The following is a 70,064-nucleotide window of genomic DNA, read 5'->3' as shown; positions in this document are numbered from 1 at the left end:
GCCCCCTTCTCAGATGCTGCACAGCTCTGCAGCAGCCAGGGAATGCCTGCCAACTACACCTGCCTTGGCTATTGGGCAGGAGGGACAAGCTCAGCACCTCCTGATTTGGAGGAGCTACTCTGCTGTCTGTTCACAGGCATTCCCTGTAAATACTCCCCCGGAGACTTGTTGGCTTAGAAGGGGAGGCCATACCTGTGATACGCTGTGTGACATCCAGCAGGGCTTGGCCACTCAGTTTGCTCCATTGGTTGCTGAGCTCTTTCATCAGTGACACTTCATCTACAAGTGAAACACACGTTTCTGCTCACTTGTGTGAGGTCATAGCAGAAAGGAGAGTGAGGAGGAGGGAAAGAGCAGGGGCAACCCCATTTTATACAATAAAATCAACTTCTGCTGATTTTTGATTCCTTTTTGTCTTTCCTTCCAGCCAACTTGGCAGAGTTTTAAATTCCAAAAGAAAAGCTCTCCTTTCACATTTGTGAATCCAAAGTTGTCTGCTGTACCAGGAGCTATGTTAAAACATTTCACATCAGGGACCTCAACAGTTCAGTCACATGGAAGCAGTGAAAAAGTTTTGCATCCCAGAGCAAAAGGGAAGAAGCCCATATTGGGACACAGAAAGGCACTGACTCAGGCAGTTTGTGAGTTCACAGAGCAGCTGAAGTGGAGAAAGTGGAAACTCCCCTTGAAGACCTGCCTCTTCAACACTCCATTTTTCAGGCATTTTCAGAGCTGACATAAATCTCTGTGGCAAAGGAATTTACAGCAGCCCTTGCCTAGGCAGGTATATGCTGTTGCCATCTTGCCCCATGCAAAACAACATGTGGAACAAGGCATCGTTGACAGCTGGATTTAGACCTGTTTGTTCTAAAGAAATGAACTTGGTGAATCATCAGTTCCTCTTTGGAAAAAGAAGACAAAGAAGAAAGGTGGGAAATAGGCAGCTAATGCCTCTAATGTAGAGCCTTCCAGGTGGCTGCTCTGCAGAAGCTCTGATGGGCCGGTGTCCCTTCATGCCAGCAGCAAAGCTGGTCATTTGGGAAGTCAGACAGGGCCCAAGCAAACTCCAAATCTCCTTTGCCTCTGAATTGTAGCAAAGCTGGAGTCCAGGACTTGCTCTTCAGACAAGCAGCACAGAGCCAAGGGAGCCTGGGACTGTTGGGAAATGCTGCTGCACATTCCAGCCTGTTGGGGATGGTGCATAAGGACTGCACCTGCACAGCTCCTGGTGGGTGTCAGCTGGAGCGTTCCACAGACAACAACAGCTCCCAAGGCACTCAGCGCTCTCTCGTGTGGGACAGACAGAGACACGGCTGAGGAGAGTCCATGCCAGGGCTCAGCCTTACCTAAATGAGCAACGGATTTGTCCAGTGCCTTCACAGCTGCGGCATGAACCCCAGGATCCTTTGAGTTCAGGTTCTTTGTTATCCCTTCAACCAAAGGGGTCATCACCGGCTTCAGGGCATCTTTCAGGAGTCCAATGATTTCTGCCAGCACGTCCAGCGCCTTTTCCTTCACTCTCTTGTGGGTGTCATTTATTCTCAGGACAAAATAATCAAAAATCTGTGGAGAGAACAAACAACATGAAAGCTGGATTAAAATGACCTTGTTTGAAGAGGGGATGTAGAAATGAGCACTCAGCAATATAAAAGATGAAAGTGGTCCTTTCTGTCAGGTCAGCCCTTGCTTGCACAATTTCACTGTTTTCCTGTGGGCCACTCACTGGAATGGTTGCACAACCTGATGCTGCTGGAGAGATTTTCATCTGTTTTTAAGAGGTTTGGCTGGGGCCAGAAAAGTTCCTATGGTATTTCTCTCCATCTATAAATCATTAAATCAATTCCATTTATTACTGCAAAAGGCTACCTTTGCTTTACAAGTATGGAAGCAGATATTTACCATGCCCATTTTTCTATACAGTTGCCTCAAGTACTGAGGGCAGTTATGATTTTATCAAGACTGTGGCTGGAGGAGATCTAAGTTTTATTTTGTCTGTCTCAGAACCTGTGTCTGGTGAAGTGCAGGACTCGGATCAACTCTTCCAGGATCCAGACCATTTCTCTAACTAACAGGTGGACTTCTGAAATGGAATGTGCTCTACAGCTCTCATTAGAGCAGGTTCAGTCCCTTGACAGCCACATCATCAGGCACCATTTTCTGGAAAAAGGGAAAAAGCAGCTGCTGGGAGGAGAAGGCAGAGATCCCTTCTTAGCTGTTTTCCTCCTTTTCCAAAGAGAAAAAAGGTCCCCCCAAGAAGGGTGAGCACCATCTTTACCAAGAGGAATAGGGATGAGGATGGAAATGAGTAGCCAGAGTTGTGCTTGTGCAAGACAAAATGGAGTTTACGGAAGTATCCTTTTAAAAATAACTGGGTTTAAACCAACCCAGCCTGATACTTCTCTTCCCCAGGAAAACCCATCTTTGGTCTGGAGAATAATTGCCATGCTTTCAAGGGCTGGTTTTCCCTTCACTTCACCCAGCTAGCAGTAGGAGACAGCAGCAGTTACACCAGCAGAAAATTCCGCCATCATCTCTGATGAACAGCAGCAATAGGCACCTGCCAGACCTATACAACTAGACTGAAATAACTTGTCCTGCAGCCTGGACCAGAATTAAATTTGTCTGGGTAAGAGGGAACCAGCCTGTCCCAAACAACCAGGGTGTAGTGCCAAGACACACTGAATTAAGTTTACTTCTCCAGGCTTGGGAAAGGAGCAAAAGGAAAAGAGCAATGAAGATGCCCTACATACTTGGACAATGTTAGTGGAGATGAGCTGGGGGCTGGTTTTGGACAGGTCTAGGAGGAGTGCCACTCCTTCCATCCGTGTCTGAAACCCCTTGGCTTCCAGGAGATGGTAAAGCTTCTGGAGTGACTCCCTTCCTTCCACAGCTGCTGGTAATGTGACCTGGGCTTTTGCATGGTGTAGGAGGTGTCCATCAGAGGTAGATTTCACCCTGGAAAACAAAACCAAATTAGGACCTGTTGCTGATAATACCTTCAGTTAATTGTGAGCCAAACATCCTGACAAGTTTTCCTAACAATGTGATTTCCAGCTAGAAAATCATGAAGCTCTGAAGAACAACGCGGACCTCGTGACAATCATTACGGGAGACAATCTGCAAGTGGCATTCTCATCACTGCTCCCTCAGGAAAACCAAGGATGAGATGCACCTGATCTATCTTCAGATGCCTTCCAAGGCACGCAGGTCACATTGCTTTGTGGGGAAAGGGAGACACTACTTCCAAGTTTAAATGCCTCCTCATATGGCACGTGTGTGTCTTATAGTAAGGAAACTCATCACTCTGGAGAAGTGTCTCTACAACCAGGCATGAGAATCTGGAAAAGTAGCTCAGATGCATCTGAACAGGTGAACAGGGGCATATCTGAAGGATCCAGAAAATCAGTAACAGAGATAGAAACAGAAGCCAGACCTCCAAGAATTACCCTCACACCTAGAGACTAGATGCACAACTTAACAAATTCTCTGGGAATAATCCCCTTGGATCAACCTGTCTCTTCCATGAGCACGGGAAGATGCTAGCCATGCTACTGAGGCATGTGGTCACTTTCCTGCCACCGCTGAGCAGGACAGAGCTCAAGAAATTCCCTCTCTTATCAGAGGAGCAAGTAGCTCTGCCAGTGGCATGAAGAGACAGCAAGGACCAAATTCCTGTCTTCAATGCTGATTGCAGCACAGGGGGAAATAAACCAAACATGCTGTCCATCAAGCAAACGCTATGAAGGAAAGGAATACCAAGACAAAAGTCCACATTGAGACACCTGTTGACCAAAATGGCTCAGGAATTGCCTTGCTCCTTACTACTCAAACTTGGCACTGTTTGAGGGTAAGAAAGCCATGATTCAGCCAGGCCAAACCACATGGATGGGAACTGCTTGTTTGGGGAATGGCATGTTGCTTCTAGACTGGGACTTCTCATTAAAACACCCATCTAAAAAGGGTGTTTTATTTATCATTCCACTTGGATGAAAAAAAAACCTGGTTGAATTTACTTGTCTCAAGGCAGACAGCAGAAACTGCCCTCTCCTAGCCTGCACAGCACTGCCCTTGCCACTGCACTGGATCGGCTGAGCTGCAACCAATGGGTGTCTGTTTGTCACCCAATTTTTGTGGAAAGCCCTCCAGAGAAGTTGTGTTCAACACAATGCAGAAGGAGACGTTTTTTATCCTAGAGCATTTGTAGGAAAAGGAAACAATCTCTTGCACTGGTCATCTCCAGCAGAAAGATTTTTCTGTGGAAGAGGCGTGCAGAGCTTGTCATGTGCTTTGTCACATCTGACAAAAGTGCTCAGTACCGTTTGCTAGAGGGCACTGTGGCCTGGGGCTCCTTCGAGCCATCGTTCCTCTTCTCCACCGGCTCCTTGACAGATGGGCGTTCACCCTTCTGCTTTTCCATCCCCTACAAAGACATAGAGAAACCCTGTGAATCTTCAGAATATAAATAGGAAATTCCCTCTTTAAAACACAAGTTAGAACCTGGATCAATGTAGTACCAAGGCTTAGGGAAACACTTCCTAACTTACAGAAATAAACAGACCAGAGATTCATTGGCACCAACTCTTTGTTTTCAATAGCCCAAGGCAGGTTATGGGCGCTAGCACACCGAGCAGCCGTCTAAATTCCCAAATTCACTAGTCTTGAGCATAAATGGGAGCAATGCAAACTGATAGGCAATGAGTGGTCTTAAAGGAAGCAGCAGAAAAAATGGGACTCTGGGGGTTGGCCCATTGTGTTGGAAGTTGATTTGGTTCAATGCTCACTCTCCCTGCTCCTGCACAAAGGCACACTCCCCAAGCTTCTTCCAGCTCCACAGGGCTTGACAGCAGGGCAATATTCCCAAAAGACAGAGAGAAATTGTAGTAACTAGGACTGACTTGGACATCTTTTGTATATTTGGAAATTTTCTTGGCAGTGTTACTTGCAGTCACTTTTGCAAAGACTCTGTTATCTTCAGACTTTGGTATCTTCTGTTCTCACTTAATTGCTTGACTGGGGGCAGTCAGTAGGGAGAGCGTGGTGGGGGCTTACGCCTAAATGTAAACCCATGTTCTCCTCTTTCCCTTTCCTCTTTGTGACTGATATTCAAAATCTTCAAAACCCCACTTTTCCCCTAATAATAGCAGTTCCTTTGTGGCCTGCAGATGAACAGGCTGAGGATTAACAGCTCATTCCCAGGAGGAAAGTGATTCAGCAGAAGAGGAATGAGATAAAGACAGATTTGGTATGTTTGGTCTCGTATTAGCAGTGGTAATACTTGGACAAAGGAGGCATTTCTTCTGCCAAGCACTTACTTTCTTCTTAATTCTTGTCAGGATATCTTCCAGGTCATGCGTGGAAAGAGATTGTTCCAGGAGCATTTTAAATTTTTGATGACTCAGCAACATCTTCACCATCTCCTGGCCATAATGCCTGAGGAAGGATGGAAGGAAGAATGGCAGAAAGGAAGGGAGGAAGGGAGAGAGGGAGGCAGGAAGGAAACAAAAGAACGGTGAACCAAGGAAGAGTGTTAACAGAAGGGGCTGGTACCTTAAACTCATCAGGTGCAATCCTTGCATGAGAAGGCACAACCTACTCAGCAAAGAGGGAGATTTACCTCCACTTGACACTGCACAGTGTTGTCAGCTGAACACAAGAAGCAAGAGGAGAATGTGGGGCCACAGGAAAACACCATTCACTCTGAAACTGTGGGTGTTCCCAGGGATCAAGCAAAACACATCTGCTTTGTTGACAGAGTCTATTAGCAGTGTCCTGCTGCCACTGCACAATAATTTGCCTTTCTTTAACTGGCAGAGAAGCCAGGACAAAACACCTCCTGCATCCTGTTGATTATTCTATACTATATGTATGCACAGGGTCAGCTAGTTGTTCTGGTGTTCTTGGCAACTATTAATGGGAACTTCATCAAAGTAAGGGGATTTTGGTGGTTTGGGTTGATTTTGTCACTGGGAAACCACAGTTTTCTTCAAGAAGAAATTTGGAGGACAGTGTGCCCCACGTAACAGCATTGTAGAAATCTGCAGAAGGGGTTTAGGAAGAATGAATACATTGGCTAAAAACCCCTGAACTATTTCTAGGAAAGTCTTCATGACTTTCCCAGAAACAGATGTTTGGGATCCTTCAGTGATAAACATTAGCGAACACTTTGGCTTTGTGTTGTATACCTAAGGCCATAATAAACTCTTGTACTGGCTAATGTGAGCTCTTTTGAACTTAGTAAAGAATACTTCAAGTCACAGGAAGTTGGCAATGCTCCTTCTTGCTGGCCAACCTCAGGTTTCACACTACAGTCATTTCCCCAGGCAACCCAGAGCAGCGGTCACAGCACCAAGCCTGACAGCGCTCAAGAAGCGTTTGGACAATGCTCTCAGGCACATGGAGTGACCCTTGGAGTGCCCTGCACATGGCCAGGAGCTGGACTGGATGACCCCGATAAGTCCAATCCAACGCAGCATATTCCACGGTTCTGTGACCCTCATCCACACAGTGAGGTCACGTATTATTTCCTTGAGTTTCCACTCTTTTGTAGTTTTACCTTTAAAGCCAAAGACAAAACAGTTTTCCTGGTTTTGGAGGTGAAAGGAAGATCATTACCTTGTGTCCTTGTGACAGTCCTGAGCCAGTGTCCCTGCCACGTGTGCCAGCCTCTCAGCCCTGGGGGTGCCTGCGAGCTTGGTGACTCCCATTTTCTCCATCAAGGACAGGAGGAGTTCGGCCGCGCACTTCCGCACCTGGACGTAGCGGCTCCTGGGAAGGAGAGAACAAACCCTGGGGCACAGGTACAAGGAGCAGCAGCAGCAGCACAGGCCTTGGCCAGAGCGTGCTCCCTGGCCTTGCTGGGGGAAGGAGCCTGGGCTCTCCCTGCAGCTTCAGGCACCTGCAGAAGGTTCTGTCCTCAGATAAACACAAAGTTAGCATTGTACAGAAGGACTGCCTGCGTGGAAGAGGGAGGAATTCCGTCTCCCTGCACTATCTGATATTCCATTTCTTTCCCAAAATTTACTCAAAGAAAGATTAAAGTAATAGATCGCATATGAATTATTTAGAAATTAAGGAAAATTCATGCAGACCCATCAGAGGGCACCCACTACACAGAGCTGCAGCAGGATGAGGCTCTTTCCACCCATTTCTTCCCACATCTGCAGACCTCTGGGATAAAACAAATGCAGGGAAAACACGCTGCGGGGCGTGAAGTTGCGGAATATCCAGCAATACAGCCTCTTTCTTCTGTGAGGCTTGGCAACAGATACATCTGAGTGCTTTACCCTATTGCAAAGCTAAGGAAAGGGGGGCAGTTCAGTTTAGCCAGGTTGTCCTGATCTAGAGATTGTCTCTTGGGAACTATCAGGCACCAACACTTAGGGCAGCATTTGCTTCAGCTGTCCCATGGCACTCGGCCTGTGAAGGGGCCTGTGAAGTGATTCATCATCTCAAGGCTAACAGGAAACTTCATGTTGAATAGAAAGCAGAGCTCTAAGGCCAGCTCAGTCACACAAGGCTCCTTTTGGCAGGAGCTGCACCTGCTGTGCAGGCTGTGCCACACCCAGCACATTCTCCCCCATGTGCTCCACACCCCAGCAAGGACCCTCCTTATTTCTCAGGTTAATGGCATCATGAGGAAAACGTGGTTTTCCCCAGGGCCTCTGTGGTTAGTGCTGTGAAATATCAAAGAGCGCTCACAGCTGCAATTGCAATTGTCCCTCTTCCCACAAAAGCACAAGGCTCTATCCTTAGCCTTTGCAGGCACTTGCATTTCCCCACTGTTCACCATATCTAGGAAACTCTGACAGACTGGGAGAACTCCAGGAAGCAGCAGGAAACTGACTCAGAGGAGCTTTAGTTTGGCTATCAGGAAAAAGTTTTTCACCCAGAGGGTGCTTGGGCCCTGCAACAGGCTCCCCAGGGCACTGGTCACAGCACCAAGCTGACAGAGTTGAAGAAGCATTTGGACAACAATCTCAGGCACACAGGGTGACCCTTGGGCTGTTCTGTGCAAGGCCAGAAGCTGGAATTGATGATCCTGAAAGGCTGCTTCCAACTCCCCATATTGTATAGTTCTGTGATTCTGTGACCCAATGGGCTGCAGGAGGGCAGAAATAGGTGGCAAGAGGAAAGAAATGAGGTTGATGGGAGAATCGAGTACCTGAGTCCACAGAAGATGCAGGATGCCGGACCCTTCCCTCCCAGCATTCCCATTCTTCCCCTCATCCCTCCCCTCACCCACACACTAGAAGGTGAAGAATAGCACTAAATGAAGAAGAACCTACTTGACTCCCTTGTCCATGAGAGCAGTCATTGCTCGTGCAGGAGTCACGTTCTCCACCATGATCCCCAGGCTCTGAGAGGCTGCCTTCTGAACAAACTCTGGTGAGTTCCAGACCATCTGGAGAAGGACTGGAGCAACCTCATCCACCTGGGAATCCATGTCCTTCTTCAAGATTGCAAAGAGCTCTCCCACTGTGACGATTGCTGAGTAGGACACCTTGGACCGGAGGTTGGTCACCTGGGGAAATCATGAGGGGAAATATAATTATCACCTTGAATAGAAAACCACTTGCCTTCAACACAAGTCCCAGGAAATGACAACACATCCCACTGTGTCCAGAGGATCGTAAAAGTACATTAAGAGCAGGAGAGCACAAGCACCGAAAGGCACTTACTCTGGCACCAATTTCTGACCTCACACCTGCTTACTGCAGGCCTAAAAAAAATTTCACCTAAGTGTGAAATTTAACCATTCTACAATGGGCACTACATTGATTTTAGGCTCTTTCACTAGAAAATTAAAACAAGGGCTGCTTTCAAATCATAAAGGCACAAGTCTAAAAGTGTCAGATGCTCCTGTTCCGGAAAGCAACACCAGCAGTTGAAGCACTCAGACAGGAAACAGAAAACACAGGCTCAGGTCTACAGACTCATTTGCAGTGTTGAATTACAGCTTGGGCAGAGATTAGGATTCTGGCAAATAACATCATTAGTGTCTCAGTTTCTGCATTTGCACATTGCATTCAAATGGCACCTCACTGACAAGTGCCAGATACCCAAGCTGCCAGTAAATACAGCTGCACGTACACACAGATCCTACAGACATTAGAAGTAGAAGGTCTAAAACCAGAAATGAAGGCCGTCCCTGAGCACACATGGAGATGAACAAGCACATATCTACTCTACAAGCCGCGTATGAAGTATGGGGAAGAATTCAGAACAATGTTCTCACCTCGCTGGTAACTGCCAAGCAAATCTCACGAAGTCGACAAAGCAGGACTGCTGCATGGGACTCAGCCAGGCGTGTGATGTTGAAGAGTCCCTTCTTCTTCAGTTCCCTGAAAGGCAAGTAACAAAAAGATTGATATTCCTCTCTACCCAAGAACTAGGCAGCACCCCCTGAAGTGACCAGGCTGGCAGCTCAGTCAAACAATGGGAGGTGCTTTTCAAGGAGCACTTAATGAAATTATGGAACACGCTGCCACTGGATGTTGTGGCTGTCAAAAGCATACACAAATCCAAGAGGCAAAGAGAGGGCTTTCAGAGTCTTCATTTGTGGCCGTTTGAGAAGACAGCCTTTCTGGAAGCTCTGGCATGTGAAGTGCCTCTCTCACTACTTCCTAGAAGCTGTGAGGCTGGGCCATGCTGCTGTTTCTTGTCACCTCCCTGTACCTGTCCCTGAGACACAGTCCCAGCAGGCTGCTACTGGGACATTTTCCTTCTTTGTCAGCCCCAGCAGGCAGTTCAGCACTGAGAGTCAGCACTGCCACTCTGGAGCTGAGTTCCCCCTCCACAATCTAGGCCTGCCTGTCACCCACTCCACTCCACCTCACACATTCCCCAAAAAAGCAGCAGGATGTCCCAGAAGATTAAGATTCCATCCCTGGACAAGAACTGTTGAAACTCTGGCTTTCCCACAACACTCCTACCTAAAACAACCCCCACAACAGCAACATGTTATTTAAAAGGTGCAAACAACTCCATCTCTCAGCACTTGCTTTGTGCAGGCCCTCAGCCACAGGAAGGTATGTGAGGCATCAGGGCTGCAGCACAGGGCTGCTGACCCATCCCATGGGCACCCCTGAGTGTCATCAGGACCCCCCACACCTGCAGAAGCTCTCTGTACCTCACAGGGCACCAAAGAGAAATGGGGAAGAGAAAGCGGAAGAGAAAGGGCAAAGCAAAGGGATCTGCACAACGAGATGCATTGTGGCCAGTTTTTCATGCTTATCCCAGTGTGAATGCAGGCCTAAGCCCTGTGTGAATGAAGCATCCACCAGGGAGTAATCAAAAAGCCATCAAAAAGAAAACCATTATCATCTCATATTTGTAGGGTTATCACCTCTGGGCCACCTTCTGCCTGTGTATAATTTTGGGACACATTGGGAGTATTGACAAAACATCTCAGTATTGACAAAACATATGAAGCAGTGAGAAGGAAATAGTTGACTTCCAAAAGTGCAAGATTCCTAGAGGATTTTATTTCTTTTTCCTTCTCGTCTGCCATGAGCGCTTCACCACTAATGACATGCTGATGGACTTGAAAGCACAACTCAGTCCATTTCTCCGAAAGAGGAACTCCCTGGAGCTGCTTCTGGGACTCACATGCAGGAGTCCCTGCCATTGCTGTCAGCAGTGGGAGCACAGAGGAATCTTACTCAGTCCCACTGGGCCAGTGGCCCAAGGCACCCAAATCTCTACACTCAAAGCTGCTGCCATCCTGCTTCTTGCCTTCAGCCAGCAAATCATCTCATGCCACAGCTCCATGGAGCAGCAGGCAAAGCAAGGAAACAGCACGGGCCTGCTGCAGCTGGAGCACTGCTGCAGAGCAAGGCCAAGAAAAGGCTGCTCTCCAATCTTTATGCTCTCCCTGCTCTGCAGGGGTTTCACCTGTGCCCTTTGGCCCTCGGGGCTCTCGGGGCTCCGAGGCACGAGCAAGACACGCTTCTGACCGACCTTAACGCTCAGAGGGACACAGAGGGAACGGGGCCTTTCTTACCAGTCATCGCTGCCCAGCATGGAGAGTGCCTCCTGCAAGGACTGCTGTGGGTCTGAAGAGGCTCTGTCCTTCTGCCCACGCCCACGGAGTGGCTCCTTTCGGCGCTTGGCACCAGTGGCCGTCTGCGGGGTCACTGTAGGGAGAGGGTCGGCCATGGGCGCTGCAGCCCCGGGCAAGGCACCCGCCATGGCGCGGCCTGCAGCCCCATCTCCCAGCCAGGGCTCTGTGTGACACACACTGCCGCTGGGTCAGAGGCTTCCCTGCTGCCTGGATCCTGGGGCTCCTTGCTTGCTCCCAGCCTCCCCCAGCTGGGCACAGCTCCAGGCTGAACCTGACAATTGCTCCCAAGCGCCAGCTCCCAAGTGCCACAGGTGCCACAGCCAGCGGCAGCTTCCTGAGGCTGCAGGGCTCCCGCTCCCTGTGAGACAGCGCCCACAGCAGCACTGGCCAGCCCAGGAGGGAACCCCTCAGGGGCCTCTCTTTTTTCGGTGTCCTCATTTCCCCCAGCCCTGAGGACAGGGACACTCTGCAACTCCCTGAGGAAAGACCTGCAGCTGCCTTGTGACAGCGCCAAGCCAAGCCTGAACAACCCAGCCCCGCGGGGCCCGGCTCAATGCCCACGGAGCAACGACCAGGAAACAGCCACACCTGACCCTTCACATCTGACCTCTGTTTCCATTGACTTCAAATATTCTAGACAGAGGCAGCTGAGTGCACATACATGTTAGCCAGCTATTGGGAAGGGTAACATGGAATTACCCTTCCCAGTAAAGGGGAGTCTTTCATGCATTTTGTTCTTTCCAAACATCATGAATCTTTCCTCTTTTAGAGGTCCACACTGGCTGTAGTTCAAAGATGCTAAGGTGAAATTGATTTGTCATCTAATGGATGTGTTTGCAAACTCAGCAGTTTCTAAGCTCTCGTGTGGAAAAGGCAATTTCCAGACGGGACAGTTGATAAAAAAAAGCCTTCCAGATGCACTTTGAGGATAAAAATAGGCAAATACAGATGCACATTGTTGCAGACAGACTCTCTTGTTAATCAATTGACCTGGATTTGCCTTAAATGAATTTCTTGGTAAAGAAAAAAAATTTACAAGGCATGAAAAAAATCAGATGATAAATGCATTTCTTATGAAACCCATTTGTCATGAAAAGCACTGTCAATCAAGAATTTCACATCATGTACTCAAAAGCTCATTTTCTAATGTGTAGATGGCAGCATTTGAGCTGTCTAAACTGAGGGAGTATAAATATTGCACAGAACCTAGATGAACTCTTCTAGACTCTGGAGGGTTTTTGTGCTACCTTGCATGCTCTCAGAAAGTATGGAGGAACCATAACATCAAAAATATTCAGACAGGAGCTAATCTGGGTGTCACTGATGTACCCCAGTCACTGACATCAGTGATGGCACTGCAGAAGTATGTAGACACACACATCTAGATTCACTGTGAATGGAGAGCCACGTCAGGCTAGTTCTGGTCAATTCTGAACATGGAAGTAGCATCACTTGGAAAGAGCATTCCAAGTATCATTCCTAGCTCCCTTCCTATAAGCTCACCCTCCTTGGGATCACAGCACAGGCTGTGATCGCTGGCTGTGTAGCCACAAAGGAGAGACAAGAGCCACTAGGGCTATCTGCTGGGTATTTGCTGCAGGCAGCAAACAGCCTGGGAGCAGCAGGCAGCCCCTCCTGGCTGCCATCGGCTGCCCTCCTGCTACACACGGCCTCTGTATTGGGTGGGTGACACAGGAGGCGCTGCTTGTTCCCTCTTGGCATTGCAGGCCGTGGGATGGCGGCAGCGAGGAGCCATCGGGCACTTCTGGGAGCAGAGGCACGGCTGCACCACGCCGCTGACGGCCGTGCAGAGACGGCCCTTGCTGGGATAGCAGAACAGCTGGCTGCAGAGCAGGACAGCAGCACAGGCAGAGGGCCCAGATGGTGAGTGGACAGCTGATGGTGGTGGCACTCGTAGGTGCACAGGGAGCACACCCTGGCAGACTGCCCCGCAGCTCATCCCTGCAGTCACAGCTGCCTCCAGGCACCAGTGCTGTAGTCTGGACTGCCAGGATGGGCAAAAGCCAGAGCTTAGGCCTTTACCATGACTTTATTCAGCTCCACTTTCTGATGGATCTCTGAGAACCAAACCTCTGCTACTACCAAACTGGAGTAACTCAAAAGTAGATTTGCTGTTCATTCCAAGGACAGGCTATGGGCTCAAGCTCCCAGCTGTGATGGCTGAGGCAGGAAGCAGTTTGTGCTCCTTGTGCTCCTTGTACCGGAAAAATCCCGGGTGGGAAAAAGCTGCCACGGAGCAGGCTTACCTGAGGAGCTGCGTGGGAAGCTGCCATCCCCATGGATGACGTGCTTATTGGGCAGTAAGTGCACGTTGTCCTGCTTTCTCAAGACCTTCTTCTTCAAGGCATTACCAGGGTGTTTCATCTGCACACTAGGAGCTGTGCCATTGATAGGTGGTAGGCTAAAGGCTGCAGGGAGCAAAGAGGAGCTTGTAAGTGGAGGCAGCTGGACAGGGTGATGATATAAAGGGCCAGAAAATTTGCTGGAGCTGGGCAACGTCTCTTTGTTATTGCAAGCAACTCCAAGTATAACAATGGTACACCACTTTATACCAAGTATAACGCTAACATGGGACATTGATCACAGAATCACAGAATCCTAGAAGAATTTGGGTTGGAAGGCACCTTTAACCACCATCTAGTCCAACCCCTGTGAGCAGGGACATCTTCATCGAGATCAGGTTCCTCAGAGGCCCATGTAAACTGGCCTTGAACACCTTCAAGGAGGGACCAACAACAGCTTCTCTGGGCAAATCCTGCCAGCTTTTCATCCCCTTCATTATACAAAAAATTCTCCCTAATATCTAATCTAAATCTACCCTCTTCTAGCTTAAAAGCAAACTGTGGTAATTCTTCCCCCAGGAAACCAGGAAAAGCCAGTATTGCTTTGCTTTTGTTCTGTTCCAGAGGCAGGCAGGGGCAGTTCCCACAGAAAGTGCAGATAACCCTGAGTGCTGCCTCCTCAGGGCCCCGCTGCCGCCCTGGGGCAGCGCTCACAGCCCTGCAGGCAGAGCCCCTCAGCCGGGATTCAGTCGGGAGCACTGCTTGCTCCTGGGGCTACAACAGAAGCCCTGGCTGGGGCTTCAGCGCAGCTCTACAGTGCCAGCTCCTCAGCAGGGAGTGGCAGGAGAAGGATCGCTGGTGTTTTCATCAGAAGGAATTGAATTTGTTTCTTTCAAGTTGCAGCCTGGTTGAAAAGCATTCTTTTGGACTCACCTTCCTGGAGGCTGCTCTCCAGGAGAGAGTCTGGAGCCCCAGCGTACTTTGCAAGATAGAGTTTTCTACTCTGAAAGACTTTAGAGGTGAAGGTGGGAAGCTGCAATTCTGTTACTGACTCAGTGAGGCCATGGGCAAGACACTTCATGCCTCTGTATTTTTCTTTGGGAAACAGAATTAAATCCTAATGCAAGCTTCCACTCAGATGCAAGCGGAACAGCCCCCCCCCAGTCGGATTGCAACGCTGTGCAAAGGGCAAGCAAGTGGTCGAAAAGGATCACCACAAGTGTAGCCACCACTTACTTGCTTCAGCTGCATCCCCAGGCTCAACTATCTCTGGAGGAAGCTGCAAGAATCTTTTCTTTTGTCTTCTTTCCTTCATCTCTTCCACAATATGCTCTATGTCCTTTGGCTCTAAGTTCTTTTGAGCCAACTTCCACAATGCAGCACGGATCTAGGTGCAATGGAAATACAGTAGACTGTAAGCAGAGACACACAAACCAGACACAGCATCTCATCAGGAGCACAGAGTGCCATAGGCTTCAATGCAGCTCCATACACATTCCAATAGTTTCAGAGGAATGTCTCCAGTCCTCACCTGGATTACAATTACACACAGTGAGGTGGAACACTGTAGTGCCACAACCTTCCACTGCTGCAACTACAACCTATGTCAGGAAGCCCTGCTTGAAGCATGAAACTCATAGGAGTGCTCCAAGACAGATGAAGAGCTCCCATGACAGTGAGCAGGCAGTTCAGTTCCTACAGGCCGTGGCAGGAGAATGAAAACCATGTGCAATACCCAGCAAGGAGGGCTAATGAGCTGTAGCTTAACACTCATGGCCAGCAATTGCAGCTGTTTCTCACTTCCTGGCTTCTGAAGGACTCAGCTCTCAAGCACTTGGTCTCTGAGACCAGCAGACCAAAAGGAGGACTCCTTTTGGTGAAAACAAGTTGCAGAAACACTGATGTTAATGAGCAGAAAAATTGATAATGAGGGGCCTGTGAGATACAGCCACAAAGGTAACCAGGAAAAATCAAACTCTCCCATTTGATTTTGCAGCCTTGCTTACACTCAACGTTAGAATCTTTGCTTCTCTGCTTCCAAGGAATGCACTTTGCCCACGTTCGCCGATGTGTAGCTTGCTCTGCCATTCTGAACTTCTCTAAAACAGCCTTCGCACCTAAAGAACGCTTCTGGCGTCACCTTAGCACCATCTCCAAACCAGTGACCTTGGCACCACTGGAAATAGCCAAGCAATTGCCCTGTAGCTGTGAAATATATTCCCAAGAGAATCCCCCTCCTTATCCTCCAGGAGGAGAAGATTATGATTTTCAGTGACATTTTGGGCCAAGCACTAAACAGCCACTGGAAAGGAAGTCTGCTCATCCCTGTCCTTATACCTTACCTTTCCAAAGCCGTCCCTCAGCTCTTTGTCCCTCGTAAGACCATCACTGCTGGGGTGATCCGTCTCCTTGGCCTGGCTCAGTGGGATGCCTGGGAAAGGAAGCAAAGGTTCCTGTAAAGCTCTGGCAGACTTCAAGCCCCCAAAAATGCCATGCTGGCCAAAAGGCAAGACATGTTCCAGATTGTAGAGCTCGCCTAAAACACAGAGATTGGGATAGAGAGCAGCAAGGTACAATGCCTAGGCCCTCTCCCAAGGGATGGGCCAGTGGCAGCAGACATGACATTACTCTGTTGGCCACAGCCTGAAACCTGCTGCATGACAAAGGCCTCAGGCCCTGCATGCTGGAGAGCCTCTGTGTCTGATAGAGAAGGGCAGGGATGGAGATTGCTCTTGACAGAGATTCTTATCTGCCCTTATTCATGCTGATTTTAGTAAACATCTTCTTTCTGGTTCTTAAAAGAAGTCCCAGCTTCCAATACCTGTAAGCATTTAGATCAATGTTTTCTTCTCTTTGTTGGAATATTTTAGAGGAAATTCAAAGTAAATCACTGCATTGCTGAAGTGATACCCAAATGTGAACTGTGTTCCTGATACTAGATAATTCATTTTCCCCAAGTATTTTCCTTCTAAACTATGTGAGATTGGGTGGGTTTTGGGCCAGGCCGACTAAAGGCTGGTTTTCTAATTGCAGGTAGAACATTGGGGCTTATTCTGAAATACTCTCCAACAGAGCTCTTAAAATTCTGAGAACTAATCATTCTATACAACAGCTTCAGAGATGATACAATCAAGTAGCAGCGGAGTAGAAAATACCAATGTCTTAAATCAGGACTTTTTTACCTCTGCAGAATGGTCAGCTTAATAATAACAAAAGAGAGTTAGACATGGGCTTTGAGGAAGGAGGGCAATTACAGATGGAAGGCAAGGCCTTGGAAGGTAAAAGCGTTTGGGAAGTTGGCAGGGAAAGCACAGATCCCAGGGTAACCTCCTTGGGACCATGGCAGTCAGTCAGGCCTGCAGAATAGACACACAAAATGTAACAGAGGCCATGACGCAATCTAAAGCATCTGAAGCTCTGTATTGCATGGGACACATTTCCTGTAAGCTTCTAAACAGCTGCACAGGGAAACATGCTCCTGCTGGCAGACACTGGAAGCTGGCCAGGGGAAAACCCTGCCCCACTTCCACAGAGCTACAGCAGGAGCAGCCCGGCCTCTGGGCTGCCCTGTGCTCTCCAGGAAAGGCTCAGCTGCACATTCACCCTCCTGCTTCTCTCCCTGCCCCACAGCTCAGCAGCCCTGCAGCTCCACGGGGCACTGGCAGCAGCACAGCTCCTTGCAGGGGGCACATGCAGGGCACAGCTGTTCCCTGGCAATGTACACAGCCTCTCTGGGCTGCCACAAGACCCTTCCTTCCAGCAGAGAGTGGCCCAGCTCCCACCTTACCTCTTTGTGAGGCTGATTCATGCTCCTGGAGCTCCTGGGCCAAGGCCCCCTGAGCCGGCCGGGAGCCCAGACCTCCATTCTCAAGGCCGGGGTCTGGCACATGAGCCTCCAAGCCAAACAGGTCAGCCAGTTTCCTTGGGAACAGAGGCATCCCAGGTCCTATCTTGCACCAAGTGCTCTTTCCCTTCTTCCTCTGGGTTTTTGTTGTAGATTCAGAAGAAGCTGTCAACCAGGTACAAGAGAAGAAGTGAGTTAATTGAACTCATGCCTTTACCATCAACCCATCTAATGGGTGAGGAATTCAAAGCGTATTTTAGTTACTGAAATGATTGCTTGTTTTTTTATTTTTCATGAAACTAGCGTCAGTTTAATTTCTCTGAACAATATGGAGCTGGCAAGCCAAGAGAGAAGAGCTCTACTACTTCATGTGGTGCCCGTTGCCTCCCCACTACTACAGGATTGCTTTCCTTACAAAGAGTTGGGAATTCACAGTGCTCTCTAGAATCTGACAGTGTCTAGGAAGTAATTGTTTTCAAAAGTGGTTTTCAAGGTCTTTGTTTCTGTAACTCCCACTCAGTTCTGGGTTGGGTTTTGCAGTTTTGGGGATTTTTTATATTACTCTTTACAACAAAGGAAGTTCTGGGACACAAACTATGGCACCATGTGTTTGACACAAAAGCAGCTTTGCTTTCTCTATTAGATGTGCCCAGTATTCTGCGAGCCTGTATTTGTAGGGAACAAAGTGTTCATCCCAAAGTTCCACTTTTGCTCTACTTACTTGTTCCAGGGGTTTATTCTCTGCTTTCTTTTCAGCAGAGACACCCAAACGCAACATAAACACAACCTATCTCAAACCAGTTCTGATCTTGGCTAATAGTGACAATTCAAAATGTCCTTAATGGAAAATAGCTGATGGCCGGTCATTCTCCCCAAGAGAGCTGTTAAACTAGGAGAACTAATTCTTTACGTGGATGCACAGAGAATAAAATCATATGGCAGCCAAGCAGGATGAGTATCTTAAGACTGGATTCTTTCACCATGTAGAATGCTCGGGTCAGTAATAAGAGTGAAACAGGAAAGGTTTAAAGAGATAAGTCATTTCTAGTCCAGAATTAATGCAGAAAAAATATCACCTTATTTACTGAGCAGCACTAGTCCCTAGCTTCATTAAGCATTCAGATGCATATCAGCAATGAAGGAGTCATTCCAAAGGGGCCATACTCAGCATTTGGCAGCAATAACCCTGATCCCTAAAGGGACCAGGAGATCTGATCCCTTTTTCTGCATCAGCAGCATTATTTCTTCAAGTCTCATCTCTCCTATCATTACACACCCAGAGATGCCAAAGGAACAACAACAGTGTCAATGAGGCTTTCAACTTGAAAGCACTGTCCGAGCCAGATGCACCAGACACAGCATTTTGTCTGGCACAATTCCACTTGTCAGGGATCAGGCAAGGCAGGGACAGGGACAAGGCAGAAGGCATCTCCTGCCCCAGCCTCAGCCTGCAACACTGACACAGGCAGAGAGAGCCAGGGAAGAGATTTGTCACTGTGAACCTGCCACAGGTGGCTTTGGGCTTGTGCTGTCACAGGATGACAAACTCACACCCTGCCTAGGCTGCACCATTTGGAAGTGTCCCTCTCCTTCACTGGAAAAAATCAAAAGGACTTTCTATCATAGGAGGTTTTCCTAATTTCTGCCAATGCAAAACCAGGCAATATCCATGAATCTCCATCATATCTCAAAGGGTTCAGCTGAGAAACAGCCCCAGGGAAAGGTTTTCTCCTTCAAAAGCAGGAGGAAGGAGTGGGAACATTTTGCATTTCATGCTAAATGCCTTCTTTTTCCCTACTAATTGTGACACCACAATGATTGCAGGGAGATAAAAGGCATGTGCAGGGTAAAGAGGAAGGTTTCCTTTTCCTCTGCTGCATTTCCAGGGCCCCGAGGCACCACTCCAGCTCTTGCTACTCAACACTTCACACTGGAGGAATTTCACTGCACCACTTCTACTGCTCTCGGAGAGTCCACTGAGCACATCAAGGAATTAAATGAAATTTTTAAAAGAATGGGTTTTAACCAAGCTTTCCAAATGTCATCTCTGAGTCAAGAATACAATATTCATTCCAGGAAAGACATCCCCTCTACCTACCTGCATCTTCAGAATTCTCTTGGCTTCTGCTGCTGGGTCTTGGCCTTGAGAAAATGGAGGACAAAAGGACATATTAGGAGGTAGAAAGAGAAGGGCGGGAATGGCCATACCATGAAAGGAGGCATGACTTTTTAGCATGGTCACTGTGATGGAGGAGGAAATGTAACACATAAACCCAACAAGATAAAAAGCTGAATAATTGTTCCCTAAGCTTTCTGGTGCTGGAGTCACACAGAGCTGGCCAAGCTCTGGCTGAAACACAGCAGTCATTCCTCAACTTGCATCATAACTCCCAATTCTGCTGCCTCTCCTTTTTGGAGCCAAGTGGCTCCTACAGCCTCTCTGGAGCAGCAAGAGCTGCTGAGCTGAGACAGGAGTCTGTAAGGAGGGCAGCCACTTTTGTGCTGCTGCCAAAGCTTGACTTTGCCTGCTCGTGCCTTACCCTGGTGACAGCCTTGTGCTACACGTGGTCAGAGCACTGCTGTCTCCTGAGAACGATATGGCTCTTTCCAGAACAAAACGGCTTTTTCTGACTCAGCTGCCAGGGAAGGATATTCACATGGCACTTTAAAAGCCCTACCAAAAATTTTCAATTGGAGTGATACTTCTGGGACTCCTGCTTTATTATTATCACTTGGATAAGCTTGATAACTACATTTTCTCATGCATCTCCAAGCCAATATCTTTCCTCAGATACAGTCCTAGAACTCTTCTCTAGCACCATGCCCTCCTTGATCTCAAGCCCAGATCAAAATATTAAACATCAATCGGGTTATACATGTATACTCCAAAATTTTTCTGGCATCTCATTTCATCGAGGCTGTGGCACAGTGAAGTTACACCTGCTGATTACAGAAGCAGCTCCTGAACTTGCAGACACTTCTCCTGCAGCCAATATTTGCCCATGCATATTCTCATGGCAGCAGAAGTTGACAGTCAAGGATAACAGCATTCAAAGACCTGCAGGACCCTATCCCATGCAGTACAGCTCCCAAATGACACAACAACAATTACAGAGGGAATCAATAGCCAAGTCCAGCAAGGGACCCATCTTAAAGGTGCTTTGAATCCCTGCCTCCTCTTCCCCACCACCACCTTGGCTCTTGGGTTATATGATGCTGGGTTTGACATTGTGCTGGATCATGATGGATGGGTAAAATGGTGAATACACCCAGGTTTGCCTAAATACAGGGGACAGTTCACTGTGCAAAATAATCACATGAGATGGGAGGAGTGAGGTGAGCAGCACACTGGAGCAGCAGACACTTTGGCTTACCTCATCTCCCGGGACTCCTGGAAATCCAGATGGGGAGAGCTTGGCAGGGACCCTGCAGCACTGCCCCCAGGGGGACTGCCTGCCTTGCGTATTGGGGGGATCAGAGGCAGTCCCAGTGACCTCTTCTTCATTTCCCCACCAGAGGAATACAGCAAGGCAGCCTGGAAAGAGTAGAACACAGTGCTCAGATCAAGCATCCAGCCTTGCCCCCATTCCTGCCTCAAGACATTTAGACATGTGTTTGACTGGAACCTGACAGGAAAAGTCAAACTTACAGAGCAGATTGGCCTAGGACAGGGAAAGTTGACCTAGAAAAGGGAATTAGTGAGGGAGAGACCATGTCACATATTTGACCCTTCTCCCCTCACGCTCACTTCTCTGCAAGTGTGGCTGCATTCCCGGCTGGTATCCACATGTTTGATATCAAGATGTTCTGGGGTGCCACTGCCTCCACTGGCACTTTTGGATGGCTTGGGAGTGGGTTTACATCACTGTTCTCTTGCTCTGCCTTAGGCACCCAACAGCCACTGCTGATCTCCGGCCATGGCCCCACAAAGCCATTCTGACGGATGCCAAAACCTGCTTTTCTCAAGCCCCTCATCTCTTCTGCTGCTGCCCTTCCCTCCTACAGTTCCCCAGCAGCCTTTGAGCCCAGATGCTGCTGAGCTCTTGGCATGCTCGCTGCTCTCCAGCTCCCACACATCCATCATCTCAGGCTCCCTGGCATTTGGGAAGCTCAGCAGAGCTCCCTGCCCTGCTGCTCTCTGCAAGCTCTCTGCCTGCCCAAGTCCCTCCAGGGCCCCCATGCCATGGCCATGAATGGGGCTGGAGGCACTGGGGGTAGATGCACACCCATCCTTAGTATCCCATCATTTCTGGCCCAGCTAAAGAGCCAAATCAGGACCTGTTTCAACTTCACTGTGAAAGGGTCAGTTCCTGTCAGGGTTACATGGGGCCCTTTCTCAGCCAGGCTGAAATCACGTACCCGTGCATTTGATTGGACATTTTGTTTACCAAAGCTATTGTTCATCTACCTCCTCCTGCACCCCATGGCAAACCCAGAACAACTGCAGGTCCTGGCCCTGCTGCAAAGGCAATTGTGTGCCTGGGCTCTGGGCTGCTCTCCCCATGGCCACCTCCCATCCCTTCCCTCTGGACAAAGCCATGCCAGAGCACACAGCTGCCCAGAAGCTGATGGAGTCTACAAATAGCAACAGAGACAACTGTGCAGAGGGTGTGGCTCTCACCAACTCAAAAGCTGAGACCACCTGGAACCGACTTTCCAGGACTGTCTGCTCCAACAAACACCTTTTTGCTTCCAAAGCAGACACAGCTGACATAAAACACCACCAAGACATAGAGATGGCTCACAGATATCTGTAGTTTACTCAATCTAGGATAGCTTCTGCAGCTTGGACAGCTTTAGCTGCTCTGAGTGCTTGTTGGTGTTTTCTCAGCCATAAGACAGAGGAGGAACCACCACAGAGCCCAGAAACCATTCAGAGACCTCTCTTGCTGTTGATCCACGCTGAGGATGTGAACTCTCCACTACACACCCATTGCAATCACAGCCTGAAGTGCAGAGTCCTGCTGAGCTCTTCCTTGACTCAGCTGCTTCCCTGGGCTCACAGCATAGGAAAAGGGCTCACAGCTCTGCCTACAGCAAATAAACTGAGAATCTACTGCACAGGTCTTAGCTTAGTCTCCTTACCTTATAACATTTTCCATCTGAACCCTGCTCCTGGTTTTTTCTACTCTCATCATCATAGCCAGTGCCATTGTTCTCGTTCTCTTTCTCCACGCTGTACATTTCATTGGTGTCAGAGGAAGGAGAGCTCTCCTGGATGGGAGGCAACGGCTTGGAGGGAAGCAAGGAAGAGGGACATGGCCGGAAAGACTTGGAAGAAGTGGACCTATTTTCGCCTGCAAAGTGGAGGAATTCTCACTGCACCACCGAGCACACACTCAGTGATGGGGCTCTGGGAAAGTCCACAGAGCCCATCAAGGAATCAAATTTAAAGAAATTTCAAAACGAATGGGTTTTAACCAAGTTTTCCAAATGTTACACTGGAGGCAAGATTGCAATGGTCATTCTAGGACAGACATGACCTCCACCTACCTGCATCTTCAGAGTTGTTCACTTGGATTCTGCTGGTGGGTCTTGGCCTTGAGAAAATGGAGGACAAAAGAACATGTGAGGAGGTAGAAAGAGAATGGAGGGAGTGGGCGGACCATGAAAGGAGGCAAACCTTCTTAGCATAGTCACTGTGATGAAGGAGGAAATGCAACACATAAACCCAAGAGGATGCAAAGCTGATTCCTTGTCCTTATGCTTTCTGGTGCTGGAGTCACACAGAGCTGGCCAAGCTCTGGCTGAAACACAGCAGTCATTCTTCAACTTGCATCACAACTCCCCAATTCTGCTGCCTCTCCTTTTTGGAGCCAAGTGGCTCCTACAGCCTCTCTGGAGCAGCAAGAGCTGCTGAGCTGAGACAGGAGTCTGTAAGGAGGGCAGCCACTTTTGTGCTGCTGCCAAAGCTTGACTTTGCCTGCTCGTGCCTTACCCTGGTGACAGCCTTGTGCTACACGTGGTCAGAGCACTGCTGTCTCCTGAGAATGATATTACACCTCCTGGCTTTTTTAAGAAGAAGAATCAGATGAAAAGCCCTTGGGAACAACATAGTGCTACATCATTATAGATGGGTAAAATGGTGAATACACCCAGGTTTGCCTAAATACAGGGGACAGTTCACTGTGCAAAATAATCACATGAGATGGGAGGAGTGAGGTGAGCAGCACACTGGAGCAGCAGACACTTTGGCTTACCTCATCTCCCGGGACTCCTGGAAATCCAGATGGGGAGAGCTTGGCAGGGACCCTGCAGCACTGCCCCCAGGGGGACTGCCTGCCTTGCGTATTGGGGGGATCAGAGGCAGTCCCAGTGACCTCTTCTTCATTTCCCCACCAGAGGAATACAGCAAGGCAGCCTGGAAAGAGTAGAACACAGTGCTCAGATCAAGCATCCAGCCTTGCCCCCATTCCTGCCTCAAGACATTTAGATATGCCCTCAACTGGGACCTGGTGGGAAAAGGCAAACTGATGGTGCAGCTTGGCCCAGGATGAGGAATGGAAAGGGGAATTAGTGAGGGAGAGACCATGTCACATATTTGACCCTTCTCCCCTCACGCTCACTTCTCTGCAAGTGTGGCTGCATTCCCGGCTGGTATCCACATGTTTGATATCAAGATGTTCTGGGGTGCCACTGCCTCCACTGGCACTTTTGGATGGCTTGGGAGTGGGTTTACATCACTGTTCTCTTGCTCTGCCTTAGGCACCCAACAGCCACTGCTGATCTCCGGCCATGGCCCCACAAAGCCATTCTGACGGATGCCAAAATCTGCTTTTCCCAAGCCCCTCATCTCTTCTGCTGCTGCCCTTCCCTCCTACAGTTCCCCAGCAGCCTTTGAGCCCAGATGCTGCTGAGCTCTCGGCATGCTCGCTGCTCTCCAGCTCCCACACATCCATCATCTCAAGGCTCCCTGGCATTTGGGAAGCTCAGCAGAGCTCCCTGCCCTGCTGCTCTCTGCAAGCTCTCTGCCTGCCCAAGTCCCTCCAGGGCCCCCATGCCATGGCCATGAATGGGGCTGGAGGCACTGGGGGTAGATGCACACCCATCCTTAGTATCCCATCATTTCTGGCCCAGCTAAAGAGTCAAATCAGGACCTGTTTCAACTTCACTGTGAAAGGGTCAGTTCCTTTCAGGGAAAAGGTCTCCAAGCTCTGCCTAAATCACATAATGTGAAAGTTTGGCACACAGGACTTAGCGTGGTCTCCTTACTTTATGGCCTTCCCCCTCGGAACTCACCTCCTGTATTTTTACCCTGTACTCATCAGAGCTGGTGCCATTTTTCCCAATCTCCTGCTCTCCGCTGCATATCTGACTTGGTGGGGTACAAGGAGAGCTCTTCTGGATGGGAAGCAATGGTTTGGAGGGAAGGAGCATAGAAGGATTTTCCAGGGAAAACCTCTTGGCAAGTGGGTAGGCAGTCAGGCCTGCAAAGTGGAAACACAGAATGTATCACAGCCTGCAATGCAAACCTAAAGCATCTGAAGTTCCGTATTTCATGGGACAGATTTCCTGGAAACTTCTAAACAGCTGCACATGGAAACATGCTCCTGCTGGCACGAACTTGAGGCAAGCCAGGCAAAAACCCTGACCCATTTCCCACGACCTACCGCAAGAACAGCCCGGCCTCTGGGCTGCCCTGGGACAGCAGAGAGCCCAGAGCCCTGTGCTCTCCAGGAAAGGCTCAGCTGCACATGCAGCCTCCTGCTCCTCTCCCTGCCCCACAGCTCAGCAGCCCTGCAGCTCCACGGGGCACTGGCAGCAGCACAGCTCCTTGCAGGGGGCACATGCAGGGCACAGCTGTTCCCTGGCAATGCGCACAGCCTCTCTGGGCTGCCACAAGACCCTTCCTCCCACCAGAGAGCGGCCCAGCTCCCACCTCACCTCTGTGGGAGGCTGAGCCATGCTCACAAGGGAAGAATTGAGTTAGTGAACTCCCACATTTATCATCAACACCTCTAATAAGTGTGTCAGTCAAGGGAAGCAATTTTTATTTATTGGGAAAATTTCTCTGGTTTTATTTTTCATGGAAGTAGCATGCTTTTAGTTCCTCTCAACAATATTGAGTTAGCATGTCTGAAGGGAAAGGTGGAAGTCTCCATTGGTAAGAGGGGAAAAAAATATTCCTTCTTGAAACTGGCCTACTGGGAATCCCCAGGAAAGACCCACACAGCTGTGACTGCTAGTTCTGCAAACCACAAAGGCCTCTCAGAGAGCAGGCAGGCCTTTCTGGGGTTTCTATAGCACCATAACACCATCTTCAGGGTTGGACCCTATCAGCAAGCAGAGGAGGAAGGGGAAATTTATCTGTAGTGAAACCCAACATTAATGGCAGAGAAAGCAACAGGATTTGCATCTCATGACCATGTCCGACTTGGGGTTAGCTGTGGCCACAGTCCCTGTCCTGGTTGACAGTATGAGTGATTTGGCTACTGTCAAAAAGGAGAAAGCAGCGTAAATAACTGAGACAATGTTGTGATGCTGTGGGTGTCCTTGCATGATCATCTGTAGCTGCCAGCCACCTACTCTGACACAGAGCCAGCACTGACCACCATGGACCAGTTTTCCCTGAAATCTGGGGGGATTGTTTTTCCATTCAGCTTCAGCCTTTCAGCTCCTTTTTATCCTCACCTTTTCCTTCCTGGGTCTTTCCTTTTCTAGTAAAATCCATCTTCAAAGCCGTGCTTCTGCCTGGCAGAAGTATCAGGGTTTGAATCTGGGAACCCGCTCAGTGTAGACAGCGACGGGAGCTTGGTCCCAGCCTTAGAACAAGGCCTAAGGGCGACTCCAAGCGCCAGCGCTCGGCACAGAGAGGCAGAGCCAGATGCGTCTGCTGCCGCTGGGGCCGTGTCAAGCACAACCTGCACCAGCCCAGCCTGGGGCTGCCCCTTTGTGACACGCTCCCCATGGTTCTCTCGTTTCCATGGCTGCAAAACCCCACCCCAACTCCATCCCCTTCCAATCCCTTCCCAAGGGCAGCCAACCCTAAGCTCAGCCAGGCCGGGCCTGAGGGTTTTACACTCTCTGAGAAGTAGACCATCTCTAAGGCTGCTTTTCAAGGCCTTTATTTCTGTAATTCCCACTCAGTTCTGTGGTGCAACTTGTTGATGTGGGATTTGCTTTCTTTCTCTTCCCATCAAAGAAAGTGCTTGAACACAAACAATGGCACCAGGCAGTAAAAGAAAAAGCAACTTTGCACTCTCTAGTAGATGACTCCTAAATTCAGCTGGCTGAGAGCTGTAGGGAACAAATTCAACGTCCAAACATTCAACGTCTCCAGGCTGCTACAGCCCTTCACCAGTGCTGGAATCTGCCCTTGCTGCCATGGGGGGAGCAATAGGGGTGACGGGCTCTTTGCATTTGAGGGTGTTCTCCATGTGCTGCTGCTCGCTGGGCTGATACAGCTGTTGGTGCCTTCCCCCACAGCTGGATCAGGAGCCTGCCTGGGAAAATAGCACTGCCAGTGCCAGTGCCAGCCGCCCATCCCTGCCATGGCCCTGCCCATAGGGTGTCCTGCCCACCAAACTGCTCCAGTTAGGTGATGTGAAACAACATCAAAATACATTCAAACGATGTGTTGTCCACATTCTGGCAGAATCGTGGCCATGCAGTCCACATGTTGGAGGCAGACTGCTGTTGGTAGAATGGGGGAAGCCCCAGCAGCTGCTCTCCTGATGGCTGGATGGCCATGACAGCAGAGGCAAGTCTCCCACCGTGCCACTGCTGTGGGACCCAGTGCTTTGGGCTTGTTCCCACTGAACCCAGCCTGCTGCTACAGCAGCCATAGCACTTCACACATTTGATAACAAAGAGTTGGAATGGCACACAGCTCTTGACCCAAGAGCTACAAAATAAAGAAAAAAAGGTGGAGGGTAGGGGGCAGGGGAGTTAGAATAGTTAGTTCCTTTTTAATACAAGCGTATCTGGATTTAAGCAGGGACACTGGGCTAATCATACTGGGGACTGGTTTGTAAGCCTTGTCTCTAGCAATTCCCACCAGTCTGCAAGCATTTTTCACTAGAAAGATTTTCAGCAGATAAGATTTTATGACACATTCATAAGCAAGTCTGAGCCAGAAGTCAAAGCACAAGACAAATACTCCCAAAGCACAGGACAAATACTCCCAAATCTGCCACTATTGGGGAAAGGAACCAGAAAAGCAGATGAAACAAGTGCCCTTGCAGCTAAATTGACTGCATTTAGCCCATGGTCCAACCTTCCTGCACAAAACCACCTCAATTCTATCACACAGCTGAAGATCAAGGAATGAATGTGTTTTGAGAACATTTAAAGCCTGATTCCTATTACTTTCAAGGAGAGGTCAATGCTAAATTCCTTAAACCGCAAATGTAGATCTATTTGAAATTGCATCCTTCAAAACAGGAATGGAAGTTTAAAATTGCAGAATTGTTTCCATTGAAAAAGACCTTTCTAGAGACCCCCCAATAACCTGAGACCCCTGACACTGCCAAGGCCACCACTAAAGCATATCCCAGGACAGGATGCTATTGGCCTTCTTGGCCACCTGGGCACACCTGGCTCATGTTCAGCCATTGCCAACCTAGGTCCTCTTCTGCTGGGTGGCTTTCCACCCACTCTGCCCCCAGCCTGTAGCCTTGCATGGGGTGGCTGTGGCCCAAGGGCAGGACGGGGCACTTCACCTTGTTGAACCTCATGCAAGTGGCCTCAGCCCATGATCCAGCCTGTCCAGATCTCTCTGCAGAGACTTCGTACTAGAGGAAGGAGAGAAGGGGCGGAAAGGGACAGAAAAGACGTGAATCAAAAGGAATGCCACCTAAAAGCTTAACAGCACTCAAGCTTAACAGTGGTTAAACTGGAATCTCCAGGAGTGGGGCTATTGGCCCAGGATCCATTGTTGATCAGTCATCCCACTAGTGCAGCAAATTTGAGAGCTCACTGCCTCAGAGAGGCCCCACTCAGAGGGAGGTTGCTGCTGGCAGCCACTGTGGTCCAGGAGAGCTTCAAGGGCCTCCTTTTGGAGCGCTCTTTATGGGTCACAAGAGAGTGGGCCTCAGCCATAAAATGCTTCATCATGGCTGGACTGTGGGTCAGCAGCCTGTCTTTGAAAGTGGGAGAGGAAGGATGCCATGCCATTCAGGCAACAAAAGTGGTTTCCAAGGCTGTTCACAGGACACCCCAGGAGCTCCTTAGACAGGACAAGTTCCTGGGAGCACTCTGTGTCTCTGATAAGCTCAGCAGGAGCTGAGCCCAGGGACTGTTCAGCAAGGCCAAGGCCTGACAAGCATTTCCCAGATCACCGTGTGGCCGGACAAGGCCGGGGGCATTCACCACCACAATCTGAAGAACAATGTTTTGATGTAGGGTAAAAAGCCATGGCCCAGTGGAAGTGGGCCATGTCCTCAGGGAGAATCACAATGCAGATCCTTGTGCTACTGATTCCATCTCTCCTCTCTTTTCTAAGTTCTTGGTGGCAAGGTCACTTAGGTTAGACACAGAGCTCACAAGCAGTGCTCCTGTAGCTTTCTGCCCAATGGATTAAAGTGAGATTACACATCCCAAATTGTGTTCTGTTACAGTTTAATGGACTGATTTGAGGAATTTCTGGAGCAGCAAACTTGTTTCCTCAAAGATTTAATGTGTGTGGCACAGAGCACAGAGGAAAGATTTAATGTTAAAAGCATTGCCCATGCAATGCTCTTTTGACAAGTTCTGCCCTGAGCTTTCCTTAGGAAGATCTGAAAGGTTCAATGGCACTAGCACAAGCTCCTGCAATGGCTGCTGGCCAGTAGAGTGGGGCTGTCAGCTGTGAAACAAGTGTTGCCACAAGCAGCAGCTTACCCAGGGCAGCAAATCAAGAGCTGGGAAGGAGCTGATCTGAAGGCCAAAGCTCCTTAGCTCCTTCCAAGAGGGCTGGAACAGTTCCTCATTCCAGTGAGGTGCAGTGCTGGACACCACAGCTCTGTGTGAGCACAGGACACAAGTTGCTCCCACTGAGTGCTGTGATGGTTTCTGCAGGAGCTATGGGCTCCTGTGCATGCCGGACACAATGAGGAGAGAAGGAGCCAAGTGCACTGACACACATTTGCCTTGAGCATAGTCCAGCCTGGACCAAACACACTGAAAGGTTTCCCCTTTGGCTCATGTCTCGAAACGTCAGGTCAACTGTTTGATGACTCAGGTTGGTTTGGTGCCAAGGAATTTCCCTCAGAAATACTGGATTTGTCTCCCTCTGTGCCTTCCCCTCAGCAGCCTTGGGGATGCTCCTGTGTGAAGCCATCGGTCCCACACAGTTTGAGACAACTTAAAACAGGACACTCTGCAATAAGTTGTCTCCTTTAATGTGTACCAACAATCCATTTCCCACAATAGGAAAGGAATACTAATAGATGACAATGGAAAAAACCCAACAGTTTATTAACAAGCAGAATGCCTGAAAAGGAAGAAAAAAGGCCAGTGACTTCTAGATACCAAACTGTCAGACCTCACCATTCCCCCACTGGAACAAAGACCCAAAATGCCAGAGGAAAATCCCCCCAGGACACGCATTCCAAGATGGCGCTGGGTTCTCCCTCAGGAAGAACAGGAGCTATCATGGAGTAGTTCCAGCAGAAGGTGAAAGTTCCATGGCTCATCTGGCGTCGACTCCCCCCAGGACAGCGCAAGATGATTCCACCACTGGTGAAGGGCTGCAGCAGCCTGGAGACGCCTTTGGCCACGACGCGTTGCAGTCTCCTTCCTGCAGCTGTGCCTGGAGCACGTTGGCCTGCAGCAGCGGTGCCGATGCCCAGGAATGCTGCTGGGCTCAGGGGGCAGAGTGTGTACAAAAGCTGCATTCAAAGCCCTGATTGCGAGACCCCGGAGCCGCTGGCAGGTGCAGCAGCTCTTCTTCATTCTGTGCAGGTGAGAGTCCAGCCTTGGAGCCTGTCCCTGGGCACAGGGAAATGCTCTGAGTATAGATTTGAATTCTCAGGGACAGTCAAAATGAGAATTGTTTTGAGGCAGGTACTGTAATGTTGGTTTGGGTGTGTCTGCAGGAAAGAAAGCAGGAACAAACCCCTGCCACAAGGAAGGAGAACTTTGCATGGCCAGTTTGCACCCTACAGATACACTGATTATGTTGGCCCACTGAACACTGGGAGCATCTGATGCAGAGTGCAAAGGTTCTTTGAATAGATAGGAGAGCTCCAACTAGAAGAAATAATTTTGCAGATGCAGAAAAAGGGATCAGACCCACGTATCCCGTGGCTCAGGCTTAGTTCTGCCAAATCAAGCAGGATTAGTTTTATCTCCTCTGTTGGGGGGTATTTTAGAATGACCTGCCCTGTGCTATTTCCATTTAGAAAATTTGAAATTGTCAGGAACTGCCAGGATCAGAAATGTTTTGAGGCAGATCATGTTTATGTTGGGTTTGGCTGTCTCTGCAATAAAGAAAGCAGGAAACAAACCCCTGGAACAATGAAGCAGAGCAAAAGTAGAATGTTTGGACGTTGAATTTGTTCCCTACAGCTCTCAGCCAGCTGAATTTAGGAGTCATCTACTAGAGAGTGCAAAGTTGCTTTTTCTTTTACTGCCTGGTGCCATTGTTTGTGTTCAAGCACTTTCTTTGATGGGAAGAGAAAGAAAGCAAATCCCACATCAACAAGTTGCACCACAGAACTGAGTGGGAATTAAACAGAAATAAAGGCCTTGAAAAGCAGCCTTAGAGATGGTCTACTTCTCAGAGAGTGTAAAACCCTCAGGCCCGGCCTGGCTGAGCTTAGGGTTGGCTGCCCTTGGGAAGGGATTGGAAGGGGATGGAGTTGGGGTGGGGTTTTGCAGCCATGGAAACGAGAGAACCATGGGGAGCGTGTCACAAAGGGGCAGCCCCAGGCTGGGCTGGTGCAGGTTGTGCTTGACACGGCCCCAGCGGCAGCAGACGCATCTGGCTCTGCCTCTCTGTGCCGAGCGCTGGCGCTTGGAGTCGCCCTTAGGCCTTGTTCTAAGGCTGGGACCAAGCTCCCGTCGCTGTCTACACTGAGCGGGTTCCCAGATTCAAACCCTGATACTTCTGCCAGGCAGAAGCACGGCTTTGAAGATGGATTTTACTAGAAAAGGAAAGACCCAGGAAGGAAAAGGTGAGGATAAAAAGGAGCTGAAAGGCTGAAGCTGAATGGAAAAACAATCCCCCCAGATTTCAGGGAAAACTGGTCCATGGTGGTCAGTGCTGGCTCTGTGTCAGAGTAGGTGGCTGGCAGCTACAGATGATCATGCAAGGACACCCACAGCATCACAACATTGTCTCAGTTATTTACGCTGCTTTCTCCTTTTTGACAGTAGCCAAATCACTCATACTGTCAACCAGGACAGGGACTGTGGCCACAGCTAACCCCAAGTCGGACATGGTCATGAGATGCAAATCCTGTTGCTTTCTCTGCCATTAATGTTGGGTTTCACTACAGATAAATTTCCCCTTCCTCCTCTGCTTGCTGATAGGGTCCAACCCTGAAGATGGTGTTATGGTGCTATAGAAACCCCAGAAAGGCCTGCCTGCTCTCTGAGAGGCCTTTGTGGTTTGCAGAACTAGCAGTCACAGCTGTGTGGGTCTTTCCTGGGGATTCCCAGTAGGCCAGTTTCAAGAAGGAATATTTTTTTCCCCTCTTACCAATGGAGACTTCCACCTTTCCCTTCAGACATGCTAACTCAATATTGTTGAGAGGAACTAAAAGCATGCTACTTCCATGAAAAATAAAACCAGAGAAATTTTCCCAATAAATAAAAATTGCTTCCCTTGACTGACACACTTATTAGAGGTGTTGATGATAAATGTGGGAGTTCACTAACTCAATTCTTCCCTTGTGAGCATGGCTCAGCCTCCCACAGAGGTGAGGTGGGAGCTGGGCCGCTCTCTGGTGGGAGGAAGGGTCTTGTGGCAGCCCAGAGAGGCTGTGCGCATTGCCAGGGAACAGCTGTGCCCTGCATGTGCCCCCTGCAAGGAGCTGTGCTGCTGCCAGTGCCCCGTGGAGCTGCAGGGCTGCTGAGCTGTGGGGCAGGGAGAGGAGCAGGAGGGTGCATGTGCAGCTGAGCCTTTCCTGGAGAGCACAGGGCTCTGGGCTCTCTGCTGTCCCAGGGCAGCCCAGAGGCCGGGCTGTTCTTGCGGTAGGTCGTGGGAAATGGGTCAGGGTTTTTGCCTGGCTTGCCTCAAGTTCGTGCCAGCAGGAGCATGTTTCCATGTGCAGCTGTTTAGAAGTTTCCAGGAAATCTGTCCCATGAAATACGGAACTTCAGATGCTTTAGGTTTGCATTGCAGGCTGTGATACATTCTGTGTTTCCACTTTGCAGGCCTGACTGCCTACCCACTTGCCAAGAGGTTTTCCCTGGAAAATCCTTCTATGCTCCTTCCCTCCAAACCATTGCTTCCCATCCAGAAGAGCTCTCCTTGTACCCCACCAAGTCAGATATGCAGCGGAGAGCAGGAGATTGGGAAAAATGGCACCAGCTCTGATGAGTACAGGGTAAAAATACAGGAGGTGAGTTCCGAGGGGGAAGGCCATAAAGTAAGGAGACCACGCTAAGTCCTGTGTGCCAAACTTTCACATTATGTGATTTAGGCAGAGCTGGGAGACCTTTTCCCTGAAAGGAACTGACCCTTTCACAGTGAAGTTGAAACAGGTCCTGATTTGACTCTTTAGCTGGGCCAGAAATGATGGGATACTAAGGATGGGTCTGCATCTACCCCCAGTGCCTCCAGCCCCATTCATGGCCATGGCATGGGGGCCCTGGAGGGACTTGGGCAGGCAGAGAGCTTGCAGAGAGCAGCAGGGCAGGGAGCTCTGCTGAGCTTCCCAAATGCCAGGGAGCCTGAGATGATGGATGTGTGGGAGCTGGAGAGCAGCAAGCATGCCGAGAGCTCAGCAGCATCTGGGCTCAAAGGCTGCTGGGGAACTGTAGGAGGGAAGGGCAGCAGCAGAAGAGATGAGGGCCTTGAGAAAAGCAGGTTTTGGCATCCGGCAGAATGGCTTTGTGGGGCCATGGCCGGAGATCAGGCTGTTGGGTGCCTAAGGCAGAGCAAGAGAACAGTGATGTAAACCCACTGCCAAGCCATCCAAAAGTGCCAGTGGAGGCAGTGGCACCCCAGAACATCTTGATATCAAACATGTGGATACCAGCTGGGAATGCAGCCACACTTGCAGAGAAGTGAGCGTGAGGGGAGAAGTGTCAAATATGTGACATGGTCTCTCCCTCACTAATTCCCTTTCCATTCCTCATCCTGGGCCAAGCTGCACCATCAGTTTGCCTTTTCCCACCAGGTCCCAGTTGAGGGCATATCTAAATGTCTTGAGGCAGGAATGGGGGCAAGGCTGGATGCTTGATCTGAGCACTGTGTTCTACTCTTTCCAGGCTGCCTTGCTGTATTCCTCTGGTGGGGAAATGAAGAAGAGGTCACTGGGACTGCCTCTGATCCCCCCAATACGCAAGGCAGGCAGTCCCCCTGGGGGCAGTGCTGCAGGGTCCCTGCCAAGCTCTCCCCATCTGGATTTCCAGGAGTCCCGGGAGATGAGGTAAGCCAAAGTGTCTGCTGCTCCAGTGTGCTGCTCACCTCACTCCTCCCATCTCATGTGATTATTTTGCACAGTGAACTGTCCCCTGTATTTAGGCAAACCTGGGTGTATTCACCATTTTACCCATCTATAATGATGTAGCACTATGTTGTTCCCAAGGGCTTTTCATCTGATTCTTCTTCTTAAAAAAGCCAGGAGGTGTAATATCGTTCTCAGGAGACAGCAGTGCTCTGACCACGTGTAGCACAAGGCTGTCACCAGGGTAAGGCACGAGCAGGCAAAGTCAAGCTTTGGCAGCAGCACAAAAGTGGCTGCCCTCCTTACAGACTCCTGTCTCAGCTCAGCAGCTCTTGCTGCTCCAGAGAGGCTGTAGGAGCCACTTGGCTCCAAAAAGGAGAGGCAGCAGAATTGGGGAGTTGTGATGCAAGTTGAAGAATGACTGCTGTGTTTCAGCCAGAGCTTGGCCAGCTCTGTGTGACTCCAGCACCAGAAAGCTTAAGGACAAGGAATCAGCTTTGCATCCTCTTGGGTTTATGTGTTGCATTTCCTCCTTCATCACAGTGACTATGCTAAGAAGGTTTGCCTCCTTTCATGGTCCGCCCACTCCCTCCATTCTCTTTCTACCTCCTAATATATCCTTTTGTCCTCCATTTTCTCAAGGCCAAGACCCACCAGCAGAATCCAAGTGAACAACTCTGAAGATGCAGGTAGGTGGAGGTCATGTCTGTCCTAGAATGACCATTGCAATCTTGCCTCCAGTGTAACATTTGGAAAACTTGGTTAAAACCCATTCGTTTTGAAATTTCTTTAAATTTGATTCCTTGATGGGCTCTGTGGACTTTCCCAGAGCCCCATCACTGAGTGTGTGCTCGGTGGTGCAGTGAAAATTCCTCCACTTTGCAGGCGAGAATAGGTCCATTTCTTCCAAGTCTTTCCGGCCATGTCCCTCTTCCATGCTTCCCTCCAAGCCGTTGCCTCCCATCCAGGAGAGCTCTCCTTCCTCTGACACCAATGAAACGTACAGCGTGGAGAAAGAGAACGAGAACAATGGCACTGGCTATGATGATGAGAGTAGAAAAAACCGGGAGCAGGGTTCAGATGGAAAATGTTATAAGGTAAGGAGACTAAGCTAAGACCTGTGCAGTAGATTCTCAGTTTATTTGCTGTAGGCAGAGCTGTGAGCCCTTTTCCTATGCTGTGAGCCCAGGGAAGCAGCTGAGTCAAGGAAGAGCTCAGCAGGACTCTGCACTTCAGGCTGTGATTGCAATGGGTGTGTAGTGGAGAGTTCACATCCTCAGCGTGGATCAACAGCAAGAGAGGTCTCTGAATGGTTTCTGGGCTCTGTGGTGGTTCCTCCTCTGTCTTATGGCTGAGAAAACACCAACAAGCACTCAGAGCAGCTAAAGCTGTCCAAGCTGCAGAAGCTATCCTAGATTGAGTAAACTACAGATATCTGTGAGCCATCTCTATGTCTTGGTGGTGTTTTATGTCAGCTGTGTCTGCTTTGGAAGCAAAAAGGTGTTTGTTGGAGCAGATAGTCCTGGAAAGTCGGTTCCAGGTGGTCTCAGCTTTTGAGTTGGTGAGAGCCACACCCTCTGCACAGTTGTCTCTGTTGCTATTTGTAGACTCCATCAGCTTCTGGGCAGCTGTGTGCTCTGGCATGGCTTTGTCCAGAGGGAAGGGATGGGAGGTGGCCATGGGGAGAGCAGCCCAGAGCCCAGGCACACAATTGCCTTTGCAGCAGGGCCAGGACCTGCAGTTGTTCTGGGTTTGCCATGGGGTGCAGGAGGAGGTAGATGAACAATAGCTTTGGTAAACAAAATGTCCAATCAAATGCACGGGTACGTGATTTCAGCCTGGCTGAGAAAGGGCCCAATGTAACCCTGACAGGAACTGACCCTTTCACAGTGAAGTTTGAACAGGTCCTGATTTGACTCTTTAGCTGGGCCAGAAATGATGGGATACTAAGGATGGGTCTGCATCTACCCCCAGTGCCTCCAGCCCCATTCATGGCCGTGGCATTGGGGGCCCTGGAGGGACTTGGGCAGGCAGAGAGCTTGCAGAGAGCAGCAGGGCAGGGAGCTCTGCTGAGCTTCCCAAATGCCAGGGAGCCTGAGATGATGGATGTGTGGGAGCTGGAGAGCAGCGAGCATGCCGAGAGCTCAGCAGCATCTGGGCTCAAAGGCTGCTGGGGAACTGTAGGAGGGAAGGGCAGCAGCAGAAGAGATGAGGGCCTTGGGAAAAGCAGATTTTGGCATCCGGCAGAATGGCTTTGTGGGGCCATGGCCGGAGATCAGCAGTGGCTGTTGGGTGCCTAAGGCAGAGCAAGAGAACAGTGATGTAAACCCACTGCCAAGCCATCCAAAAGTGCCAGTGGAGGCAGTGGCACCCCAGAACATCTTGATATCAAACATGTGGATACCAGCCGGGAATGCAGCCACACTTGCAGAGAAGTGAGCGTGAGGGGAGAAGTGTCAAATATGTGACATGGTCTCTCCCTCACTAATTCCCTTTTCTAGGTCAACTTTCCCTGTCCTAGGCCAATCTGCTCTGTAAGTTTGACTTTTCCTGTCAGGTTCCAGTCAAACACATGTCTAAATGTCTTGAGGCAGGAATGGGGGCAAGGCTGGATGCTTGATCTGAGCACTGTGTTCTACTCTTTCCAGGCTGCCTTGCTGTATTCCTCTGGTGGGGAAATGAAGAAGAGGTCACTGGGACTGCCTCTGATCCCCCCAATACGCAAGGCAGGCAGTCCCCCTGGGGGCAGTGCTGCAGGGTCCCTGCCAAGCTCTCCCCATCTGGATTTCCAGGAGTCCCGGGAGATGAGGTAAGCCAAAGTGTCTGCTGCTCCAGTGTGCTGCTCACCTCACTCCTCCCATCTCATGTGATTATTTTGCACAGTGAACTGTCCCCTGTATTTAGGCAAACCTGGGTGTATTCACCATTTTACCCATCCATCATGATCCAGCACAATGTCAAACCCAGCATCATATAACCCAAGAGCCAAGGTGGTGGTGGGGAAGAGGAGGCAGGGATTCAAAGCACCTTTAAGATGGGTCCCTTGCTGGACTTGGCTATTGATTCCCTCTGTAACTGTTGTTGTGTCATTTGGGAGCTGGACTGCATGGGATAGGGTCCTGCAGGTCTTTGAATGCTGTTATCCTTGACTGTCAACTTCTGCTGCCATGAGAATATGCATGGGCAAATATTGGCTACAGGAGAAGTGTCTGCAAGTTCAGGAGCTGCTTCTGTAATCAGCAGGTCTAACTTCACTGTGCCACGGCCTCCATGATGAAATGAGATGCCAGAAAAATTTTGGAGTATACATGTATAACCCGATTGATGTTTAATATTTTGATCTGGGCTTGAGATCAAGGAGGGCATGGTGCTAGAGAAGAGTTCTAGGACTGTATCTGAGGAAAGATATTGGCTTGGAGATGCATGAGAAAATGTAGCTATCAAGCTTATCCAAGTGATAATAATAAAGCAGGAGTCCCAGAAGTATCACTCCAATTGAAAATTTTTGGTAGGGCTTTTAAAGTGCCATGTGAATATCCTTCCCTGGCAGCTGAGTCAGAAAAAGCCGTTTTGTTCTGGAAAGAGCCATATCGTTCTCAGGAGACAGCAGTGCTCTGACCACGTGTAGCACAAGGCTGTCACCAGGGTAAGGCACGAGCAGGCAAAGTCAAGCTTTGGCAGCAGCACAAAAGTGGCTGCCCTCCTTACAGACTCCTGTCTCAGCTCAGCAGCTCTTGCTGCTCCAGAGAGGCTGTAGGAGCCACTTGGCTCCAAAAAGGAGAGGCAGCAGAATTGGGGAGTTGTGATGCAAGTTGAAGAATGACTGCTGTGTTTCAGCCAGAGCTTGGCCAGCTCTGTGTGACTCCTGCACCAGAAAGCATAAGGACAAGGAATCAGCTTTGCATCCTCTTGGGTTTATGTGTTGCATTTCTTCCTTCATCACAGTGACTATGCTAAGAAGGTTTGCCTCCTTTCATGGTCCGCCCACTCCCTCCATTCTCTTTCTACCTCCTAATATGTCCTTTTGTCCTCCATTTTCTCAAGGCCAAGACCCAGCAGCAGAAGCCAAGAGAATTCTGAAGATGCAGGTAGGTAGAGGGGATGTCTTTCCTGGAATGAATATTGTATTCTTGACTCAGAGATGACATTTGGAAAGCTTGGTTAAAACCCATTCTTTTAAAAATTTCATTTAATTCCTTGATGTGCTCAGTGGACTCTCCGAGAGCAGTAGAAGTGGTGCAGTGAAATTCCTCCCGTGTGAAGTGTTGAGTAGCAAGAGCTGGAGTGGTGCCTCGGGCCCCTGGAAATGCAGCAGAGGAAAAGGAAACCTTCCTCTTTACCCTGCACATGCCTTTTATCTCCCTGCAATCATTGTGGTGTCACAATTAGTAGGGAAAAAGAAGGCATTTAGCATGAAATGCAAAATGTTCCCACTCCTTCCTCCTGCTTTTGAAGGAGAAAACCTTTCCCTGGGGCTGTTTCTCAGCTGAACCCTTTGAGATATGATGGAGATTCATGGATATTGCCTGGTTTTGCATTGGCAGAAATTAGGAAAACCTCCTATGATAGAAAGTCCTTTTGATTTTTTCCAGTGAAGGAGAGGGACACTTCCAAATGGTGCAGCCTAGGCAGGGTGTGAGTTTGTCATCCTCTGACAGCACAAGCCCAAAGCCACCTGTGGCAGGTTCACAGTGACAAATCTCTTCCCTGGCTCTCTCTGCCTGTGTCAGTGTTGCAGGCTGAGGCTGGGGCAGGAGATGCCTTCTGCCTTGTCCCTGTCCCTGCCTTGCCTGATCCCTGACAAGTGGAATTGTGCCAGACAAAATGCTGTGTCTGGTGCATCTGGCTCGGACAGTGCTTTCAAGTTGAAAGCCTCATTGACACTGTTGTTGTTCCTTTGGCATCTCTGGGTGTGTAATGATAGGAGAGATGAGACTTGAAGAAATAATGCTGCTGATGCAGAAAAAGGGATCAGATCTCCTGGTCCCTTTAGGGATCAGGGTTATTTCTGCCAAATGCTGAGTATGGCCCCTTTGGAATGACTCCTTCATTGCTGATATGCATCTGAATGCTTAATGAAGCTAGGGACTAGTGCTGCTCAGTAAATAAGGTGATATTTTTTCTGCATTAATTCTGGACTAGAAATGACTTATCTCTTTAAACCTTTCCTGTTTCACTCTTATTACTGACCCGAGCATTCTACATGGTGAAAGAATCCAGTCTTAAGACACTCATCCTGCTTGGCTGCCATATGATTTTATTCTCTGTGCATCCACGTAAAGAATTAGTTCTCCTAGTTTAACAGCTCTCTTGGGGAGAATGACCGGCCATCAGCTATTTTCCATTAAGGACATTTTGAATTGTCACTATTAGCCAAGATCAGAACTGTTTTGAGATAGGTTGTGTTTATGTTGCGTTTGGGTGTCTCTGCTGAAAAGAAAGCAGAGAATAAACCCCTGGAACAAGTAAGTAGAGCAAAAGTGGAACTTTGGGATGAACACTTTGTTCCCTACAAATACAGGCTCGCAGAATACTGGGCACATCTAATAGAGAAAGCAAAGCTGCTTTTGCGTCAAACACATGGTGCCATAGTTTGTGTCCCAGAACTTCCTTTGTTGCAAAGAGTAATATAAAAAATCCCCAAAACTGCAAAACCCAACCCAGAACTGAGTGGGAGTTACAGAAACAAAGACCTTGGAAACCACTTTTGAAAACAATTACTTCCTAGACACTGTCAGATTCTAGAGAGCACTGTGAATTCCCAACTCTTTGTAAGGAAAGCAATCCTGTAGTAGTGGGGAGGCAACGGGCACCACAGAGGTAGTAGAGCTCTTCTCTCTTGGCTTGCCAGCTCCATATTGTTCAGAGAAATTAAACTGACGCTAGTTTCATGAAAAATAAAAAAACAAGCAATCATTTCAGTAACTAAAATACGCTTTGAATTCCTCACCCATTAGATGGGTTGATGGTAAAGGCATGAGTTCAATTAACTCACTTCTTCTCTTGTACCTGGTTGACAGCTTCTTCTGAATCTACAACAAAAACCCAGAGGAAGAAGGGAAAGAGCACTTGGTGCAAGATAGGACCTGGGATGCCTCTGTTCCCAAGGAAACTGGCTGACCTGTTTGGCTTGGAGGCTCATGTGGCAGACCCCGGCCTTGGGAATGGAGGTCTGGGCTCCCGGCCGGCTCAGGGGGCCTTGGCCCAGGAGCTCCAGGAGCATGAATCAGCCTCACAAAGAGGTAAGGTGGGAGCTGGGCCACTCTCTGGTGGGAGGAAGGGTCTTGTGGCAGCCCAGAGAGGCTGTGCGCATTGCCAGGGAACAGCTGTGCCCTGCACGTGCCCCCTGCAAGGAGCTGTGCTGCTGCCAGTGGAGCTGCAGGGCTGCTGAGCTGTGGGGCAGGGAGAGGAGCAGGAGGGTGCATGTGCAGCTGAGCCTTTCCTGGAGAGCTCAGGGCAGCCCAGAGGCCAGGCTGTTCCTGCTGTAGCTCTGTGGAAGTGGGGCAGGGTTTTCCCCCGGCCAGCTTCCAGTGTCTGCCAGCAGGAGCATGTTTCCCTGTGCAGCTGTTTAGAAGCTTACAGGAAATGTGTCCCATGCAATACAGAGCTTCAGATGCTTTAGATTCCGTCGTGGCCTCTGTTACATTTTGTGTGTCTATTCTGCAGGCCTGACTGACTGCCATGGTCCCAAGGAGGTTACCCTGGGATCTGTGCTTTCCCTGCCAACTTCCCAAACGCTTTTACCTTCCAAGGCCTTGCCTTCCATCTGTAATTGCCCTCCTTCCTCAAAGCCCATGTCTAACTCTCTTTTTTTTATTATTAAGCTGACCATTCTGCAGAGGTAAAAAAGTCCTGATTTAAGACATTGGTATTTTCTACTCCGCTGCTACTTGATTGTATCATCTCTGAAGCTGTTGTATAGAATGATTAGTTCTCAGAATTTTAAGAACTCTGTTGGAGAGTATTTCAGAATAAGCCCCAATGTTCTACCTGCAATTAGAAAACCAGCCTTTAGTCAGCCTGGCCCAAAACCCACCCAATCTCACATAGTTTAGAAGGAAAATACTTGGGGAAAATGAATTATCTAGTATCAGGAACACAGTTCACATTTGGGTATCACTTCAGCAATGCAGTGATTTACTTTGAATTTCCTCTAAAATATTCCAACAAAGAGAAGAAAACATTGATCTAAATGCTTACAGGTATTGGAAGCTGGGACTTCTTTTAAGAACCAGAAAGAAGATGTTTACTAAAATCAGCATGAATAAGGGCAGATAAGAATCTCTGTCAAGAGCAATCTCCATCCCTGCCCTTCTCTATCAGACACAGAGGCTCTCCAGCATGCAGGGCCTGAGGCCTTTGTCATGCAGCAGGTTTCAGGCTGTTGGCCAACAGAGTAATGTCATGTCTGCTGCCACTGGCCCATCCCTTGGGAGAGGGCCTAGGCATTGTACCTTGCTGCTCTCTATCCCAATCTCTGTGTTTTAGGCGAGCTCTACAATCTGGAACATGTCTTGCCTTTTGGCCAGCATGGTGTTTTTGGGGGCTTGAAGTCTGCCAGAGCTTTACAGGAACCTTTGCTTCCTTTCCCAGGCATCCCACTGAGCCAGGCCAAGGAGACAGATCACCCCAGCAGTGATGGCCTTACGAGGGACAAAGAGCTGAGGGACGGCTTTGGAAAGGTAAGGGATGAGCAGACTTCCTTTCCAGTGGCTGTTTAGTGCTTGGCCCAAAATGTCACTGAAAATCATAATCTTCTCCTCCTGGAGGATAAGGAGGGGGATTCTCTTGGGAATATATTTCACAGCTACAGGGCAATTGCTTGGCTATTTCCAGTGGTGCCAAGGTCACTGGTTTGGAGATGGTGCTAAGGTGACGCCAGAAGCGTTCTTTAGGTGCGAAGGCTGTTTTAGAGAAGTTCAGAATGGCAGAGCAAGCTACACATCCGCGAACGTGGGCAAAGTGCATTCCTTGGAAGCAGAGAAGCAAAGATTCTAATGTTGAGTGTAAGCAAGGCTGCAAAATCAAATGGGAGAGTTTGATTTTTCCTGGTTACCTTTGTGGCTGTATCTCACAGCCCCCTCATTATCAATTTTTCTGCTCATTAACATCAGTGTTTCTGCAACTTGTTTTCACCAAAAGGAGTCCTCCTTTTGGTCTGCTGGTCTCAGAGACCAAGTGCTTGAGAGCTGAGTCCTTCAGAAGCCTGGAAGTGAGAAACAGCTGCAATTGCTGGCCATGAGTGTTAAGCTACAGCTCATTAGCCCTCCTTGCTGGGTATTGCACATGGTTTTCATTCTCCTGCCACGGCCTGTAGGAACTGAACTGCCTGCTCACTGTCATGTGAGCTCTTCATCTGTCTTGGAGCACTCCTATGAGTTTCATGCTTCAAGCAGGGCTTCCTGACATAGGTTGTAGTTGCAGCAGTGGAAGGTTGTGGCACTACAGTGTTCCACCTCACTGTGTGTAATTGTAATCCAGGTGAGGACTGGAGACATTCCTCTGAAACTATTGGAATGTGTATGGAGCTGCATTGAAGCCTATGGCACTCTGTGCTCCTGATGAGATGCTGTGTCTGGTTTGTGTGTCTCTGCTTACAGTCTACTGTATTTCCATTGCACCTAGATCCGTGCTGCATTGTGGAAGTTGGCTCAAAAGAACTTAGAGCCAAAGGACATAGAGCATATTGTGGAAGAGATGAAGGAAAGAAGACAAAAGAAAAGATTCTTGCAGCTTCCTCCAGAGATAGTTGAGCCTGGGGATGCAGCTGAAGCAAGTAAGTGGTGGCTACACTTGTGGTGATCCTTTTCGACCACTTGCTTGCCCTTTGTACCATGTTGCAATCAGACTGGGGGGGGGCTGTTCCACTTGCATCTGAGTGGAAGCTTGCATTAGGATTTAATTCTGTTTCCCAAAGAAAAATACAGAGGCATGAAGTGTCTTGCCCATGGCCTCACTGAGTCAGTAACAGAATTGCAGCTTCCCACCTTCACCTCTAAAGTCTTTCAGAGTAGAAAACTCTATCTTGCAAAGTACGCTGGGGCTTCAGACTCTCTCCTGGAGAGCAGCCTCCAGGAAGGTGAGTCCAAAAGAATGCTTTTCAACCAGGCTGCAACCTGAAAGAAACAAATTCAATTCCTTCTGATGAAAACACCAGCGATCCTTCTCCTGCCACTCCCTGCTGAGGAGCTGGCGCTGTAGAGCTGTGCTGAAGCCCCAGCCAGGGCTTCTGTTGTAGCCCCAGGAGCAAGCAGTGCTCCCGACTGAATCCCGGCTGAGGGGCTCTGCCTGCAGGGCTGTGAGCGCTGCCCCAGGGCGGCAGCGGGGCCCTGAGGAGGCAGCACTCAGCCCGAGGGCATCACGCAGGGTTATCTGCACTTTCTTTGGCAACTTGCCCTGCCTGCCTCTGGAACAGAACAAAAGCAAAGCAATACTGGCTTTTCCTGGTTTCCTGGGGGAAGAATTACCACAGTTTGCTTTTAAGCTAGAAGAGGGTAGATTTAGATTAGATATTGGGGAGAATTTTTTGTATAATGAAGGGGATGAAAAGCTGGCAGGATTTGCCCAGAGAAGCTGTTGTTGGTCCCTCCTTGAAGGTGTTCAAGGCCAGTTTACATGGGCCTCTGAGGAACCTGATCTCGATGAAGATGTCCCTGCTCACAGGGGTTGGACTAGATGGTGGTTAAAGGTGCCTTCCAACCCAAATTCTTCTAGGATTCTGTGATTCTGTGATTAATGTCCCATGTTAGCGTTATACTTGGTATAAAGTGGCATACCATTGTTATACTTGGAGTTGCTTGCAATAACAAAGAGACGTTGCCCAGCTCCAGCAAATTTTCTGGCCCTTTATATCATCACCCTGTCCAGCTGCCTCCACTTACAAGCTCCTCTTTGCTCCCTGCAGCCTTTAGCCTACCACCTATCAATGGCACAGCTCCTAGTGTGCAGATGAAACACCCTGGTAGTGCCTTGAAGAAGAAGGTCTTGAGAAAGCAGGACAACGTGCACTTACTGCCCAATAAGCACGTCATCCATGGGGATGGCAGCTTCCCACGCAGCTCCTCAGGTAAGCCTGCTCCGTGGCAGCTTTTTCCCACTCGGGATTTTTCCGGTACAAGGAGCACAAACTGCTTCCTGCCTCAGCCATCACAGCTGGGATCTTGAGCCCATAGCCTGTCCTTGGAATGAACAGCAAATCTACTTTTGAGTTACTCCAGTTTGGTAGTAGCAGAGGTTGGGTTCTCAGAGATCCATCAGAAAGTGGAGCTGAATAAAGTCATGGTAAAGGCCTAAGCTCTGGCTTTTGCCCATCCTGGCAGTCCAGACTACAGCACTGGTGCCTGGAGGCAGCTGTGACTGCAGGGATGAGCTGCGGGGCAGTCTGCCAGGGTGTGCTCCCTGTGCACCTACGAGTGCCACCACCATCAGCTGTCCACTCACCATCTGGGCCCTCTGCCTGTGCTGCTGTCCTGCTCTGCAGCCAGCTGTTCTGCTATCCCAGCAAGGGCCGTCTCTGCACGGCTGTCAGCGGCGTGGTGCAGCCGTGCCTCTGCTCCCAGAAGTGCCCGATGGCTCCTCGCTGCCGCCATCCCACGGCCTGCAATGCCAAGAGGGAACAAGCAGCGCCTCCTGTGTCACCCACCCAATACAGAGGCCGTGTGTAGCAGATGGCAGCCAGGAGGGGCTGCCTGCTGCTCCCAGGCTGTTTGCTGCCTGCAGCAAATACCCAGCAGATAGCCCTAGTGGCTCTTGTCTCTCCTTTGTGGCTACACAGCCAGCGATCACAGCCTGTGCTGTGATCCCAAGGAGGGTGAGCTTATAGGAAGGGAGCTAGGAATGATACTTGGAATGCTCTTTCCAAGTGATGCTACTTCCATGTTCAGAATTGACCAGAACTGACGTGGCTCTCCATTCAAAGTGAATCTAGATGTGTGTGTCTACATACTTCTGCAGTGCCATCACTGATGTCAGTGACTGGGGTACATCAGTGACACCCAGATTAGCTCCTGTCTGAATATTTTTGATGTTATGGTTCCTCCATACTTTCTGAGAGCATGCAAGGTAGCACAAAAACCCTCCAGAGTCTAGAAGAGTTCATCTAGGTTCTGTGCAATATTTATACTCCCTCAGTTTAGACAGCTCAAATGCTGCCATCTACACATTAGAAAATGAGCTTTTGAGTACATGATGTGAAATTCTTGATTGACAGTGCTTTTCATGACAAATGGGTTTCATAAGAAATGCATTTATCATCTGATTTTTTTCATGCCTTGTAAATTTTTTTTCTTTACCAAGAAATTCATTTAAGGCAAATCCAGGTCAATTGATTAACAAGAGAGTCTGTCTGCAACAATGTGCATCTGTATTTGCCTATTTTTATCCTCAAAGTGCATCTGGAAGGCTTTTTTTTATCAACTGTCCCGTCTGGAAATTGCCTTTTCCACACGAGAGCTTAGAAACTGCTGAGTTTGCAAACACATCCATTAGATGACAAATCAATTTCACCTTAGCATCTTTGAACTACAGCCAGTGTGGACCTCTAAAAGAGGAAAGATTCATGATGTTTGGAAAGAACAAAATGCATGAAAGACTCCCCTTTACTGGGAAGGGTAACTCCATGTTACCCTTCCCAACAGTAGGCTAACATGTATGTGCACTCAGCTGCCTCTGTCTAGAATATTTGAAGTCAATGGAAACAGAGGTCAGATGTGAAGGGTCAGGTATGGCTGTTTCCTGGTCGTTGCTCTGTGGGCATTGAGCCGGGCCCCGCGGGGCTGGGTTGTTCAGGCTTGGCTTGGCGCTGTCACAAGGCAGCTGCAGGTCTTTCCTCAGGGAGTTGCAGAGTGTCCCTGTCCTCAGGGTTGGGGGAAATGAGGACACCGAAAAAAGAGAGGCCCCTGAGGGGTTCCCTCCTGGGCTGGCCAGTGCTGCTGTGGGCGCTGTCTCGCAGGGAGCGGGAGCTCTGCAGCCTCAGGAAGCTGCCGCTGGCTGTGGCACCTGTGGCACTTGGGAGCTGGCGCTGTGGGAGCAATTGTCAGGTTCAGCCTGGAGCTGTGCCCAGCTGGGGGAGGCTGGGAGCAAGCAAGGAGCCCCAGGATCCAGGCAGCAGGGAAGCCTCTGACCCAGCGGCAGTGTGTGTCACACAGAGCCCTGGCTGGGAGATGGGGCTCCAGGCCGCGCCATGGCGGGTGCCTTGCCCAGGGCTGCAGCGCCCATGGCCGACCCTCTCCTTACAGTGACCCCGCAGACGGCCACTGGTGCCAAGCGCCGAGAGGAGCCGCTCCGTGGGCATGGGCAGAAGGACAGAGCCTCTTCAGACCCACAGCAGTCCTTGCAGGAGGCACTCTCCATGCTGGGCAGCGATGACTGGTAAGAAAGGCCCCGTTCCCTCTGTGTCCCTCTGAGCGTTAAGGTCGGTCAGAAGCGTGTCTTGCTCGTGCCTCGGAGCCCCGAGAGCCCCGAGGGCCAAAGGGCACAGGTGAAACCCCTGCAGAGCAGGGAGAGCATAAAGATTGGAGAGCAGCCTTTTCTTGGCCTTGCTCTGCAGCAGTGCTCCAGCTGCAGCAGGCCCGTGCTGTTTCCTTGCTTTGCCTGCTGCTCCATGGAGCTGCAAAGGAAATATTGAGGGAAGAGAGAAAGCTGTGGCATGAGACGATTTGCTGGCTGAAGGCAAGAAGCAGGATGGCAGCAGCTTTGATTGTAGAGATTTGGGTGCCATGGGCCACTGGCCCAGTGGGACTGAGTAAGATTCCTCTGTGCTCCCACTGCTGACAGCAATGGCAGGGACTCCTGCATGTGAGTCCCAGAAGCAGCTCCAGGGAGTTCCTCTTTCGGAGAAATGGACTGAGTTGTGCTTTCAAGTCCATCAGCATGTCATTAGTGGTGAAGCGCTCATGGCAGAAGAGAAGGAAAAAGAAATAAAATCCTCTAGGAATCTTGCACTTTTGGAAGTCAACTATTTCCTTCTCACTGCTTCATATGTTTTGCCAATACTGAGATGTTTTGTCAATACTCCCAATGTGTCCCAAAATTATACACAGGCAGAAGGTGGCCCAGAGGTGATAACCCTACAAATATGAGATGATAATGGTTTTCTTTTTGATGGCTTTTTGATCACTCCCTGGTGGATGCTTCATTCACACAGGGGTAAGGCCTGCATTCACACTGGGATAAGCATGAAAAACTGGCCACAATGCATCTCGTTGTGCAGATCCCTTTGCTTTGCCCTTTCTCTTCCGCTTTCTCTTCCCCATTTCTCTTTGGTGCCTTGTGAGGTACAGAGAGCTTCTGCAGGTGTGGGGGGTCCTGATGACACTCAGGGGTGCCCATGGGATCGGTCAGCAGCCCTGTGCTGCAGCCCTGATGCCTCACGTACCTTCCTGTGGCTGAGGGCCTGCACAAAGCAAGTGCTGAGAGATGGAGTTGTTTGCACCTTTTAAATAACATGTTGCTGTTGTGGGGGTTGTTTTAGGTAGGAGTGTTGTGGGAAAGCCAGAGTTTCAACAGTTCTTGTCCAGGGATGGAATCTTAATCTTCTGGGACATCCTGCTGCTTTTTTGGGGAATGTGTGAGGTGGAGTGGAGTGGGTGACAGACAGGCCTAGATTGTGGAGGGGGAACTCAGCTCCAGAGTGGCAGTGCTGACTCTCAGTGCTGAACTGCCTGCTGGGGCTGACAAAGAAGGAAAATGTCCCAGAGTAGCAGCCTGCTGGGACTGTGTCTCAGGGACAGGTACAGGGAGGTGACAAGAAACAGCAGCATGGCCCAGCCTCACAGCTTCTAGGAAGTAGTGAGAGAGGCACTTCACGTGCCAGAGCTTCCAGAAAGGCTGTCTTCTCAAACGGCCACAAATGAAGACTCTGAAAGCCCTCTCTTTGCCTCTTGGATTTGTGTATGCTTTTGACAGCCACAACATCCAGTGGCAGTGTGTTCCATAATTTCATTAAGTGCTCCTTGAAAAGCACCTCCCATTGTTTGACTGAGTTGCCAGCCTGGTCACTTCAGGGGGTGCTGCCTAGTTCTTGGGTAGAGAGGAATATCAATCTTTTTGTTACTTGCCTTTCAGGGAACTGAAGAAGAAGGGACTCTTCAACATCACACGCCTGGCTGAGTCCCATGCAGCAGTCCTGCTTTGTCGACTTCGTGAGATTTGCTTGGCAGTTACCAGCGAGGTGAGAACATTGTTCTGAATTCTTCCCCATACTTCATACGCGGCTTGTAGAGTAGATATGTGCTTGTTCATCTCCATGTGTGCTCAGGGACTGCCTTCATTTCTGATTTTAGACCTTCTACTTCTAATGTCTGTAGGATCTGTGTGTACGTGCAGCTGTATTTACTGGCAGCTTGGGTATCTGGCACTTGTCAGTGAGGTGCCATTTGAATGCAATGTGCAAATGCAGAAACTGAGACACTAATGATGTTATTTGCCAGAGTCCTAATCTCTGCCCAAGCTGTAATTCAACACTGCAAATGAGTCTGTAGACCTGAACCTGTGTTTTCTGTTTCCTGTCTGAGTGCTTCAACTGCTGGTGTTGCTTTCTGGAACAGGAGCATCTGACACTTTTATCTTTATGACTTGTGCCTTTATGATTTGAAAGCAGCCCTTGTTTTCATTTTCTAGTGAAAGAGCCTAAAATCAATGTAGTGCCCATTGTAGAAAGGTTCAATTTCACACTTAGGTGAAATTTTTTTTAGGCCTGCAGTAAGCAGGTGTGAGGTCAGAAATTGGTGCCAGAGTAAGTGCCTTTCGGTGCTTGTGCTCTCCTGCTCTTAATGTACTTTTACGATCCTCTGGACACAGTGGGATGTGTTGTCATTTCCTGGGACTTGTGTTGAAGGCAAGTGGTTTTCTATTCAAGGTGATAATTATATTTCCCCTCACGATTTCCCCAGGTGACCAACCTCCGGTCCAAGGTGTCCTACTCAGCAATCGTCACACTGGGAGAGCTCTTTGCAATCTTGAAGAAGGACATGGATTCCCAGGTGGATGAGGTTGCTCCAGTCCTTCTCCAGATGGTCTGGAACTCACCAGAGTTTGTTCAGAAGGCAGCCTCTCAGAGCCTGGGGATCATGGTGGAGAACGTGACTCCTGCACGAGCAATGACTGCTCTCATGGACAAGGGAGTCAAGTAGGTTCTTCTTCATTTAGTGCTATTCTTCACCTTCTAGTGTGTGGGTGAGGGGAGGGATGAGGGAAAGAATGGGAATGCTGGGAGGGAAGGGTCCGGCATCCTGCATCTTCTGTGGACTCAGGTACTCGATTCTCCCATCAACCTCATTTCTTTCCTCTTGCCACCTATTTCTGCCCTCCTGCAGCCCATTGGGTCACAGAATCACAGAACTATACAATATGGGGAGTTGGAAGCAGCCTTTCAGGATCATCAATTCCAGCTTCTGGCCTTGCACAGAACAGCCCAAGGGTCACCCTGTGTGCCTGAGATTGTTGTCCAAATGCTTCTTCAACTCTGTCAGCTTGGTGCTGTGACCAGTGCCCTGGGGAGCCTGTTGCAGGGCCCAAGCACCCTCTGGGTGAAAAACTTTTTCCTGATATCCAAACTAAAGCTCCTCTGAGTCAGTTTCCTGCTGCTTCCTGGAGTTCTCCCAGTCTGTCAGAGTTTCCTAGATATGGTGAACAGTGGGGAAATGCAAGTGCCTGCAAAGGCTAAGGATAGAGCCTTGTGCTTTTGTGGGAAGAGGGACAATTGCAATTGCAGCTGTGAGCGCTCTTTGATATTTCACAGCACTAACCACAGAGGCCCTGGGGAAAACCACGTTTTCCTCATGATGCCACTAACCTGAGAAATAAGGAGGGTCCTTGCTGGGGTGTGGAGCACATGGGGGAGAATATGCTGGGTGTGGCACAGCCTGCACAGCAGGTGCAGCTCCTGCCAAAAGGAGCCTTGTGTGACTGTGCTGGCCTTAGAGCTCTGCTTTCTATTCAAAATGAAGTTTCCTGTTAGCCTTGAGATGATGAATCACTTCACAGGCCCCTTCACAGGCCGAGTGCCATGGGACAGCTGAAGCAAATGCTGCCCTAAGTGTTGCTGCCTGATAGTTCCCAAGAGACAGTCTCTAGATCAGGACAACCTGGCTAAACTGACTGCCACCCTTTCCTTAGCTTTGCAATAGGGTAAAGCACTCAGATGTATCTGTTGCCAAGCCTCACAGAAGAAAGAGGCTGTATTGCTGGATATTCCGCAACTTCACGCCCCGCAGCGTGTTTTCCCTGCATTTGTTTTATCCCAGAGGTCTGCAGATGTGGGAAGAAATGGGTGGAAAAGAGCCTCATCCTGCTGCAGCTCTGTGTAGTGGGTGCCCTCTGATGGGTCTGCATGAATTTTCCTTAATTTCTAAATAATTCATATGCGATCTATTACTTTAATCTTTCTTTGAGTAAATTTTGGGAAAGAAATGGAATATCAGATAGTGCAGGGAGACGGAATTCCTCCCTCTTCCATGCAGGCAGTCCTTCTGTACAATGCTAACTTTGTGTTTATCTGAGGACAGAACCTTCTGCAGGTGCCTGAAGCTGCAGGGAGAGCCCAGGCTCCTTCCCCCAGCAAGGCCAGGGAGCACGCTCTGGCCAAGGCCTGTGCTGCTGCTGCTGCTCCTTGTCCCTGTGCCCCAGGGTTTGTTCTCTCCTTCCCAGGAGCCGCTACGTCCAGGTGCGGAAGTGTGCGGCCGAACTCCTCCTGTCCTTGATGGAGAAAATGGGAGTCACCAAGCTCGCAGGCACCCCCAGGGCTGAGAGGCTGGCACACGTGGCAGGGACACTGGCTCAGGACTGTCACAAGGACACAAGGTAATGATCTTCCTTTCACCTCCAAAACCAGGAAAACTGTTTTGTCTTTGGCTTTAAAGGTAAAACTACAAAAGAGTGGAAACTCAAGGAAATAATACGTGACCTCACTGTGTGGATGAGGGTCACAGAATCGTGGAATATGCTGCGTTGGATTGGACTTATCGGGGTCATCCAGTCCAGCTCCTGGCCATGTGCAGGGCACTCCAAGGGTCACTCCATGTGCCTGAGAGCATTGTCCAAACGCTTCTTGAGCGCTGTCAGGCTTGGTGCTGTGACCGCTGCTCTGGGTTGCCTGGGGAAATGACTGTAGTGTGAAACCTGAGGTTGGCCAGCAAGAAGGAGCATTGCCAACTTCCTGTGACTTGAAGTATTCTTTACTAAGTTCAAAAGAGCTCATATTAGCCAGTACAAGAGTTTATTATGGCCTTAGGTATACAACACAAAGCCAAAGTGTTCGCTAATGTTTATCACTGAAGGATCCCAAACATCTGTTTCTGGGAAAGTCATGAAGACTTTCCTAGAAATATTTCAGGGGTCTTTAGCCAATGTATTCATTCTTCCTGAACCCCTTCTGCAGATTTCTACAATGCTGTTACGTGGGGCACACTGTCCTCCAAATTTCTTCTTGAAGAAAACTGTGGTTTCCCAGTGGCAAAATCAACCCAAACCACCAAAATCCCCTTACTTTGATGATGAAGTTCCCATTAATAGTTGCCAAGAACACCAGAACGACTAGCTGACCCTGTGCATACATATAGTATAGAATAATCAACAGGATGCAGGAGGTGTTTTGTCCTGGCTTCTCTGCCAGTTAAAGAAAGGCAAATTATTGTGCAATGGCAGCAGGACACTGCTCATAGACTCTGTCAACAAAGCAGATGTGTTTTGCTTGATCCCTGGGAACACCCACAGTTTCAGAGTGAATGGTGTTTTCCTGTGGCCCCACATTCTCCTCTTGCTTCTTGTGTTCAGCTGACAACACTGTGCAGTGTCAAGTGGAGGTAAATCTCCCTCTTTGCTGAGTAGGTTATGCCTTCTCATGCAAGGATTGCACCTGATGAGTTTAAGGTACCAGCCCCTTCTGTTAACACTCTTCCTTGGTTCACTGTTCTTTTGTTTCCTTCCTGCCTCCCTCTCTCCCTTCCTCCCTTCCTTTCTGCCATCCTTCCTTCCATCCTTCCTCAGGCATTATGGCCAGGAGATGGTGAAGATGTTGCTGAGTCATCAAAAATTTAAAATGCTCCTGGAACAATCTCTTTCCACACATGACCTGGAAGATATCCTGACAAGAATTAAGAAGAAAGTAAGTGCTTGGCAGAAGAAATGCCTCCTTTGTCCAAGTATTACCACTGCTAATACGAGACCAAACATACCAAATCTGTCTTTATCTCATTCCTCTTCTGCTGAATCACTTTCCTCCTGGGAATGAGCTGTTAATCCTCAGCCTGTTCATCTGCAGGCCATAAAGGAACTGCTATTATTAGGGGAAAAGTGGGGTTTTGAAGATTTTGAATATCAGTCACAAAGAGGAAAGGGAAAGAGGAGAACATGGGTTTACATTTAAGCGTAAGGCCCCACCACGCTCTCCCTACTGACTCTGCCCCCAGTCAAGCAATTAAGTGAGAACAGAAGATAACAAAGTCTGAAGATAACAGAGTCTTTGCAAAAGTGACTGCAAGTAACACTGCCAAGAAAATTTCCAAATATACAAAAGATGTCCAAGTCAGTCCTAGTTACTACAATTTCTCTCTGTCTTTTGGGAATATTGCCCTGCTGTCAAGCCCTGTGGAGCTGGAAGAAGCTTGGGGAGTGTGCCTTTGTGCAGGAGCAGGGAGAATGAGCATTGAACCAAATCAACTTCCAACACAATGGGCCAACCCCCAGAGTCCCATTTTTTCTGCTGCTTCCTTTAAGACCACTCATTGCCTATCAGTTTGCATTGTTCCCATTTATGCTCAAGACTAGTGAATTTGGGAATTTAGACGGCTGCTCGGTGTGCTAGCACCCATAACCTGCCTTGGGCTATTGAAAACAAAGAGTTGGCACCAATGAATCTCTGGTCTGTTTATTTCTGTAAGTTAGGAAGTGTTTCCCTAAGCCTTGGTACTACATTGATCCAGGTTCTAACTTGTGTTTTAAAGAGGGAATTTCCTATTTTATATTCTGAAGATTCATAGGGTTTCTCTATGTCTTTGTAGGGGATGGAAAAGCAGAAGGGTGAACGCCCATCTGTCAAGGAGCCGGTGGAGAAGAGGAACGATGGCTCGAAGGAGCCCCAGGCCACAGTGCCTTCTAGCAAACGGTACTGAGCACTTTTGTCAGATGTGACAAAGCACATGACAAGCTCTGCATGCCTCTTCCACAGAAAAATCTTTCTGCTGGAGATGACCAGTGCAAGAGATTGTTTCCTTTTCCTACAAATGCTCTAGGATAAAAAACGTCTCCTTCTGCATTGTGTTGAACACAACTTCTCTGGAGGGCTTTCCACAAAAATTGGGTGACAAACAGACACCCATTGGTTGCAGCTCAGCCGATCCAGTGCAGTGGCAAGGGCAGTGCTGTGCAGGCTAGGAGAGGGCAGTTTCTGCTGTCTGCCTTGAGACAAGTAAATTCAACCAGGTTTTTTTTTCATCCAAGTGGAATGATAAATAAAACACTCTTTTTAGATGGGTGTTTTAATGAGAAGTCCCAGTCTAGAAGCAACATGCCATTCCCCAAACAAGCAGTTCCCATCCATGTGGTTTGGCCTGGCTGAATCATGGCTTTCTTACCCTCAAACAGTGCCAAGTTTGAGTAGTAAGGAGCAAGGCAATTCCTGAGCCATTTTGGTCAACAGGTGTCTCAATGTGGACTTTTGTCTTGGTATTCCTTTCCTTCATAGAGTTTGCTTGATGGACAGCATGTTTGGTTTATTTCCCCCTGTGCTGCAATCAGCATTGAAGACAGGAATTTGGTCCTTGCTGTCTCTTCATGCCACTGGCAGAGCTACTTGCTCCTCTGATAAGAGAGGGAATTTCTTGAGCTCTGTCCTGCTCAGCGGTGGCAGGAAAGTGACCACATGCCTCAGTAGCATGGCTAGCATCTTCCCGTGCTCATGGAAGAGACAGGTTGATCCAAGGGGAGTATTCCCAGAGAATTTGTTAAGTTGTGCATCTAGTCTCTAGGGAAGAAAAGGAAATGTGAGGGTAATTCTTGGAGGTCTGGCTTCTGTTTCTATCTCTGTTACTGATTTTCTGGATCCTTCAGATATGCCCCTGTTCACCTGTTCAGATGCATCTGAGCTACTTTTCCAGATTCTCATGCCTGGTTGTAGAGACATTTCTCCAGAGTGATGAGTTTCCCTACTATAAGACACACACGTGCCATATGAGGAGGCATTTAAACTTGGAAGTAGTGTCTCCCTTTCCCCACAAAGCAATGTGACCTGTGTGCCTTGGAAGGCATCTGAAGATAGATCAGGTGCATCTCATCCTTGGTTTTCCTAAGGGAGCAGTGATGAGAATGCCACTTGCAGATTGTCTCCCGTAATGATTGTCACGAGGTCCGCGTTGTTCTTCAGAGCTTCATGATTTTCTAGCTGGAAATCACATTGTTAGGAAAACTCGTCAGGATGTTTGGCTCACAATTAACTGAAGGTATTATCAGCAACAGGTCCTAATTTGGTTTTGTTTTCCAGGGTGAAATCTACCTCTGATGGACACCTCCTACACCGTGCAAAAGCCCAGGTCACATTACCAGCAGCTGTGGAAGGAAGGGAGTCACTCCAGAAGCTTTACCATCTCCTGGAAGCCAAGGGGTTTCAGACACGGATGGAAGGAGTGGCACTCCTCCTAGACCTGTCCAAAACCAGCCCCCAGCTCATCTCCACTAACATTGTCCAAGTATGTAGGGCATCTTCATTGCTCTTTTCCTTTTGCTCCTTTCCCAAGCCTGGAGAAGTAAACTTAATTCAGTGTGTCTTGGCACTACACCCTGGTTGTTTGGGACAGGCTGGTTCCCTCTTACCCAGACAAATTTAATTCTGGTCCAGGCTGCAGGACAAGTTATTTCAGTCTAGTTGTATAGGTCTGGCAGGTGCCTATTGCTGCTGTTCATCAGAGATGATGGCAGAATTTTCTGCTGGTGTAACTGCTGCTGTCTCCTACTGCTAGCTGGGTGAAGTGAAGGGAAAACCAGCCCTTGAAAGCATGGCAATTATTCTCCAGACCAAAGATGGGTTTTCCTGGGGAAGAGAAGTATCAGGCTGGGCTGGTTTAAACCCAGTTATTTTTAAAAGGATACTTCCGTACACTCCATTTTGTCTTGCACAAGCACAACTCTGGCTACTCATTTCCATCCTCATCCCTATTCCTCTTGGTAAAGATGGTGCTCACCCTTCTTGGGGGGACCTTTTTTCTCTTTGGAAAAGGAGGAAAACAGCTAAGAAGGGATCTCTGCCTTCTCCTCCCAGCAGCTGCTTTTTCCCTTTTTCCAGAAAATGGTGCCTGATGATGTGGCTGTCAAGGGACTGAACCTGCTCTAATGAGAGCTGTAGAGCACATTCCATTTCAGAAGTCCACATGTTAGTTAGAGAAATGGTCTGGATCCTGGAAGAGTTGATCCGAGTCCTGCACTTCACCAGACACAGGTTCTGAGACAGACAAAATAAAACTTAGATCTCCTCCAGCCACAGTCTTGATAAAATCATAACTGCCCTCAGTACCTGAGGCAACTGTATAGAAAAATGGGCATGGTAAATATCTGCTTCCATACTTGTAAAGCAAAGGTAGCCTTTTACAGTAATAAATGGAATTGATTTAATGATTTATAGATGGAGAGAAATACCATAGGAACTTTTCTGGACCCAGCCAAACCTCTTAAAAACAGATGAAAATCTCTCCAGCAGCATCAGGTTGTGCAACCATTCCAGTGAGTGGCCCACAGGAAAACAGTGAAATTGTGCAAGCAAGGGCTGATCTGACAGAAAGGACCACTTTCATCTTTTATATTGCTGAGTGCTCATTTCTACATCCCCTCTTCAAACAAGGTCATTTTAATCCAGCTTTCATGTTGTTTGTTCTCTCCACAGATTTTTGATTATTTTGTCCTGAGAATAAATGACACCCACAAGAGAGTGAAGGAAAAGGCGCTGGACGTGCTGGCAGAAATCATTGGACTCCTGAAAGATGCCCTGAAGCCGGTGATGACCCCTTTGGTTGAAGGGATAACAAAGAACCTGAACTCAAAGGATCCTGGGGTTCATGCCGCAGCTGTGAAGGCACTGGACAAATCCGTTGCTCATTTAGGTAAGGCTGAGCCCTGGCATGGACTCTCCTCAGCCGTGTCTCTGTCTGTCCCACACGAGAGAGCGCTGAGTGCCTTGGGAGCTGTTGTTGTCTGTGGAACGCTCCAGCTGACACCCACCAGGAGCTGTGCAGGTGCAGTCCTTATGCACCATCCCCAACAGGCTGGAATGTGCAGCAGCATTTCCCAACAGTCCCAGGCTCCCTTGGCTCTGTGCTGCTTGTCTGAAGAGCAAGTCCTGGACTCCAGCTTTGCTACAATTCAGAGGCAAAGGAGTTTTGGAGTTTGCTTGGGCCCTGTCTGACTTCCCAAATGGCCAGCTTTGCTGCTGGCATGAAGGGACACCGGCCCATCAGAGCTTCTGCAGAGCAGCCACCTGGAAGGCTCTACATTAGAGGCATTAGCTGCCTATTTCCCACCTTTCTTCTTTGTCTTCTTTTTCCAAAGAGGAACTGATGATTCACCAAGTTCATTTCTTTAGAACAAACAGGTCTAAATCCAGCTGTCAACGATGCCTTGTTCCACATGTTGTTTTGCATGGGGCAAGATGGCAACAGCATATACCTGCCTAGGCAAGGGCTGCTGTAAATTCCTTTGCCACAGAGATTTATGTCAGCGCTGAAAATGCCTGAAAAATGGAGTGTTGAAGAGGCAGGTCTTCAAGGGGAGTTTCCACTTTCTCCACTTCAGCTGCTCTGTGAACTCACAAACTGCCTGAGTCAGTGCCTTTCTGTGTCCCAATATGGGCTTCTTCCCTTTTGCTCTGGGATGCAAAACTTTTTCACTGCTTCCATGTGACTGAACTGTTGAGGTCCCTGATGTGAAATGTTTTAACATAGCTCCTGGTACAGCAGACAACTTTGGATTCACAAATGTGAAAGGAGAGCTTTTCTTTTGGAATTTAAAACTCTGCCAAGTAGGCTGGAAGGAAAGACAAAAAGGAATCAAAAATCAGCAGAAGTTGATTTTATTGTATAAAATGGGGTTGCCCCTGCTCTTTCCCTCCTCCTCACTCTCCTTTCTGCTATGACCTCACACAAGTGAGCAGAAACGTGTGTTTCACTTGTAGATGAAGTGTCACTGATGAAAGAGCTCAGCAACCAATGGAGCAAACTGAGTGGCCAAGCCCTGCTGGATGTCACAGAGCGTATCACAGGTATGGCCTCCCCTTCTAAGCCAACAAGTCTCCGGGGGAGTATTTACAGGGAATGCCTGTGAACAGACAGCAGAGTAGCTCCTCCAAATCAGGAGGTGCTGAGCTCGTCCCTCCTGCCCAATAGCCAAGGCAGGTGTAGTTGGCAGGCATTCCCTGGCTGCTGCAGAGCTGTGCAGCATCTGAGATGGGGGCAGAGCTCGGCCTGGGGGCTGAGCTCTCACTGGGGCATCTCAGAACCCACCTGCAGGAGAAGGAGGGCCTAAAAAATACCCCAGCTGGCTCCTCTCTTGGAAGCCCAGGGACATCTGTGATCCTTAAGGGAAAATGGTGACAAACCCTGTTTCAGGGAATCTCTTTTGTTCTCACACAATCCTTGTTTTTCTCCTGGAAAGTTTTGAGGCTGAACCGTGCAGAGCCTAGGGGTCACAGCTTAGGTCAAAACTCAACACTGCTCTTAGAGGCACAGATTTAGTGCAAGGCAGGCTTTGGGGGCACAGGGGGGCAGAAGCTGCAGAGTGCTGGGGGCTCCATGCCTCTGCTGTCCAAGTGGCACTGGACTGAGCAGTTCAGGGTGTGCAAACAGTGTCTTCCTGTGTCTGCGCTGTCCAAAATGCTACAAATGCAGCTGATAATTGATTCCTCAGAGGAGCTTGCTATGTCAGCAGTAGCCAAGGGATGGAAAAATGATAATCTCAATAGATAGTAGAGAAGACAACTGATAGCCTTGCATGAACTGGGGCTAAATCCACTGCTAATTATGCCAACATCTTTAAATGCAAGGTGTAATACACTTGGTGTCTTCATCGGGAATTTCAAAAGGGCATGTTCAGTGATTAGGATGTCAAAGGCCCTTTAAAGAGCATTTAATAAAGTAGATCTCCAGCCATAGGGAATTTAGTTTTGCAGACATTTTGATCTCTTTTTCAAAGAAAGGAATTAAACATAAATTAGGACTACTTTAGAAAGAGCAGATGTTCTCTCTGAGATTTAGTAGGAACAGACAGCTTGCTCCTCATGTTCAGTAGTCACCAACGTCTTTAATGACATTTCAACTCAAATGAGCTCCCAATATAAAATGGGTACCATAACCCTTTTTCTGCTTAGCAGAATTGGTTTTGGGTACTTTCAGGAGATGTTTCAGTGTTGAATTGTTGCATTAAGGTGCTGGTGGATTAACAGCATAGAGAAAATGAAGTCTCTTCCACCACAGAATAATAAATGGCTACTGCATAACATTTTGCATGATCAGAAAATAAGAATGGACTCCAGAGCGTATTTCAGCTTTTGATCTCTCAGCCAGATTTGCCATGCAAGAAGCCTGTTGGTAGTCATTTTTTGTCTGTGTTTGATATAGTTCAGAAAATGATGTGAGCAGAGAGCAGATTTCAGAGACAATGATGTTAGGAAGCAATTGTGTTTTGGTTAAATTTCAGTCCCCTGTGTATTATTCTTCTCTCTCTATTACCCCTATTTCAGTGGACATTATAAGGAAAAATGCTATTAACATTGAGAGGGGAAATGCCATACAAATGTGGAGATGCTCAAATGCCAGGGCAATGGGGTCTGGGTAATTCTCTAAGGCACCCTGAGGTTTGCAACAGCTCTTTGCTGGAAGCCACAAAAGCATTCTGCCAAAGACACCAGCTAGCCACTGATGTTTCTCATCCAGCTGTCAAGCAGCAGCCATCTCTGGTGGGCTGGAGTTTTGAACTGTGTTCTAATACTGCCCTTTGCTGCGTGCCACAGAGCAAAGGGAAGAGCCAGATGAGACTTTTGGCCCTTGGCATCAAAGTTACAAAGATGGAATCATCCCTTTTATTAGAAATCTCTCCATTGCCTCTCTAGGGTGCATTTCCAAATCTTCCGTGTGGGTTTAGACAACTTCTTAATGGAAAAAAAAAAAGGAAGTTTGACATTTCAGTCATTGTTCATGCAGAAACAGATTGTGAAATGATTTAGTAAAGGTACAAAGTCTGCCACAGGTACAAAGCTCTGGCTGGAGAAATTGCTCCTGAGGGGTTGGTGGTTCTGTTTCAAGGATGATCAGCTGCAATGCCCATTTCTGGGCCATGGGGCTCTGTGTGCTATTTCACTGATCTTGGCCAGAGAGGCTTCCAAGAAGCAAACCCAGAGGTAGATCCTTGTTTGCATTGAGGCTGGTGGGTAAGGAGCTGTGTCTCTGTCCCGGCAGTGCTGGTGGAATGGGTCCATGCCAGGAGCCCTGAAGTGGTGCAGCGCTACGCCCTGCCCGTGCTCTGGTGCTGCCTGGAGAACAAGGCGCTGCCTGTGCGAAGCGCCAACGTCTGCGCTGTGGTCACCAAGCTTGCCTGTGCCCTCTGCCAGGTGATGGGCACCCAGATGATTAAGTGTGCTGAGAGCAAGCCTCCACACGTGCAGGAAAACCTCTCCAGCCTTTTGGGCTGGTGAAGGTTTGATGTTCTCCAGAAAGCTGACCAAGTGCTGAGTTGGACACCTCCGGATGGGACTTTTTAGCTGTGCCAAAAATAACAAAACACTAAGGAAGGGCGTGCATCTGCTCCTGCTCCCTCCATCGCCCTTCCTAGTCATGGCGTGGGGGGCCTGAAGCAACTCCAGGCTGAGGACAAAGTGAAGACCAAGCATGGATCAGCCTCACAAAGAGGTAAGGTGGGAGCTGGGCCGCTCTCTGGTGGGAGGAAGGGTCTTGTGGCAGCCCAGAGAGGCTGTGCGCATTGCCAGGGAACAGCTGTGCCCTGCACGTGCCCCCTGCAAGGAGCTGTGCTGCTGCCAGTGCCCCGTGGAGCTGCAGGGCTGCTGAGCTGTGGGGCAGGGAGAGGAGCAGGAGGCTGCATGTGCAGCTGAGCCTTTCCTGGAGAGCACAGGGCTCTGGGCTCCCTGCTGTCCCAGGGCAGCCCAGAGGCCGGGCTGTTCCTGTGCTAGCTCTGGGGAAGTGGGGCAGGGTATCGCCCTGGCCTGCCTCAAGTGTCTGCCAGCAGGGGCATGTTTCCCCGTTCAACTATTGAAAAGTTTCCAGGAAATGTATCCCATGAAACATGTACCTTTAGCTGCTTTAGGTTTGCATTGCAGCCTCTGTTACACTCTGTGTTTCCACTTTGCAGGCCTGACCGGCTACACTCTTACCAAGAAGTTTTCTCTGCACACTTCCCATTGTCTCTCCACCACGAAGTCCTTGCCTCCTGTCCAGAAGAGCCCTCATTCCTCCAAGCACAGGAAGAAGTTGGCACCTGCTAGAAGACTGTTGGAAGATTAGGATTTATATGTTAGGCTTTATAGTTGCAGATGTTACATATGTTCAGAACTTTAGATGTAGTTTTGAATAACTGTCTTTTCATTGTATCTTGAAATTTTGATTACTTATTTTTAATTGTATTTTTTTTTGATTATTTTAAAAAGTTAAATAAATGTGGCATTCAGATTCTCTGAACAGAGAGAGAATTCTCTCTCAGAGGACTTTTCCTGGAGAAGTACAGAGAGAAGAAGATGAAACATTTTTTAACTCTGCTTGCTGCTCCTGTTGTTTTGCACATGTGGAATGTGTTAAGAGGATTGTTTACTTGAAGGGACTTCCTAGTTGGATTCTGGTTGTTCATATTAATTGGCCTGTTGGGTCAATGCTGTGTCCTGGCTGTCACAAGACAGCCACAGGTTTTTCTTTAGTATTCTTTAGTATTCTTTGTAGTATAGTGTTCTTTAATATAGTGTAGTATAATGGAATATAATATACTTTTAATAAATTGTTCAGCCTTCTGAATCAATGGAGTCAGATGCCAATCATTCCCTGGTCAGGGGCGCCCTGCTTTTCAATAAATAAATAAATAAATAAATAAATAAATAAATAAGATTGAAATGAACCAAAAGGAGAATGTGAGACCAGGACCTGCCAGCCTAGAGCTTCTGGGAGTGCAGCTCACTCGATGTGCCAGTGTCTCCCCACATGCTTTCCTCATTGGGCCACTCTGCTTCCTCTTTTGCCATGGCTTCTCTGTGTCATTTGTGCTGCTCTTTGTTACTTGGCATTACAACGGGACCAGCTGTTCACAAGTTTGGGGGACAATGGACCCAAAAGATCCTGTCTAGTCAAAAGTTTTCCATGTAGATGTATTCTCTGCTCACCAAAGGCCTGAGCAAAGAAACCTGGAGGAGTGTGCCCAAATGGCAAAACTTTGCTCCTTTGCAATCTCGCACTGGAAAAAGGCACATCTCTGCAAGTGTCAGTGTCTTCTGTCTGCCATCAATTGTTTTGCTGCAACTAGCACAACAGGCATCAGGCTGGAGAGAGGCTCAGCTGATGTTAGGAATGGGAGCTGCCCCACGGTGAAAAAAAGCAATGAACTTTTATCTTCCAAACCCATCTCCCCAGAGGCTCAAGCAGGATTCCTCTGGTTCCCAGAAATACAAAGAAATAGGGCTGAGAAGACCCTCTGCAGCTATGTGTTCATGCCCAAGACTTTGCTGATGCCATTTGGGTTTTGCCTTTTTTTCTTTTCTATCTTTTCTGTATTGCTTGCACATCTATTTAGAGCTCTGTAGACTACTCTATTTGTGACTACTTTTCCCAGTCCTTTGCCACGGCCTTTGCCTAAGCAGAAAGACAAACTTGCAGAGCTCCAAGCGCCGGGGGGTAGAAGGCCTCAGTGTTATCTTGGTTCTTCCTGGGACAGACCCCTGCAGGGAGCTGGTGGACTCACCATCCCTGCAAGCCTTTAAAAGAAGACTGGATGTGGCACTCGGTGCCGTGCTTTAGTAGAGGTGTTAGGAAATGGGTTGGACTCGATCATTTTTGAAAGTGGCTGTCTTCCAAGGCAGTGATTCTGCGATTCTGTCACTGAGGGAGCTTTTCCGCCAGCCCTGGAAAGGGCTGCGGGGACCCTTGGCCGAGGACGGCCATCAGGGCTCATGGAAAAGCAGCAAAGGGCTCAAGGCGAAGGCCGAGAGGGCAGAGCTGCCCCAGCGCGGCCCAGAGCGAGCCTCATGTCCTCCTCCTCCTCAACCTGCGCCCTCTGCGCTGCCTTTGCAGCACCGGCGGCTCCTCTCGCTGCGGGGCTCCAGCGGGTGCTGGGGGCCGGGCCCCTCGTCTTCGGCAAGCGCCGGAGCCTCGGAGGCGAGCGGCTGCTGCTGTGGCCGGCAGGGGAGAGCTGCGGCCACGGCCCTGGGCACGGCCAGCTGCCGCTATGGCCGGCTCCTGCCGCGGCTCCTGCCTCTGCTCCGGCCTCTGCTCCTGCCCTGTGCGCACAGACACGGCCGAGGGCTGCCCGGCAGCTCCCTGCCGCTCCGCGGCGGGCCCGGCCGGGCTGCTGCTCTCTGCGGCCTCTGCCCGCCGCTGCCGGCCCCGCCGCGCTCCCGCCCGCCTCTGCCGCAGCCGGGCCCACACGGGAGGCAGCACATTGCGGCCGCCTCGGAAAAGCCCTGCCCGCAAACTGCCCGCCACGGCCTCGGCCTCAGGGCACGGGCTGCCGGCGTCCTCGCAGCTGCGAGCCGGCCCGGGCCGCCTGCCGGCCTCGGCCACAGCTCCCGCCTGTGTCCCCGTGGCCGCGGCTGCTCGGCCCAGCGGGCTGAGCACAGCGAGCGCCAGCAGCAGCAGCTCCTGACGGGCCCAGCCTCCGCGCGCTCCGAGCCCGCCCTCCCCCGAATTCCAGCCCTGAGGGCCTTGGCGTCCCAATGCATCCCCTGCAGACAGCAGAGTCGGCCGCTGAGCTCAGCCCATGGTGACACCACCAAGTGACCAATGGAAAATTCACCAAATCCTCAGCAGAGACAAGACAAAACTCCCATGCTGCCTGACAGCCTGAAGCAACTGCCAATTCCACATCATTCCATCCACGTGGGAAAAGAGACTTTTGTATTAAAGCAGAAAAGAGTTACCTAAAAGGAGGCCAGGAACAAACAACAACGTTCTTTGGACTCATGTCTCTTGTGGCTGTTCGAAAGACCAAGAAAATGCAATCTTTGCTCTTCTGACACAGCTCTCTCTTCTTCATGTGGGACAGCGAGTGCTGATGTGCAGGAGAGTTCCAGCTGATGGAAGGCACAGGGACGGGAATGCAGCAGGCACAGAGCCAAGCTGACAGAGGGATGATCTCTGGCAGTGGCACTGAAGGAGAGGAGTTTGCAGGCAGGACAGAAAATGGCTCTTGGTTTCACCTCTTCTTTCAGTGCTGCTAAGAATGTAGCTTGGAGGAGGCTGCAACACCAGAGCATGGAGCCCTTTCCAGGCAGGGCTGCGTCTGCTGCAGGGGCAGAGAGAGCCCAGCAGGGATCAGACACAAAGCAGCAGGAGACTGAGGAGCCCCTGCGGTGGCAGTGAGCAGCCTCGGGCTCTGCTCACTGCTGGTGCCATTTTCCATTGAACCATCTCCCAGGACTTCTGTTGAGCTCTGTATTTCTTAGCGTTTTCCCTCCTGAGATTTTTTGCTTGTGTCCTGCACCTTTATTTCTCTACATTTTCCTACTCTGTCAACAGCAGCCTTTGTCCAGAACTGGCTCTAAAAATATGAACAAAGCAGCTGGCAACAGCAGTGCATGCAATCCTGTGGCTCAGGAATTCTTCTGCCAGAGCCTGCCTGCGCCTTATGCTTGTCAGTACCTCCTCTTCTGTGCAAAAACTAGTCATCAGCGGAGCTTTTTTGCCTAAGAGCTCCTGAGAAGCCAATGATTGTGCTAGAATTCTCATGAGTGTATCTGTTAAGTTCATTGCTGGGAAACAGAAAGTAAGGCCAGGGTAGCAGAGCAGCTGGGAGCTGGTCACTCCCTGCAAAGGGCTGCTCTGTGATGTGGGAACACCACACATGCCAGGATGGGCAAAAAGGGTAAATGTGCTCAAGGTGCAGCAGGTGAGGTTTGGGTTCACTCAGAGGGCAGTCAGGGGTGGTGAGCACTGCAAGATCCAGCTGCAGTCCCCATCCATGTCCCTTTCAGTGCTGCCTTTAGGGTGTCTGCAGCCTGGATCCAGAGCGCCCTGGGGGGCTCCTGTGGCTGCCTTTGCACTCAGGGTGAGGATGCCCAGGAGCCCCCGAGGCCGGCAGTGGGGACCAGGGCTGGGGCTTGTGGCCTGGCAGGTGCGGCTCTGGGGGCTGTGGCATGCCAGAGCATGGGTCACTGTCACTGGCCTCCGGAGCCCTGGCTAGCTCTGTGATGTTCCAGAGGCAATGGCAAGAGTGAGGAACTGGCTAGGTCAGGGTTTTGCCTGAGCCAGAACCTCTAGGCCAACTGCCTAGCAGTAGAGACCCCTGGAGGACCGACGAGAACCGAGTGAAGGAGGCAGAGGAGGCTCTTCTGCAGCATAAAATACAGCAAATTTATAAGGAGACGCGGGAGAAAGATACATAGAAGAAAACTGCCAAAGGCAGGCAGACATGAAAAGAGCTCCCAACACCCTTGTGCACAGGTTTTTAAAATCTTTCAAAGTGGAGGGTGGACACCATATAGTAACCAAGAAGCGACTCTCAGGGTGTGGTTTTGAGGGCTACAACAAATCAGAACAAGGGGAGGAGAGAGGGATTGGATCTTAGGGTGAGAGACAGGGAACTTTCTGGAACAAAGGGTAGGGTTTGGGCTGATGGATGGGGCAAAGGGGCTGGATTGTCTTGACAGACAGGGAAAAATCTGGTGAGGAGGGAGGGGATTCCTTGAGGGACACTTGGGTAGGAGGGCATAACACAGGGGAGAAACTAACTGTAGGAACTCGGGGAGCACTTGAACGTACCACAAGATAACAGAAGATTTGACTCAGAAACTAACACACTGCAACACAGACAATCAGGCTTTCAGCAGCCGAGAGGTGGCACTAGTAGAACCCGCACCAGCTGGTGAAAGCCATCTCTCTCCTTCAGGTTCTTGCTGTGTGGGAAGGGGCTGCGAGTTGGGGTGGCTGCACTCCCCCTTTGCTGGGAGGGTGATCTGTACCAGGGGAGAGCAGAAAGCTGCCATGGTGAGCAGAAGATGCTCAGAGCATTACAGTTGAGAGAATGGCACTGCCCCTGAAGTGCAAAAAGCTTGAAAGCATATAGTTCTGTGCAGAATCATTGTACAAAATTTGTCTTCTAGAATGTGCCCATTATTGTATTCTGTAGATGAATACTCTGGTTTTTACAGAATACATGGAGTTTTTTCTTAAGGTTTTTTAGGAGAACTCTCAAATTTATTTTTATTTGCATTTTACATCCAGCATGTATACAGATTTTTTTTTTTTAATTGTTCCTTTGTAAATGCTTAGGGAACAAATACCCAAGCATTTCTTAATCCTTTGGGATATTGTGATTAATATTCTTAGAAAGAAAACCTTGTTGAACAAGTGTGAAAACGGAGAGGGAAAACAGTAGAAAAGTCTTTTAGAACTTTTCTAAAGGGCATGTAATAGGTAGGTTCTGTATCCAAGGGTAGAGACCTCGGAATTGTTTTGCATTGTTCATTTGAGTTACTCATGGCAAGCTTGCATAACAGCCCTTTCTTGCCTCTGTGCTCTCTATCTGTTTTTTCAGAGCATCTTTAATTCTGTCCACAAATTTGGTAAAGCTTTCATCTACTTCTTGTTTAATATTAGAAAGGTGTTGGGTAGGGATAGAGTCATCTGGCGTAAGAAGTAAGGAGGTTTTTGCTGCAAGTGCCACATCTTGTAATGCTTCCTTAGGTATCAGCTTGGTCAGAGAGTTTCTGTAAATCCCCTTCCCCAGCCAGCTGTTCAACTGTAAAATCTGACTTATCAGCATTTGTAGAAGATGAGTCTGATAATGTTTTGAATTGTCTTTTCCAATGCCTTTTCCATAACATATATTCTGCTGGGGAAAGGAGGCAGTGGGCAATATTTTTAATGTCATGGGGTACTAAAACATGTGCTGAGAACATAGCTTCTAGGAAATTTCTGAAACTATGTGGACTTCTGCCATGTTCTTTGGCTATATTTTAATTGTATGAGTTCCTTATTTGAGTTAGGTTCCCATGTCTTTCTGTTAGTGGTCCCTCCTCTTTTTCCCTTTTTATAATCTACGGAGAAGGTGTTAATTTTTTGTGCCATCTGCCAGTCTCCTGCCTTGGTCGCTTCTATCTTAATTAGAGCCCATGGGTCAATGTCTTCTGTATCAGAATCAGAATCACTGTCACTGCTGTCCTTAGAGGAGGAATGAGAGCGAGCAGGCCATGCCCTATGCTTTTTAGGGCGTGTTGGAGCGAGATTTTGCAGGGGTTTTGTGGCTGCGAAGAGGCACGTGGCAGAGGTTGGCCAGAGGGAGCCAGCAGTGGAGCTGGAATGGCAGCACCATGGCGTGCACAGGGTTGGGGAAGTGGGCTGGTACCGTGGGGGGTCTCTGAGGCTGCGTTCGGGTGACATTGAGGGTGGGTGGGCAGCTGGAAAGCCCGGGGGTGGCGGTAAGGGAGAAGCGGGGCAGAGGGGGCGGTGGGATTGGTCTGGGCTGCCGCGGGTACAGCGAGGTGTGCTGGGGCTGGGGTGCGCTGGCATGCAGGGAGACCTCCCGCTAGGGCAGGCAGGGATGGGACAGGGATACACACCAGGGTGCAGGCGGCAGCAGCAGCGGTGGGGGCTGGGATGGAGGGACTGGTGGCGGGGGCGGGAAGGACTGCGGCGGGAGGGGTGGGGAGAACGGGAGGAGGGGTAGGGGGAGCCGCAGCAGAGGTGGCTGCAGTGGGGGCAGGGGAAGCCGTGGTAGGGGTAGGAGAAGCAGCAAGAAGGGTGGGGGGAGCTGACTCAGTGGAAAGAGGCACATTTGCACTTGCAGATAACGCACAGGATGCTGCAGTATTTGCAGGGAAAGGGGCAGAGGATGGAACAGAGGCACAGGTGGCACTGGGACCACTGGGACCCGGAGCCGGAGGGCGGAATTCCAGGGAAAGATTGTTATCAGTGTGATTAGGATTTGAAGGGAGGTTGTCTGTCCCTGCTGCGGGAGGATGCCGGTGATCTATCTCTGTTGGCTTTCTCTATGGCTTTAGTTATAATGTGGAACATAGGAATAAACTGAGTTACAGAAAAATCTTGGTTAGTTGAAGTTATATATCATGTTCTCAACTTTGTCCCAAAAGAAGTCTTTAGTAATGATGTCTGTGTTAGTATCTGGAAACTGAGAAAGAATCCGTTTTATAAATTTTTTCAGGTTAGATTTTGAAAGATTACATTTAGAGAAAGAAAAGTTGTTAGAAGATAGGATTTCTAGGATTAGTAAGTATAAATCTCTCTCATTCTGGGATCCTTTCAATGTACTAAGTTTTGATCCCATGTTTTCCCATTCCCTGCCAGCAGACAAAAGGAAAAACAAACAAACAAACAAACAAAAAAAAAACCAAAAAACCCCAAAAAAACCCAAAAAAACCCCCAAAAAAACCAAAAAGGGGACCCAAGATACCCGTGATAAAAGCTGTTTTAAAACTTACACTTCTTCAACTGGGTGTGGGTCAGGGGTCTGCTGGAGGTGGCCTGCTGTTGTCAGTCTCCTCGAACACTCGTTCAGATGTCAGCTGTGAGGGTCGACTGACCCCCCCCCCCCTGCAGAAGAGTCCTGCTATAATGGAGGCTTTTCTTCAGGGGTCCTAGCAATCTGAAGGCAATAACGATTTCAAAAGAAATGCTGCTCCAGAGTTCCTTCTGTTTGGTGCACCATTTCTTGCGACCTTTTGCCGGGTTTCGGGGTGTCTCCCGCAGGCTGCAGCGGTCCAGGTAGCGCAGTCCGGGTCAGGACAGACTGTCCGAGCTCCCAAGCAATTCTTAGCTGCAGGCCACCTTAGCAAGTTTAAGTGATATCAGCTCTTTAGTGACTATCAGCTCATTGAGATTGCAGCCCTTCAGCTTGCTAGGTGCCTAGGCAGGCAGACACAGGGAGAGAGAGGAGAAGTCTGTGTGGGGTTCCACAGGAGCGTCTTTATTGATTCTTCTGCAAAGTTCCCAGTGACAGCTGTTCTGCCCGAGCTGGGCAAAAGCAGCTCTTTATCTAGGGTACAGGGGTATGAGAAATTGTCCAATAGAAAGGGTTAAAGGAAAGTGACCTATAGCCTTACAGAGAGATAAGCAGGGGTCCGAAGGCAGAAGAGAGGGGCTTCTAGTCCATTCACCATGACTTGGCGTTTCCTATCTTAGGCTTCTCCATGTCAGGGAGCCCTTGCAGGCCCTGTGCCTGCTACATTGCTTATCATCTGCCCAGTCCCAAGTTACTGCAGCTGGCAAAACCAATCAGTCTGTCCTTACAGCCAAATAATAGTTGCGTGCCAGTGCAGGGACCCACTGTCTTCACTGACGGCTCAGGAAAAACAGGGAAGGCTATCGTTACCTGGAAGGATGAGTCCGGATGGCAAGTGCTGGAAGGCCACGTGTCCGGCTCAGCCCAATTGGTTGAACTAAAGGCTGTTGCTGTGGCATTCCAGAAATTTTCTCAGGTGCCTCTGAATTTGGTCACTGACTCTGCCTATGTGGCAGACATAACCAAGCATTTGGATTGCTCACTTCTGAAAGAGGTCAATCAGGCAGCTTTTTTTCAGTATTGAAAGCCTTGTGGTGTGCAATTCAAACCCGGGTTCATTTGTATTCCATCCTGCACATGCGGAGTCTCACCACTTTACCAGGTTTCATAGCAGAAGGTAATGCAGGGCTGACAGGTTGGCGAACCCTGCATGGGTAGCGCTTCAGCCTGACACGATTGCGCAAGCCAAAGCATCGCATGATTTTTTCATCAAAGTGCACGTACTCTGCAAAAGCAATTTCAGTTAATGTTGACTGAAGCTCATGACATTGTCAGTTCCTGTGCTGACTGTCATGGACTTGCTGCACCTTTACCAGCAGGGGTGAACCCCAGAGGCCTAAGGGGCTTGTAGTTTTGGCAAATAGATGTTACTCACATTGCTGAGTTTCCTATGTGCATGTGTCTATTGACACCTTCTCCTCTGCTGTGACCGTGGTCACAGGGGTTTTCAGGTGAAGGAAGAGACGAGAATGTTGACTCCATGATCAGAAGGCTCCATTTATTATTTGATTATATATATATATATATATATATATATTACATTATAACTATACTAAAAAGAGGGACAGGTTTTCTCAGAAGCTAGCTAAGCTAAGAATAGAAAAGAAAAGAATGATAACAAAGGCAGCTCTCTTGAATTCTGTCCGAGATAGCTCGGTCCTTGATTGGCCATTAATTATAATCCAAGATGGGCCAATCACAGGTGGACCTGTTGCATTCCACAGCAGCAGATCAGCATTGTTTACATTCTGTCCCTGAGGCCTCTCAGCTTCTCAGAAGGAAAAATCCTAAAGAAAGGATTTTTAGTGAAAAGATGTCTGCGACACTCTGCCATATGGGCATCTGCTCAAAGGGGTTGCGACGTGATTGCCCATTGGAGGATGGCTTTGGCAGTTTTGGGGATACCTTCTTCTGTGGAAACTGACAATGGCCCTGCCTTGTCTCACAAGAAAACACGTCATTCTGTATGCTTATGGGGAGTCTCACACAAACTTGGTATTCCGCATTTTCCAATGGGTCAAGCTATTGTTGAACACACTCATGCACATGAAACATGTTCTGGAAAAATATAAAAGGGGAATGCCGGGAGAGACTTCACACAGTCGACTAGAAAAAGCTTTATATCCAATTAATCACCTTACAGTGCCAAAGAATTCAGAGATTCCTGTAATTCAGAATCATTTTCTCTTGTTGAATTCAGCAGGTGAGACGCACCTGCCTGGAGCCAAGGTCTGGATATAGGACCTTGCCACCAAGAAGTGGGAGGGCCCGTGCCACCTTATCGCCTGAGGTGGCGGGTATGCATATGTCTCCGCAGGTACTGGGGTACGATGGATACCTGCAAGGAGTGTTCACCCTGACTTGCAACATCAGAAACAGAATGTGGCCAGCAGGCAACCTCCAAGCAGTGGCCAAAGTGCTGACCATCGATCATCAGTCTGTGAATGATTATCAAGACACCGACTGGAGCGGTGTGGCCGGTAGAGCATGCCCAGGCTTGATGACCAGCCCGTCTCCAGCCGATGGGGCACTTCCCCAACTCAAAGCCGGGTACCGTGCCTAAGGCGATAATCCGCCTTGAGGACGTTGGCCGCTGAACTCCAACCCGCAGGAAAGAA

At 49.2% G+C, this 70,064-nt stretch overlaps 2 protein-coding genes across 2 annotated transcripts in view; one reads left to right on the top strand and one right to left on the bottom strand.

Annotated features, from left to right (window-relative positions):
* LOC129133668 (TOG array regulator of axonemal microtubules protein 2-like) overlaps positions 1–11,190 on the bottom strand; it is a 14,244-nt gene extending 3,054 nt beyond the window's left edge. The window contains exons 1-9 of the mRNA XM_077172158.1: positions 11,003–11,190; positions 9,236–9,341; positions 8,286–8,521; positions 6,613–6,765; positions 5,313–5,430; positions 4,317–4,420; positions 2,751–2,955; positions 1,347–1,563; positions 193–279 (exon numbers count right to left, since the gene is read on the bottom strand). Coding sequence (XP_077028273.1) covers positions 193–279; positions 1,347–1,563; positions 2,751–2,955; positions 4,317–4,420; positions 5,313–5,430; positions 6,613–6,765; positions 8,286–8,521; positions 9,236–9,341; positions 11,003–11,190 — 1,414 coding nt within the window. The remainder of the gene's footprint in view (positions 1–192; positions 280–1,346; positions 1,564–2,750; positions 2,956–4,316; positions 4,421–5,312; positions 5,431–6,612; positions 6,766–8,285; positions 8,522–9,235; positions 9,342–11,002) is intronic.
* Positions 11,191–45,928: 34,738 nt separating this feature from the next.
* On the top strand, positions 45,929–60,236 carry LOC129133669 (TOG array regulator of axonemal microtubules protein 2-like). The gene is made up of 12 exons (XM_054653297.2): positions 45,929–46,116; positions 47,812–47,917; positions 48,639–48,874; positions 50,395–50,547; positions 51,733–51,850; positions 52,746–52,849; positions 54,224–54,428; positions 55,616–55,832; positions 56,900–56,986; positions 59,178–59,409; positions 59,551–59,627; positions 60,085–60,236. The coding sequence occupies exons 1-12, from the start codon at positions 45,929–45,931 to the stop codon at positions 60,234–60,236; spliced, it is 1,875 nt and encodes a 624-aa protein (XP_054509272.2).
* Positions 60,237–70,064: the final 9,828 nt, after the last annotated feature.

This window comes from Agelaius phoeniceus, chromosome Z (assembly GCF_051311805.1).
Source record: "Agelaius phoeniceus isolate bAgePho1 chromosome Z, bAgePho1.hap1, whole genome shotgun sequence".
Classification (NCBI taxonomy): Eukaryota; Metazoa; Chordata; class Aves; order Passeriformes; family Icteridae; genus Agelaius; species Agelaius phoeniceus.
The sequence above is the reverse complement of the archived record's forward strand: the minus strand, read 5'-3'. Positions and strand labels throughout refer to the sequence as shown.

Excerpts from the sequence above, each read along its gene's own strand:
- LOC129133669 (XM_054653297.2), top strand. The coding sequence starts at position 45,929 with ATGGCGGGTGCCTTGCCCAGGGCTGCAGCGCCCATGGCCGACCCTCTC. Across the intron at positions 51,851-52,745 it reads TGACAAGAATTAAGAAGAAA|GGGATGGAAAAGCAGAAGGG; the intron begins GTAAGTGCTTGG and ends ATGTCTTTGTAG. Across the intron at positions 59,628-60,084 it reads TGGATCAGCCTCACAAAGAG|GCCTGACCGGCTACACTCTT; the intron begins GTAAGGTGGGAG and ends TCCACTTTGCAG.